Source organism: Nymphaea colorata, chromosome 6 (genome assembly GCF_008831285.2).
Source record: "Nymphaea colorata isolate Beijing-Zhang1983 chromosome 6, ASM883128v2, whole genome shotgun sequence".
NCBI lineage: Eukaryota > Viridiplantae > Streptophyta > Magnoliopsida > Nymphaeales > Nymphaeaceae > Nymphaea > Nymphaea colorata.
In genome coordinates this window covers 20,461,312-20,533,400 of record NC_045143.1, presented here as the reverse complement: position 1 = coordinate 20,533,400, position 72,089 = coordinate 20,461,312, and the positions used below count along the sequence as shown (strand labels likewise).

Genomic DNA, 72,089 nt, shown 5'->3' with positions numbered 1-72,089 from the left:
TGCGGCATGCACATACACAACTGTATTGATATATGCCCCTCAAATTTTTTGCTTGATCACTGGTTTGATCTCTCTCCTTTCGTAATTGACAACCAAAACATCTTGAATAGTTCAATTTTCCCCCCACGCCTATTTTGCATATCACGCTTGTTGTCCACTCACAAGCAAGACTGGCAACATCAACACCTCATGGTTCAGAAAAAGGAATGTTGGTTGTAGGAAATCGACCACCAATGCGAGCGGGGCCAAGTAACGTGCCTCAAAAGTGTTCGGGACATAATGTTCTTCTAAAGTACTTCCCATCAGCAATATTGATATATAAGACCAGCACAAAGCTCATTATTATGACATCAATATCTAGAGTGGGACCATGAAAAATATTCACTTTTCTAGCTTTCCTTACGAAATCTACTTTTCCAAAAACTAATGAATGTGGTCACTGACATAAGAGGATACGGCACCATAGCACTTGTGCGCGTCGGCAACACAGATGCATCTTAGCTACAACACCACTAATTTACAGTGTGTAGGAGACGAGAGATCCCACTAGTTGTTGGGTGGGGACACATGCTCTTTGACCAAGAACATTTCTTAGAAATGGCAATACTTGTTGTATTTCTAGGACCATCCTTCAAAAAAGGTAACAGCCATGGGTCTAGCTTTTTAGAAGTCAAAATTTTTATAGGTGACAATTGGGGCATTATATTACTCGACAAGATGGGGGTAGGAATGTACAAGGAGCGAGTAGAACTCGAGACTGGCCAGCTCGAACTCAGCTCAAGTCATAGACTGCTTGGCTCAAGCTCGAGTCGATCTCGACTTGGTACAACCAGTCTGAGCTCCAGCCTGTGTCACTTGATTCATATAATTTTTTTCTTCAAATAAAAATGAAAAACACAAAAAAATGTATTAAAATTCATCAAAAAATCACCAACATAGCCCTAAAGATTAAGAAAAGAAGAAAACATGAACCAAGTTGAGTTTAAACAAATCGAGCTCATGCAACTCGAACCCAACTCGTTTATAACTCGAGTTTTAATTCAAGCTCGAGCTTACTACAGCGATTTCATGTCGAGTCTAAGTAAGCAGATAAGAGCCTTCAATGGCTGGGTTTCGGCGGTCAACTGAGAACCTATTGAACATGGAACCAACATTAGAAGTTAGCTGGTGGAGGAATTGAAACACATATATCAAATGATATTTCCCAATCTCCGCCTCCAATATCTGTTGTTGTGTAGGCATATATGGTAACCTGCACTCTGCACACATGAGCCTTTCTTTGTTGCATCTAGTGCACTGCCAGTTTGAGTTGCGTGCAAAACTTTGTGCACTCAACAAGTATGCACCAAATGAGAGAGGGGTATTTTTGAAATTTTTATAAAGTAAGGGACATTTTAGATTTCTTTTTTTCACAAGCCCTTTGTTACCCTTTTAAAAAGTTTCTTTTTTATTTTAACAAAGGTATTTTGGTTATTGCACGCCTCTAATATATGCACAATTTTTCATTCACAGCCATGTGTTGGCATATTTGTCAAGAGTAGTGCAGGCTTGGGCCTTACACCAGTTAGCATACCCCATTGTGCCTCTATATATGCACAATTTTTCATGCACAATAGTGTTCACATAACCAGTTTGAGGGTTCTGCAGCCATGTGTTGCACATTTGCGTCGGCTTGGACCTTACACCAATTAACATACACCATCGTTGTCACGGGCTGACAACTTTAGCCCGTGCGGCGCGGCAAGAACCTGATTGCCGCAAGCCTTCAAACCGCTGAACGGGGCACAAAGATAGTTTGAGAAAACAAGTGTATAAAAAATGCTTGTGAATAAAGAAATCTCGCAATGTATTCGCTTGGAAAATTAGTACATCACGAGAAAGATAAGCGAGGAGAATGATCTCGACTTTACTTATATAAGATGGCCGAGGCCGCTTACAGGATTCCCATGCCGACCACCCAAAACAAGAAATCCTAATACTTGACACTTAGACTGGTGGGAGGGTACTCCATTACAAGTAAACATGCAAAAGCAAATGACTCAACATAAGCAAAGGAAGCACAATGCAAAACAAAGCAAAGGACTGTACAGACTCCCAGACACAGGGGAATAGGCTCCCCCTTCAAGTTATGCGCCGTCCTCGACGCCAGCAGTTTCATGATAGGCCTTGACTTCTAACGGGTAGCACTGCTTTATGCGGAATGCATACTCCCAGGTGGGGTTGTGTTCGCCTATCCACTTCACTTGGTACTTCTTCGGCTCCTCCAAATAGTTTGTCTTGTACCGAAGAATCTCTTCCATCTGACGGTCCACCGCTCGCTTGGTCGACGGGGCTCGCTGCAGGATCGGGTCTCGTTCTGGAACGCTTATCTCGGGGTCTTCCTCATCGACATAGAAGGGCTTCAGGTTACAAACATGAAACACTGAATGCACCTTAAAGTCTGGCGGCAAGTCTAGCTTGTAGGCTAGCTTTCCTATTCTCTTCAGCACTGTGAAGGGTTCCTCATACTTGCGGATCAATGACCTGTGTCGACCACGGAAAATGCCCGTGCAATCAGGATAGAGCTTCACGAGGACTTGATCACCCACTTGGAATTCCATTGGCCTTCGATTTCGATCTGCTTGGCGGCCTTGTGTAAGAACGCCTTAGTCATTTCCGTCTGTTCCTGCCAATCGCGAACGAACTGGTAGGCAAAAGTGGGTCTTCCATTTTCTTGGGCTGCAAGGGTATGCGGCATCAATGGCTGTTGTTCAGTGGCTATTTCGAACGGACTATGTCCATAAGACTCGATCTTCTGCAAATTGTAGCAAAATTGAGCTACATCCAACAATTTCACCCAATCCTTTTGATTCGTGCTGACATAAGGTCGAATGTATTGTTCCAACAATCCGTTGATTCGTTCAGTTTGGCCGTCCGTTTGAGGGTGAAAACTTATTGAGAATAATAAATCCGAACTCAACAAACGAAATACTTCGTGCCAAAATTTCCCTGTGAAGCGAGCATCCCGATCACTGACAATGCTTTTCAGCACGCCCCAATGCTTGACTATATGCTTCACGAACAACTTTGCCGTCTTCTCCGCGGGACATTCTTTAGAGGTTGGGATGAATGTGGCATACTTTGAAAATCTATCCACAACCATAAGGATGAAGCTGAAGCCGTCAACTTTGGGCAAGCTGACGATGAAGTCTATGGAGAGGCATTCCCACGGACGTTCTGGAATAGGAAGAGGCTCCAGGAGACCGGCAGGCTTCTGGTTTGTTCCCTTGTCCTGCTGACAGATCAAGCATGTTTTCACATAGGCTTCAACGACGTCGCGCATCTGTGGCCAGTAGTAGCCACGTTCAAGCAGTGCCAGTGTCCGCTCCTGGCCAGGATGGCCAGCCCACAACGAGTCATGACACTCTTTCAGCAACTCCCATTGGAGATTGCCCCATTTAGGCACGAACATTCGTCCGCCCTTTGCCATAAAAAGTCCATCTTGTAGCCAGAATCGTCGCGTCTTTCCCGCCTCCATTGTTTCGACCAAGTGCTTGGCCACTGGGTCCTGCTTCATGCCTTCTCGAATCCGTCCGAGAAGAGCACCATCGAGTTGCGCTTCAGATGATGCTGTCTGGGTTGCTGCCAACTCCGCCTTCCGACTCAGTGCATCGACTGCGACGTTTGTCTTCACTGCCTTGTACTCCAAGGTGAAATCGAATTATGCAAGGAATTCCTGCCATCGAGCCTGTTTCGGGCTCAACTTCTTTTGAGTCTGGAAGTAGCTTGTGGCTACATTATCAGTCTTTACATTATCAGTCTTTACCACAAACTGGGACCCCAATAAGTAATGCCTCCATGTGTGAAGACAATGAATAATGGCTGTCATTTCCCTTTCGTGCACGGAATACCGTCGCTCCGCGTCTTTCAACTTCCGACTCTCATAGGTGACTGGATGACCTTCCTGCATCAAAACTCCGCCAATGGCAAAATCTGATGCATCCATGTGGACTTCAAATTTCATTGTGTGGTCGGGCAACCTGAGCACATGCTCCTGCGTCAAGACTCTCTTCAACTTCTCGAAGGCATCTTCTTCGAGCTCTTCCCAAGCCCAAGTTCGGTTTTTCTTTAGCAAATCAGTGAGATGCGCAGTTATCAAAGAATACCCCTCAATGAATCGTCGATAGTAATTTGTCAAACCAAGAAAATAACGTAGTTCTGGTACATTGGTTGGCGGTTTCCAGTCTTGAATTGCCCTCACCTTTTCTCTGTCCATTCGCAGCTGACCTTTTCCCACAATGTGACTGAGAAAGCTGATTTCTGGTTGGCCGAATAGGCACTTCTCGTGCTTCACATAGAGTTCGTTTCCCTCCAATACCTTGAACACTGTCCGCAAGTGTTCCACATGGTCCCTCATGGAGCTGCTGTACACTACAATGTCATCAAGATAGACTACCACGAACTTATCTAAGTACGGATAGAATATCTTGTTCATTAGAGTTGAAAAAATGGCTGGGGCATTCGTCAACCCGAACGACATTACCAAGAATTCAAAGGCACCGTAGCGAGTGACGCAAGTGGTCTTTGGCTTGTCGCCGTCAACAATCCGAACTTGCCAATATCCTGATCTGAGGTCTAACTTGGAAAACACTTGAGCTTCGCCCAGTTGATCAAACAGATCTGCAATCAAAGGTAAAGGGTACTTGTTCTTCACCGTTACCTTGTTCAACACCCGATAATCCACACATAGCCTTTTAGAGTCGTCATGCTTCGCTTGGAATAACACTGGTGCACCAAAAGGAGCTTTGGAGGGTCTGATTATACCTCCAGCTAGCATCTCGTCCAACTGTCGCCGAAGTTCTCTTAATTCTATAGGGGCCATTCGATATGGTGCCATTGCCGGGGGTTTGACACCAAGAAGGAGTTCGATGGCATGATCCACCTCACGTCGAAGTGGCAGCCGTCTAGGGAGCTCCGCAGGCATTATTCCTGCGAATTCCGCTAAGACAGGCGCAAGCGCCTCTGGAACCAAATCAGGGGAGTCATTAGTCACTTACCTGATTGCCACCAAGTACGTCTCTTCGCCGTGCTTGAGGCATTTCTTCAACTGAAAGGCAGATATCATTGCGGCTTTGCCCTTCTCCTTCTTTATCGATGTTATTATAACCATACAAGGGGACTTCTCGTCCATGATACTGATACTGCGTAGGTGCGATATTGGAACCATTTTCGCTGTACTGAGAAGCTCCATGCCTAAGATCATCCGGAAATCATCCATCGGGACCACCGAGAAGTTGGCCCTTCCTGACCAACTCTCAATCTTCACAACTGCATCACGGGCCACTCCGTGGATGGGTTTGGCCTCTGAGTTCACCGCCTTCATGCGTAACTCTTCCCTCTCAAGGGTTAGGCCTAATCTCCTCTCCTTCTCAACTGAGACAAAGTTATGTGTGGCTCCCGTGTCTACCATAGCGAAGGTAGACCTTCCATTTACCAGGATTTCCAAGTACATGAAGTCGTTAGAAGGTGTCGCTGTCACCTTCACTTTTTCTTCTCTTTTTATGGTGTTCAGAAGTTGAAGTGCACCCATCTTTGGTTCTTCCCCTTCTTCACATTGTACCGCATTAGCAGATTGTTTTGAAGAGCTTGCTTGATTGTCCCTATTTACACCTTTGGACATTGCCTTCCTAAGTGATTACCATCGCAAAACCAACATTTCAACACTCTATTCTGAGAGTTGTCGTTTCTGTGAAAGAAAGTTCTCTTTCGACTTGGCACTGAGTTGATGGTTCATCTTTTCGTTCCCTTCGATCCTCTTTCTTTCCTCCATGGTCAGGCTTCTTCGACGGCTTGAAGGCGTTAGTGTAGCTCTTGCGCTGAGTATCAACTAAACGTTCTGTTACCACATAAGCATCCTCCAAGGTCTCTGGATTACTCCTTTCCACTTCGGATTGTGCCCACGACTGAAGTCCCAAAATAAACCAGTTCAATTTATCTTGTTCTTGCCTACCTGACACATCTAACATCAGCCTTTGATAGGCCCTCACGTAATCTCGCAAGGATCCGGTATGTTTCAGTTCACCAACCATCCGATAGGCATGGCGTGTCGCATTCGGGGGCATGAAGTAAGTTCTTAACTCTCACTGAAAATCATCGAAAGTGTCTATTGTGTATATCCCCTTCTGAATGTCGAGCCTTTTCCTTCTCCACCATGCTACAACATCGCCCTCTAGTAACATAGCCGTAGTCTTGACTTGAAGGTTGTCCCCCATAATGCCTTGCAAGTCTAGGTAATACTCTACTTGGAATAAAAAGTTGTCGATCACTCGACTGTCCCGAGTTCCGTTGTATTTAGTTGGTCTCTGAACGTCGACCCTCGCTGGCCAATCGTCACCTCCACCTACAGAGATCTGTCGCTGTAGTGTGCGGTTCTTTACCTAAAGTTCCTTGACTTCAGCATGTAACGCGGTCACTGTGTCAGTCAGTGCGATTCATGGCCACTAGGTCGGCCACTTGTTCCCGCAGTACCTTCATCTCGTCCTTCATTTCCCCGAAGGACTCAGCTGCATTACCCAACGCTTCTTCATGAGTCGTTACGTCGGTAGCCAACTTGTTCACCATCTCAGTTAGGTCTTCTTGACCCTGGGATGTACCCATCTCGTTAGAATGGGCTACCCTCTTGCCCTTGGCACTTCGCAGATTGTATTGAGTCGCCAGGACTTCTTCCTCTTCGATCAACGATCGTCGGCGTGTAGTTCTACACCGACTATCCAACCGCTTCTCCAGATTGAGCCGAACCTGGGCTCTGATACCAGTTGTCACGGGCTGACAACTTCGGCCTGTGCGGTGCGGTAAGAAGCTGATTGCCGCAAGCCTTCAAACCGCTGAACGGGGCGCAAAGGTAGTTTGAGAAAACAAGTGTATAAAGAATGCTTGTGAATAAAGAAATCTCGCAATGTATTCGCTTGGAAAATTAGTACATCACGAGAAAGATAAGCAAGGAGAATGATCTCGACTTTACTTATATAGGATGGCCGAGGCCGCTTACAGGATTATAATGCCGACCACTCAAAACAAGAAATCCCAATACTTGACACTTAGACCGGTGGGAGGGTACTCCTTTACAAGTAAACATGCATAAGCAAATGACTCAACATAAGCAAAGAACTGTACAGACTCCCAGACACAGGGAAACAATCGTAGTGCATGCATTCATGTACGGCAAAGAGAAATGGAGGCATTTTAGCCAGTTGCAAAATAATAATAATAATAATAATAATAACATGTTGGCGGGGAATCAATATTGTTCACTCCTATAAGGAAGTGTTTTTCATATAACACCCTCTTGTAAAAGGTTTGGTTTCTTATTAAAAGTCAATTGGAAATCTTCAAGCGCTTGTAAGGAGTCCTAATTGTTTATTTTGATTTTTTACCTTTTTAAGACAAGAACCAAGGCAATTAGGAACAGGTTAAGATCTACCAAACTAAGGGCTGGAGAACTGTGTGAGATGGTTTGGTTGTTACAGTCAAAATATAATATACTTTCAAAACCTAGGGTCCCACATGTGTGAATTTGTGTACCTTAACTAGGAGGGTCGATTCTATCACCATAAGGAATTGTGTGAGAGTTTCTCTCTATCGAAAAATGGGTCCCTCACACTCACCCGAATAAATAAACTATGGATAGAGTTGAAACAAAATTACCCCAATATACTGCAATCGAAATGAATTTCTAGCCTAACATAACTATGAAATTAATCATATCAGAGCACTTCATCTTACTTTAATTTTACATGCAAATAAAATCATAACAAAAGTATCCACCTATCTTCAAGACTGCTGCAGAATAATTAGAGAAAGGAAGGATCTAGCCCTGCTGCCCGCCTTTTGATGAGTAGTAGGATTTGGTCGGGAGAACGTCAGAAAGGAGAGAAGAAATAATAAAAAGGAAGAAGTTGACAAGTAACAAAAAAAGATACATTGGGTCATGGCTCACCTTCAAATTTTCAAAAAATAAAAAACTTTACACGTAATTGTTTACAAAACTATTTTAGGCTATGCAAAATTTTTTAAAAATTATATTTTGATTCTTGACTGTCAAAATTTGAAACTATAATCTGGTCCCCTTAGTAAAAAAAAAATTCCTAGCTTTGCCTTTAGAAATGAAGGAGAGTATGGAGGGTACGTATAACAAGGGAAAGACAGAAGTAATGCAGCTCACACAAAAGCGGCTTGAATGCTTAATTACGGTGCCTTAAACATGTTTATATAGAGGTAAATAGATCAGGGAGGTGTCGGGGTTTAGTGATATGCAGGGATGCAGCCAGGATTTTTTTTAGGAGTGGGCCAAACAGTTCAACAAACTTATTCGGGTAGGCCAAACTAAATATGATCTAAAAAACACATTACGCAACAAAAAAAATTTCAATTTTTGTAATGTAATTTTTTTTTTAATTAGTTGAAGTAGGGCCACAGCCTAGGTGCCCCCCCCTCCTTCCTTCCAGGCCTGGTGATATGGATATAGATCTTGGATCTATACCAGACTTTAAATTCACATGACGTACATCAGAAACCTTCCATATGTCTCCATCATTTAATCAGCTTCAATTGTCAGAAATTCAAAATTCGTGACTTCCTAAAGTTAAAAGTAACAAAGAAGAAATGTTAAATCATAAAGAGAAAATGCATGAAGATTCTCATTGATATATAATGCAAGATTCAGAAGGCATGGTAAATACTTCTTCGTACCAGGTTTGTTTGTGTGAAGTCACTGAATAGACCCTAAGGAGATTCAATTTGCAGGTAATGCGGATCAATGGAAATAACGTAGGTAAAAAAGATTGGTATGCCCCTTTAACATAAAGACAAATATATTGGTGGCAGCTGCCCACAGCAGTATGACGGTTCGAGACATGGAGGGCATTTGACAATATGAACATTGTATAAGTATTTTATGATTGAGATAAATTCATAAAATACTGAACGTAATGTTTTATAAATCTATGGCAATCTTTAGAACGAATTTGTACAATGCTAACACAATGTTTCTATTGCCAAATGTCTACTAATTTTTGCATGTGATCTCCAATATTCATTTTCTCCAATATTCATTTTCTTTTTTATAAATAACCAAAATACGCCTCAAACAGTGTGTGAGAGTTGAAACATTCACTACAAAAAGGAGATGGATTTACGGATGCTGGGAAAATCTCACGTCGGGTGAAAGTCGATTTTTATTGACGTTCGGACACAAATATGTCAGTGAATATGAATTTCCATGGATGACCAGAAGTAGACGTGGGTGAAAGGCTGCCTTTACCAGCATGTGGCTACATATGTCATTGACACTATCTTCACTTATGCTGAAAGGAAACGTTGGTAAAACCTTGGGCTATGTTTCACCAACATGTTACGGCCGTCGGTAGTGTCCAGATTTTTTTTTAATGATTTGCGCGTGTGCTTGACCTTAGATAGTGGGACGCTCCCGGGTTTACGCTGACTGATGGATCTGAATGGACGTTGGGGCATCTAACAGTTGGCATCTCCTTATGCATCTTACATGAACGCACCGAACGATCTTTGCGCAACATTTACTCCAGTCACCATTTAAAATATTGCTTGATATTGCCATGTATCCGGAGCATCAACGCTTTGAAAAATATCCGAAAATTAACAAGGATAATGTAGAGTATAATGTATTGCCACTTAGAATATTGCTTGACGTTAATGCCACGAATTTGATTCAAACCAGCCTATTCCTGTCTGCTTTTTAAGCATCAATGATTCAGGAGAAGTAATGAAATCTGACAGAAAGATTAGAAAGCTGTACAATTTGACGAACTAACCCATACATGATTGCCAGTTTGCGGGCTTTGCTCGTTGCTTCGCTTTGGTAGATGCAGAAGCAGAGAAGCAAGTACTAAATGCTAATATGTGAGAAACTAAATTACATGTCGGCAAAGAAATAAAATTTTGCATAAAGAGAGGAACTGTTGGCCGGAAAATTTTTCCAACCATTTCCCAAAACATATCTAACGGAAAAATTTTATAAGGAGAGATAGATACATCAACCACTCCAATATGCCCGGTTACAAACGATAAAGAACTTCATACATTTTTTATAAATGATAATTTTATTTGTCAAATCACATTTTCTGCCGATTTTTTAACATGAAAGTCTTTATTTTTCGTATCCAAATAAGATGATCTTCATTATTTCCCAACTGAATATTAAACAAAGACACGTACCACCTAATATGAATTGAGGGTAGGTAGTTCTTGTGGTCGAGAATTATGCAGAAGGTAAGCGACCTATAAATGTACTCACCGGACTCACATGGTTGTCTGAATCATTATGATGGATGATTGAAAAATATGATGAAAAATTATAACGGATTAAATGACTTTCATGAGTAAGATAGGTGACTTTGGATTATCAGGATTGCCATTCAATTTTCATACAATATATATAATAACAAGAAAGTAAAAAAAAAGAAATATATCTAAAACATGGTCTATTCCGCTTCTTGCGGCTATTATATATATTTAAAGTAAAAGGAAAATTGTAAAAGGAAAATTAAAATTTACATGTAAATTTATAAAAAAAAAAAGTGAAAAAAAGGGGGCCAGGGCCTCCTGCCGGTTCTCTTGGCGCTGCCCGGGGCAGGTATGACCAGTAAATAAAGATTTTTAATAGAGGTTGAAAAAATTTGGAGGGCCAAACAAAATTTTTCAAAGAAACTATAATTGCTAAATTTTGAATGTTTAAAACTTGGAAGGGGACGTAGGGGCCACAGCCCCTGCTGGCCTCTGTGGGCTGATCACGTAAGTGAACTTCATGCATGGTGCGGTGATGATCTTTGCCGCATGCTGCAGATATTCCGGCCGATCCAAGGGATCAACATGGTAGACAGTGACGAGCATCGAAAGGCGCTACTGGATCAGATAATTGTAGGGCTGGAGCTGCTAGAGGAAGCCTTTGAGAAGTGCTGCAAGGGAGGAAAGTTCTTCGGCGGCGAGAGAATTGGGTTTATGGACATAGTGTTGGAGAATGAGAAGTAACTGTTGAAGATGCGAGTCTTCTCCGACGTAGAAGATTCACCAGAGGCTCCAGCATTCTCTTGAAGCAGCAGTAAGTGTCCCCTATGGGAAACGGCAGGGCAAAACTAGAGGGAGAAGAAGAAGAAAGGCACACTTGAATATGTTAGATTTTAGGGGTTTACTTCCAAGGGGCTTCTCACGGATCATAGTTCTGGAGAGCTTGCTATGAATATAAAGTCTCCTTAGGTTTTTCCACCCTAGCTGCGGTTCCTTGAGAGATTTTTTAGGAGATCTTTTTGGAACAGTTTTAAAATAAAATTTAGTAACTGCTTTGCAGTTACTAGATATCCGAATAAGGCTCAATGGCCACTATCCAATATCTCCCACTTGACCATGAGACCGCCAGTTTGCTTCCACTCTATGTGGGCTTTCTTTATTCAATTTGTTACGTGGTTTTTTATAATTGGCTTTTCCAACGTAACCTAAACATTTTTCAAGGTTTACAACGAGGTTTTCCATTCAATGGTTTTTCCTTCGCAACCTTTCAAATATATCTTAGCCCCATATGAGCTACATGTTTTGAAAACAAGTTTTCAGTTATACCTTTGGTTAAGGAATCAACCACCATATCATTGGTAGGCAAATAATCAACCGAGATTTCATTTTTCTCAATCATTTCGTGAACGTAATGGTATTTCACCATTATATGTTTACTCTTCGAGCTAACAACTCCATTTTTCATAAGAGATATCGTTGCCTGATTATCACTGTACAGTTGAACTGATTCATGACCAAGATCTAATTTCAAGTCCTTCAAGAACTGATTTATCCAGACGGCAAAAGTTGTTGCAACATTACATGCTACAAACTCTGCTTCCTGAGTGTGCTGAGCAACACATCTCTGTTTCTTACAAGACCAGACTATCGCCCCACCTCCAAAGAGGAATACATAACCAGAAGTAGACTTACTATCATCTTTGCATCCTACAAAATCCGCATCTAAATAGCCAACTAAGGTCAGCTCATCAGCTTGGTAGGACAATTTCAGTCATTTTGTTCCTTTAATATACCGAAAAATCCTTTTGACTGCTTGCCAATGAGGCCAACCAGGATTACTTTGATAACGACTCACCAAACCGATAGGAAAACTTATGTCAGGTCTGGTACACAACATTAGATACATTAGACTGCCAACCGCTTGTGTATAGGGAACATTTAATTTTTGTTTTCCTTCACTATGACAATCACTCCTGCTTAATCCTTTAGCTATAGGAGTCCCAATTGGTTTGCAGACTAACATACAAAATTTCTTCAAGATATAATCAATATATCATTCTTGGCTTAGATTCAGGATTCTTGAGTTTTGTATCTCGAGTGATTTTTATTCCTAATATCCCAAGTCCTTCATTTCGAAGTTTTTGTTCAGCCAAGTCTTCATTTTGACAATCATGGCGTTAACATTTCCTATTAGTAATATGTCATCAACATATAATGATAGAATACAGAAAAGGCTCCCACTTTTCCAAACATACACACAGTGGTCTAGTTGGTTTGCAATGAACCCAAGTTTTGTAATTGCTTTGTGAAAAGCAAAATACCACTGTCTAGGAGACTGTTTCAGTCTATACAACGATTTATTCAACTTGTATACTTTTTCTTCTTTTTCCTTTATGACATATCCTTGTGGTTGAGTCATATATATAGTTTCTTTCAACTCGCCATTCAGAAAAGCAGTCTTCACATCCATCTGACAAATATCTAAGTCATAGAATGCCACGATAGCCAAAATTATTCTGATTGATGCAAACTTTGCAATTGGCGAATAGGACTCTGAGTAATCAATTTCTTCCTTTTGAGAAAACATTTCGCTACCAGTCTGGCTTTAAATTTTTCGACTGATGCGTCAGCTTTATACTTCTTCCTCAGCATCCATTTACATCCAATGAGTTTTCTGTCACTAGGAAGATCTACTAATTCTCAGACTTTATTATTTTCTATGGATTCAATTTCTTCATCCATAACATTCACCCAATCCGACGATTTATGCGAGCTAATGGCTTCATCATATGTCAGATTGTCGGATATTTCGTCAATATCTGCTAAACAGCATGGCTCCTCTGCCAGACATATATAATAATCATTCAAATATGAATGAGGAGCTCTAGGTCTTTTATGATCTGATAACGTCTAAGATGACAAGGTATTCATATCAGTTGGTTCATTGTCTAACTGATCTTCAGTCGGTTCATTTCCTAACTGTTCCTCAGACGATTTATGCTCAGTTGGTTCATTTCCAAACTAACCTCCAGTCGGTTCATTACCAGACTGTTCCTCTTAGTAAATCAGATAATCCAGTGTATCATTTCGATATTCCACTGGATCAAAATCTTTATTATTGAGTTCTTCTATGAACTCTACATGTCTGCTTTCTATAAGTCTCATAGATGAATGATACAATATGTAGCCCTTGGATCCTTTAGGATATCCAACAAATATATATCTCACTTATCTGTTATCTAGTTTATCCAGTTTTGGATCTAGAATTTTTACGTGTGCTACATATCCCCATTTCCTTAAATTTCTTAGATTTGGTTTTACACCAGTCCATCTTTCATAAGGAGTAGTTGGGACAGCTTTGCATGGCACTCGGTTTATTGTATACATAGCTATGAACACAGCTTTTCCCAAAAAAAATTTTGGTAATTGTTCTCCTGCCAACATAGAACTCACCATGTTCAAGAGGGTTCTATTACACCTCTCAGCCACACCATTTTGTTGTGGTGTCCTAGGCATTGTGTTTTGCCTATTAATTCCAAGGTCTTTGCAGTATTTGAGGAATTCACTAGAAGTGTATTCTCCTCATCGATCAGACCTTACAATTTTGATATTTCTTCCAAGTTGTCTCTCGACTTCAGATTTGTATTCCTTGAATTTCTCAAGTGCTTCCGATTTATGTCTAATTAAGTATGTGTAACCAAATTTTGAGAAGTCGTCAATAAACGTTATGAAGTGTAACTTGCCACTATGAATTTGGATTTTAAAAGGTCCACAGATATCAGTATGAATTATCTCCAATAGTTTAATGGCCCGAATTACTTCAGACGGAAATTGTTTTCTTGTCATTTTTTCGTATACACATGACTTGCATTTCAGAAAATTATTTATATTTATGTCAGATATTAAATCTTGTTGTGCTAGAGTCTGCATCTTTTTTATGCTTATATGGCTTAATCTTTCATGCCATAAGTTTACGTTCACACTCATTGCACAATCAAAATAAGCAGAACTGGAAGCTTCATTCATATCATTCAGTTTGAACATACCATGTTCTTTTACAAATTTTCTACAAAACATGAACCTTTCATGTTTTCCCACTGTTACTTTTCCTGGAATAAAACGTACTTCAAAACCTTTCCCAGTCAGTGCGGGAACAGACACTAGATTCCTCCTCATGGAAGGGGCATACAAAATATCGTTAAGTACAACACTTGTACCCCCAACATTTAGACGATATGCCCCAATTCCCAAGACATCACAATAAGAGTTGTTTCCCATATAGACCTTGTGGGTTCTCGGACTCAGATTTTTCATGTGGATCACTCCTTCTTTTGTCTTTGCAATGTGACGAGTAGCTCCCGAATCAACCCACCATCCAGTTAGATCTCCATCTGCAAACAGACATTCTGACACGACACAGATGACTTCTCTGTCAGAGTCCCTTTGAGGCTTCCTTCTATTGTAGTTGCCCTGACCATTGTTGTCTTTCATATTTGGGAATTTTGTCCTGTATTTCTTTCTTATATGTCCAGGCTTTTTGCATCTGTAGCATTTCACTACAATTCCTTGAGATTTCTTAGTACCTACAAAATTGCCCTTGAACTTGCCATCGTTTCGATTTTTAAATTGTTTTGGTTTTACAGGAACATGACTACCAGTAGGTTTTTCCTGGACTGTCATCAATTCTGCTCTATTTCTCTTGGTCAGATGTTGTTGCTGTAGAGCTAACTGTATAGGAAGTTTTTCTAAAGTAAGATTATCAAATTGGACACTCAAGGTAGTAACTACCACATCCCAAGAAGGAGGTAGGTTGTTCAGGATTGTGCTGATCTGTATATTGCCAGATATGACATTTGCCACCACAGCTAAATCTTTAGTCATTATTAACATGGTCCATTACGTTGTCTGACTCTTTCATCCTATCGAAATTGTATTGTTCTAACAATAACTATACGTGCATCGCAGTCATGGTATTGTATTTGGAAGAAATAGTATCAAACATTTCCTTGGCAGTTGGACAATCCTCAAATACTCTGATTTGTTCATCTTCCATGAAGGCTAACATGATAGTTTTAGCCATCAGATCATTAGTGGTAAAGGACTCATGTGTCCTTTTTTCTTCATCTAAAGGTTTGTTTCTTAAAGTAGGAAAAGGCTGATTGATCACATAAATGAGTCTTTCCAAAGTCAATGCCAACATTATCCTACGCTTCCATGCATGGAAATTTGTCCCATTCAGTTTTTCAGTCTTAGCTAATTCAGATGCTCCCACTCTTGATGTCATTTCTAAATTAATTTTCCATGGCAAGTAAGGAACAATAAAAACAGGAAAAACATATCACAATGAATATCACATCAAGAGATTTCACAATATTCTAAAATAATATTTAAACAAAATGACTCTAAATGAAATTTAGAACATGCACATCTCCTTTCAGAGTTTATTTCAAAACCCTCCTTCTACACCTTTAATAAGCTTGAGGGTGCCTATTCGTAATTTTCCATAAAACACGGTTTTCCACTGAAATTACAAAATAATTCCTCTGGACCCTCTTTCCATAATTTATAATAACTATGAGGGTACCCAAAAGTAATTTCTTATTAAATTCTAGGTTTTCACCGAAATTAACTTTCGTAACCTTCTTTTTGAAAAAGTTTTCAGCAAAAAAGGTGTGGCTTTAATTATCATTAAATATAACAACATTTTTGTAAATTCTACAAAATTGGTGGACTAATTTTGAAATTTCCAAACTTTTGCTATAAATTCATTCTGTAACCGAGTTTTTCAATTTTTTCGCCCTTGTTCTCTCTCCCCACGATAGGTCCTCTCTCCTCTCGCGAAACCCTTTGCTAGGGTTTCGCCTGCCGCACCTCCGCCGCGTCCGGCCGACCGACAGTTTCAGCCACCTCCTCCGGCCGATTTCCACCATTGTCGCGAGGAGATGCTCGTGCCACTTCAGAGAACAACGTTGCTTCTTCCGGCGAGCAGCGAGCAGATGAAACCCCTCTGCTCGTTCTCAGAAAACCCGCACTCTGCTCCCTCTGCTCATCCCTTTCCTCTGCCGGCAGCCATACTCCCGTAAGTGAGAGGGCCACCGCCAGCCATGGTGGTGGCCGTTCCCCATTTTCTTTTCTGTTTTTTTTTTAATTACAAGAAAGGGAACAGGCCGTCGAACAGCTCCTTCTTCTCCGTGATGAAGGAGAGGAAGGGCCGCCGTCAGGCGTTCAGCAGGGAGGGTGTGCAGCCTTCCTTCTCTCTCGGTTTCTCTTATATGAGAAAAACAGAAAAAGAAAAGGACGCCCGCCCTTTCTTGCCAGTGAAGGCGTTCTTCACATGCTCGGTCGTTGAAAAAGAAAGAGATCGACAGAAAAAAAAATCACAAAGTCCTTTGAATTATGCGTTCTCTGTTCAAACCCTCTTTTTTTTTCTGTTTCTGATCCGACATAATATATGCAAACGTCTATCTACTGAAATTCATGTACATAAGTTGTTTCTAACTGAACTGCAGGTAACATGCTACATATCTTCAAATTGATTTTTAATTTAGCATGCTTCAATCGTTTTGCCTTGTGAATAGTAAGCTTTAGCCTAGCACGCTTCATATGCGCCACATAGTTTTAATCTATGGTCTAGCATGCTTGCACACTCACGAAATATGACTCAAGGAACAACATAATGTATGTTTGCGCATTCACAGCATGATACATACTTAGGCATTCACCAAGGGCATCACAGAAGTCTGAACGGACTTATTTGAGATCGATAACCCTTGCTCTGATACCACTGTTGGAGAATGAGAAGTAACTGCTGAAGATGTGAGTCTTCTCCGACGCAGAAGATTCACCAGAGGCTCCAGCGTTCTCTTTAAGCAGCAGTAAGTGTCCCCTGTGGAAAACGACAGAGCAAAACCAAAGGGAGAAGAAGAAGAAAGGCACACTTGAATATGGTAGATTTTAGGGGTTTACTTCCAAGGGGCTTCTCATGGATCATAGTTTTGGAGAGCTTGCTAGGAATATAAAGTCCAGCCCCTTAGGTTTTCCCCAAACCCTAGCTGCGGTTCCTTGGAAAATTTTTTAGGAGATCTTTTAGGAACAGTTTTAAAATAAAATCTAGTAATATCCGGATAGGGCTCAATGGCCACTATCCAACACATAGTGCTGGGGAGCCTTCTGGGTTGGCTCAGGGTGCTGGAGAGGTTGGCCGAAGTGAAGCTGCTGCACCCCAGCAAGACCCCCAAGTTGGTGGCCTGGGCTCAGTCCTTCTGCAAGGATGAAGCGGTCAAGGAAGTCATGCCCGAGACTGACAAGCTGGCTGAGTTTGCAAAGGTCATACACGCTCGGATGAGGGCAGCTTCTGCCGCCTCCCACTAGTGCTTAATTGAGAGGTCACAGAGTCTAGTCCTTTTTCTGATGCCTTTTGGACTCTCATTAACCTTGGATGGATACCGATGCAGAATTAGTTCTTTCATGTGTAAAAGTTTGAAACCTCATTGAAGTCTCAACGTATCTGTTTGTCTTTGAGGATATTAACAGTTTAAATGTTAAGTTTTAAGGCACAACTGCGTGTATATAAATTACAGAGGTATCAATATATAAATAAAACAATTTACAATTGCCCATACCAACCCAAATCTGTCTCCACCACAGCAGATTTTTATCTATCTTCTCTTCAAAGTCGTTGAGAAAAAGAATTATAGGATACAAAAATCAGTACCCAAACGGCTAGTCGGGTTCATATGGGGGATAGTTGGCAGGTCTTCAACGTTTATGGTTCAATTTCTATTACTATTGATACATTATGCTCAAGCCAAAGATGTACATGCACGACTTACAAGTCGTTTGGAAATAAGAACAGTAACACACTATTCTATATATTTGCGCAGACCAAAGATTAGGACAGCAAAAGCCAACGGCTCATGGTGGTCTATGCCAACCACCAGGCCCCTCGGTATTAACCTAGAATGTTTTAACTAGTGTGTTGCAGCCTCCCTTGCCAAACAACCTCTTGAGGAGCATTGGCAACAAGAACACTAACAGTACTTCTTGAGGAGCATTGGCAACAAGAACACTAACAGTACTCCATGAAGCTATCACAGAGATTGAGATAGATGCATAAAATACTAGCATATAATGTTTCATGAATCTGATACAATCTTAGTGACAGACATAAAACATTTGGTTAGTATTTTTTATGCCAAACACCCCCTTAAAGATTTTTAGCTATGGAAACAACTTTTTGTTAGACATAACGAGCAAAATATCTTGGCAGATTAATCCACTTATATTGCCAAAAATTCTCAAGAGAATGAAAGAAATTATCCTCATCACCTTCTTTGATAAAGAAACATTATCGCAGGAATATCTAAATGGATGTATATGTAAACAACATCTCTCAAATGTAGAAATGGTTTCCTTAACTCTTGGGACCCTATTATACATCGAATATATAAGGGAACCTCCATCTCTCGATGAGTTGTCGAAGAGCGATAGGAGAGATCGAAGATGTACGTGCTTTGCACTGAACCTCGTTAATTATGTGTAATTCTTTCCCTTTCTTCTGATTTTCTGTTATGGTATCCGAGTTTCACGACAGAATTCCTAGTGCTATCCTTTTGGCTTTATCATGTCTGCTACATCATCTTCGTCTGATCCAAATGCAGTGTAGGGAAAATCTTCATCGACTTATGGTTTTGGCTTCAGTCAGGGTCCTTCCAATATGCATCATACTATTTCTATGAAGTTAATGTCAGAAAATTACTCTCTTTTGGTTAAGTAGATTAAGCCAATTTTGATTGCTTATGACTTAATGGAATATGTCAATGGAACCAAGAAAGCTCCTCCTAAAACTATTGGCCCATCCAATCTCATGAATTACGAATACATATCTTGGTTAAAGCATGATCAACTTGTTATGAGCTTGATTGTTTCTTCTTTATCTCAACCTATTCTTAGTCAAGTTATTCATTTAGAGGCTTCACATGAAGTTTAGAGTGCTCTAATAAAATCATATGATGCCCACCCCGTTCTCCTGTTATACAACTTTGAGGACAATTGCAAGATCTCAAAAGAGGAAATAAAACTATAGATGAATATTTTCAAGCTTCCAAGACCAGTGGTCATCAACTGGCCATTGCGTCTAAACCAGTTGAAAATGGTGACTTAATCATGCAATTATTGAGAAGACTCCCAAATGAATACAATGCTTTTAGAGTGTCTAGTGAGACACGAGACAACTTTAAAACTCTAGATGAATTACATTTGTTACTTCTCATCCAAGAACACAATATTTTGGAAAAGGCACAAATTGATGTTGATCATATGATGCCTCCATAAATATGTCGAGTAAGACTGTCTACAATTATCAAAACCAAAATTGTGGAGGAGAAAATAATTATCATGGAGGACGAGGGAACCATCGGAATTATAGAGGCCATGGTGGAAGAAATCATGGTGATAGACTATGGATTGTGTACCAGATATGTCAAAAACCTAGTTACTCTGCACGTAGTTGTTATCAATTTATTTCCTTTGCACAGAACAATCCTCCACCATCACCAAAAGGCATATCAAGCTGCTCCACATCAAAAGTTTAGAGATGAAAAAAACTGGTATCCTTATTCAGGTGCAACACATCATATCACAAATGATTTAAATAATCTCTCTCTATTCAGAATGCCAAAGAGAAGGCAATGTGCCAATTGGAGATGGCTTAGGTTTGACTATTAATAACATTGGCTCCTCTGCTTTTGATAATTTTATTATGAATAATATCTTACATGTGCCTCAGATATCCAAGAATCTTATGTATGTGCATAAATTTTCAAAGGATAATTATGATTTCTTTGAATTTCATCCTAATTACTGCTATGTCAAGGATCTTGTCACAAATAAAGTTCTTCTTGAAGAATGAAATAAAGATGGTCTCTATAAGTTGCTGCTGAACAGCAAGAAAAAATCTCACACAACTTTCAAAGATGTCACGGCAAGGGACTCCATGGAAACATGGCACAAGCATTTTGGTCATCCAATTCTTAACACTATTTTGAACATCATAAGTAGATTTGATTTGTCTTTTGAGAATTTTCTTGGGAATAAGGTGTGTGAGGCTTGTCAAATTAGCAAGAGTCATCATCTGTCGTTTGACAAGACCTCAACACCAGTTTGTGATGCTTTAGACATAGTTCATTTATACGTTTGGGGATATTATTGCACCCTTTGTTGATGGATATAGATATTATGCACTCTTTATTGATGCTTTCTCTAAGTATTCTTGGATCTTTCTCCTTAGATAGAAATCAGACTTGTTTCACATGTTCAAAAAGTTTAATTCTCAGGTTGAACTGAGTACAAGTTAACAAGTTAAGTTCTTACACTCTAATTGGTGAGGTGAGTGCTAAGGTCTCTCAAGCTTCCTTGAATTGAATGGCATTGGTCATAGAATTTCTTGTTTGCACACACTTGAGAAAAATGATATTGTAGAAAGGCGTCATTGTCATGTTGTTGAGACTGGACCCAGTATGATGCCTAAGGCACATGTCTCTAAGAAATATTGGTTGTATGTCCCCCATACTGCTCTATCTTGTAAACAGAATTCCCACAAAGATTTTAAAAGACCTAAGTCTCAAACAGGACTATGGCTTTCTGAAGTTAGTTGGATGTAGATGTTTCTCATGTTTGTGAACCTATAGAAAGCAAAAACTTGACTAAAAAACTAAAAATGTGTCTTCTAGCCAAGCATCATGGGTATTTTTTATTAAGTTTGATGACAGAAAGAATCTTTATATCTCAGATATCATATTTGATGAACTTCACTTTCCCTTTAAAGAGAATATAGATAGCAAATTAATTTTGGAAAGCAACTCGATAAAGCAGGAAAGTCAATCTATTGTGAGTCACTACCCATGTATGCAAAATTCTTGTAATAGTGATTGTGTTGATGTCTCTCATGATCAGATTTCATGTAACGTTTTATGTCATGCAGGATAGGCTGGATCTGGTCCAGACCCGAACCCAAGCTCCACGCGCAAAGAGGAGCCCGACGGCCGCTTCTGCCTTCATCCCCTTGTCACTGGTTCATCTTTGTCGCTAGTTCGTGCGTGACGTAGAGAAGCAGAAGGCGGAAGGAGCAGTGGTGACGAAGGTGAAGACGGCGGCGACGGCAGTGCTGTGCAGCGACGTTGAGGTATGCTAACCTGATTTCTCTCTCTTCTTTCTTCTCCTCATCCCTCTCTCGTTGTTTTTTGTCGCCTCTCCCTTTGTCTCGATTCTTCTTTGTTGAATCCCTCTCTTTCTCTGACGCTCCTCACTCGCCCTCTCGTCCACTCGTCTTCAGGCTCCCCTAACCAAACCATCCCTCTCAGCCAAACCTCCTTTCACTTTGCCGAGAGACCCTTCTAACGGTAGACTCCTCTTTGGAACTACCTTTCATTCATTCTCACTCTTTTTGTGGCTGTTGGATTGGAATTGTAGCTTGGGGACGCGTCCTTCCCCTCATACCAGTGAATTGAATGCATTGTTGGTGATGACATTGTATAATTTTAGCCGTTTGGAGATCAATCGAGCATTTGAGGTGGCTGCTGGGAGTACTACAGCAGTTTGGACTCTAAGAGTGGGGTGAGCGAGGCCTAATCGAGCCTCAATTGTCTAATATTTTTTGTTAGGGCGTGTACAATTATTAATTGAGCATGCTAGACTTAAGATTTGATGAATTAGAATGCATATTAGCGACGTTGCTATTTTAGGAAAATTCTAAGACTATTTTGAGAAGGATGAAGATCCATGTGTATAATTATCTTTTAAGCATGACGGTTTGATTTTGAATCAGTTAGAAAGCATGGTAGGGATTTGATGTTGTTGAGAAGGTATAGGACTGTTGTTGCGAACACATGACGCATGCTATTGTTGATGTGCGTATCGCGTCGTTTGTTGGGAAAGAGTGATTGTGTTGGAAAGATGCCTCAACTAAGAAAGCAAATGAGAAACATATTAGTGATTGGTTCAATCAAAAGCTCAGAGCTTAAATTGTTTGGTCATAACCTCAAGGTATTGAGAAGACTATTGGAGGGCTTTGTGGGCTGATACTACATGTCAACACACTCTTGAGGTAATGACCTATGTCTCAGTGATCCCATTTCTTACTTGTATAGATTGTAAAACGAAACGAGTAAAAATCTTATCGCTCGACTTTGTTTGCAGGTATATTGGGCACATTGAGTAGACCTTGAGCAACACGATTCAAAGCTCGAGGCACTTTTGGTAATTTTGGCAACACACGACAGGTATGGCGGCATTCCAGGAAAATTCCCTACATGGGACCAACTTTAGAATGTATGCCCTTTAGGATGATTGGATCTTATAAGTGTGTTGTGATTGAATGAAATGTATGCATGTGATTGGTTTTGTTTTAAAAATTACTACGCAATTGCATGTACATGTTAGCAATGATAACTATTTAGGACAGATGAGGTGGAGTATCGAATCGAGTATCTCCTCGACCCCGTTTGTGCATTAAAAAACATCCTAGAATGATAATTGCATAGGACAGCTATGAGTCAATTCATGGATCGAGACTACTCTCTGTGGTTTGGCTAAGTTTTAAAAGATGTGATTAATGTGTTTGAATAATGTGAATGTTTAATATGTTTCGTATGCATTGTTGTGACCATGATGCAAATGAATAAAATTGAATGGTAATTGTACCTGTTAATGCTATGATGACTAGCTAAGAATGTTAATTATATGTATAGCTTTCGTGTGGAGTCATTTGAAGGTATGAGTGCACTCGTGAAGTGAACCAATCTCATGTGCCTATCATAATGATAAGTAAGAAAGATGAATAGATGTGAGGTCAGTGGGTTATGGCAATGTGTTTGGGAGTTATCTCGCCCTCGCCACAGGTATCGCCTGTTCGGAGTGCAGGCAGTGCAAGGCCCCAGGATATTGTTGTGTGATGTGCTTAGAGCATTGGACTCTTACATTCCCAACCTGGGTGTCTTAGGGAAGGATGAGTAACTCTCCTTAAAATTCACACATTTATGGTCAAGTGCTCTACCGCTGTAGCGTGAATGGATCCGTACCGTTTCAGGCCACCACAGGAGTTGTCTTCCGACTGTAGATCGCATGTGGTGTGCACGTGCCTATGTTTGCATCCACAGGAACTGTCAATTCACTAAGGCTAATGTAAATTAAAAGAATGTAAATGAAGTGCATGTGAATGAAGTGAATATGCAATAAGTGAATGTGATCATTAAATATGTTTAAGTGTAGTCATTGAGTGACCATTACATGTCGTGGTATATGTGAAGGGCTTCCACAACAAGTCATGTGACTGCATACTCATAACATGACATAATAGTGATTTGCTTTCGAAAGTGTTATATCTCATATTTGAGATCTTACCTTAGAGTGTTGGAGATTTATTTGGTGTGTTGTCATACTGCGAAGACTAAGCTTTCTGTTGTTCTATTTTTGAGGTTTTGGAGGAACCGGGGCAGCAGGTTGATCAAATGGCTCAACTCACATCCTACTGAGGAGACTTTGGGTCTATTGTAGTGTCGGCGCGTCATGTTTTAGTCTTATTGATGTCTTGTTTTTGTTAGGCATCAATGTTGTGATTTGGGGCATTTTGTCATATGTGTTATTGAGAAATATAAAGTGAATTTTATATGAACTGAATTTATTATAGCTATGGAAAACCACAATATCTATGTGAGTTAAAGCCTATCTATGAAGTTGTGTTGCCCAGTTGTACGCTACTTGATAGAACTTTTATTGTACTTTTGATTTGACAATGCTATATATGAATAGAATGTGATTGATGTTTTAAGATATTGTGTGCACCTTTGTGATTTGACTCGGAAGAGTTGGCATAAACCTTTCAATGAGAATGAGGATTCATGTTTATACAAATGGAGTACCAACGTAGGGGTAAGAAATGAACTGGGCCACCTACAGAGGCACAGAGAGAGCCAAGTTTGGCCCATTTAGATGCACATACCCCACTTGATGACAATACGTCAGGGCAACCATTCGCCCATACTAGTGTGTGTGCCCAGACCCCACCGATGTAGACCCCACCTGCAGATCAGTAGACTATACTGTTGATGACATTGCAGACACTGACCTCTCTAGTACAATCGATGGTCAGTAATCAGAGAAGTCATGCATCTTCCATAGGAGACACCACTGCACCACCTAAGGAGAAGGCGATTTCGGTGTCACTCAACCAATTTATGTCAATGCAACCGCCTCTTAATAGAGATGGCAGCCCAGACACGACAGAGGAGTAGATTTAAGAGGTTGAACACATCTTTTTATCTTCTCAATATGCCAGAAGGAGACAAAGTTAACTATGGCTCATATTTGTTGAAATGTGATGTCAAACAGTAGTGGCAATCGACTCATGAGATCTGGTTTACAGGCCACAGTCGATCTCTTGGAAGCAGTTCAGAGATTCATTTGCCAATACTTACTTTCCAATTAATGTCAGAAATAAGAAGATGCAAGAATTTATTGAGTTGCAGCAAAACCATATGAGCTTAGAAGAGAATGTTACCAAGTATCGACACTTAGAGGTATATTGCTTGCATCTCTACACTACAGATGAGGCCAGAGCAGACAAGTTTGTTCATGGATTGTGTGATAGGCTGCGAAGCAAGGTGATGACCGGCAGGCCTCACGATTTGGACGAGGCGGTCACTATGGCTAGACACATGGAAGAAAATTGAGTTAGCATGCAAAATGACCATCACAAGAAGACAAGTCAGCACACACATGGTGGGCGAATACAGGCTAAGCACCACAACTTTGCAGGCAAATGGGAGACGTGATGACCGAGCATTAAGGCGGAACAACCAAACCGCAGTGACACCACATAGGGAGCAGTGACTACTCCGACTCTACTGAGGTGCCCTACTTACTCACGTGTGCACCCCGAGAAGGCGTGCTATCGGGAGACTAGAGCGTGTTTACATTGTGGAAGAGTGGGACACTTCATCAAAGATTGTCCCATGATGCGAGGAAAAGAGTTGAAGAAGCCCGAGGCCAGTGCTTCTAGTGCTCAAAAGACGACTGAATGTGTCTATGTAACTACCGTGGAGGAGCTTTAGGAACACGATCTTATTGAATGTACATTACTTGTTGGTTCTCACATTGCTAATGTGTTGTTTGATACAGGGATGACTTATTCTTTCATATCTAGTTGATTATCATTTCACTAGAAGTGTCGACTAAGATGATACTCTGCATGTCCTAAAAGTGGTCAGCCCTATGCATGCTTGAGATTCGTGTAGCCAGTATCTACCTGATGTGGAGATAGAGATCCATCAACACCACTTACCAGCACAGTTGGTGATCATAAGTCTTAGTGAGTTCGATGTTATTTTGGGCATAGATTCTATATACGCATTATGCCAACATAGATTGTAGAAAGAAGCAGATAAAATTGTTGAATAATGAAATTTGACTAGAGGACTACCAAACATGAAAAGCCAGTCGAATTAATAAGATAATGATGTCTGCACTGAAGGCTAAACGATTGTTAAAAAGGGCGAGTGTTGCTTCTTAGTCAACGTGTTGACTAGTGAGTCCGAGCCAAAGTTAGAGGATGTTGGCATTGTGAGTGAGTACCTCGATATGTTTCCTAAAGAGCTATCAAGTTTGTCTTCAACACAGGAAGTTGAATTTACGATAGAGTTGTCACCAAGGACAACTCCTATTTCTAAGGCACCATACCGTATGGCACCGACAAAGTTAGAAGAATTGAAGAATCAATTATATGGGCTCTTAGATAAGGGCTTCATTTGACCCAGCGTGTCACCTTGGGGAGCACCCATATTGTTTGTTAAGAAGAAGGATGGAATTATGCGCTTGTGCATAGATTTCCGTATGTTGAATCAAGTTACCATCAAGAATAAGTATCCTCTTCCTAGAATCGAAGACTTGTTTGATCAACTCAAGAATGCAAAGGTATTCTCTAAGGTTGATATGAGGACAGGTTATCATCAACTCTTGACTCGAGAGGAAGATGTCGCTAAGATTATCTTTCAAACTAGATATGGGCACTATGAATTCATGGTCATGCCTTTTGGACTGACCAATGCTCCCGCAGCATTTATAGACCTCATGAATCAGGTTTTCTAAGACTACTTGGATCGATTTATTATTGTATTTGTGGATGATATATTGATGTACTCAGATAGTGAGGCAGAACACATAAATCACTTAAGGAGTGTGTTGTGTATCTTACGCAAGTATAAGTTATATGTCAAGTACTCAAAATGTGAATTTTGGTTAGAAAAAATAAACTTCGTTGGTCATGTGATCTTAAAAGATGGAGTCTCTGTCGATCCGGCTAAAGTGTCGGCAGTATAGGACTGGAGGACACCACATAGCGTAACTGAAGTTAGAACCTTTTTGGGATTGGCAGGATATTATCACAAGTTTATACAAGACTTTTCGAAAATAGCTACATCATGACTAAGCTATTGAGAAAATGAGTAAAGTTTGTTTAGAATGAAGAGTGTAAACATAGTTTCCAAACTTTGAATGACAAGCTTACCACTGCCCTTATTTTGACGCTTTCATCGGATCATTTTGGATTTGTGGTGTACACTGATGCATCAAGAATCAGTTATGGTTGTGTATTGATGCAACATGGTCATGTAGTGGCTTATGCATCAAGACAGTTGAAGGCACATGAGAAACACTATCTCATTCATGATTTGAAATTGAGAGAGGTAATGTTTGCATTGAAGATATGGAGACACTATCTCTATGAGGTAATATTTGATGTGTTTATAGACCACAAATCATTGAAGTACATATTTTCCTAAAAGCATTTCAATCTGAGGCAAAGAAGATGAATTGAATACTTAAAAGGATTATGATTTCAAAATATCATATCATCTAGGAAAGCGAATGTGGTGGTTGATGCTTTGAGCAGACATACTAAGGCAATAATATGCAGTATGATAAATCACTCTTGGACGTTGTTGCAAGATGTGATAGCATGGCAGCCTCACCTATGTGACGGGAACAAAGCAACAATGACCACCTTGATATGACATCCTTTGTTGGAGGAGCTTATATTGAAGCAAAAGGAGGATCCTGATTTTGCTAAAAATATGAAAGAAAGTAAGAAGGCATATTCTCTTTGGTGTATCAAGATGAAGTGGTTTCGGCAAAGATTGTGAGTCCCTAGAGATGAAGGAGTGAAGCGTCAGTTGCTTGATGAAGATCATAAATCCAAATTTTCCACACTCTGGCAATATAAGGATGTTTCGGGATATGAAACAAAATTTCTGGTGGCTGGAATGAAGCACAAAATTACAGAATATGTGGCAAAATGCTTAGTTTGTCAATGGGTCAAAGCAAAACATCAACAGCCAAGAGGCTTGTTCCAAAGAATAGATATTTCATTGTGGAAATGGGAGAACATTACGATGGATTTTGTGGTTGGTTGGCCATACACTAGGAGACAACACGATACCATATGGTTGATTGTTGATCGACTTATGAAGTCCACTCATTTTCTACCAATCAGACTTAGTCAGTCATTAGAAAGTCTTGCAGAATTATATATTGGAGAGATAGTGAAATTGCATGGAGTGCCAATGTCTATCATTGTAGATCAAGATCCACATTTTACCTCTAGGTTTTGGGGGCAATTGCAAAAGACATTGGGTACCAAGCTTAAGATGAGTACAGTGTTTCACCCTGATGGGCAATCTGAGATGACCATTCAGACATTAGAGAACATGTTGCACGTATGTATCTTAGATTGAAAATTAGAATGAGATAAACATGTGAAATTGGCAGAGTGCGCATATAGTAACAGTTACCACTCGAGTATCGTGATGCCTTTTGAGGTCTTGTATGGGAGGCCATGCAGATCGCTAACTTGTTGGATCGAATTGGATGATGGCAAGATCGAAAATCCTTTGGTATTGCAGCAACAATTAATAAGGAAAAGGTTGTTGAGAAGATGTAGGACCATTGTTGCGAACACGTGACGCATGTTATTGTTGATGTGCATATCATGTCGTTTGTTGGGAAAGAGTAAGTGTGTTGGGAAAACTTCTCAACTAAGAAAGCAAATGAGAAACATATCAGTGATTGGTTCAATTGAAAGCTCAGAGCTTAAACCGTTCGGTCACAACCTCAAAGTGTTAGGAAGAAACCTATTGGAGGGCTTTGTGGCCGATACTACATGTCAGCACACTCTTGAGGCGATGATATATGCCTCAATGATCCAATTTCTTACTTGTATAGATTGTAAAACGAAACGAGTAGAAATCTTATTGCTTGACTTTGTTTGCAAGTACACTAGGCACGTCAAGTAGACCTTGAGCGACACGATTTGAAGCTCGAGACATTTTGGGTAATTTTGGCGATGCACGACATGTATGGTGGCGTTCCAGACAAATCCCTACCTGGGGCCAACTTTAGAATGTGTGCACTTCAGGATCATTGGATCTTATGCTTGTGTTGTGATTAAATGAATGTATGCATGTGATTGAATGGTGATGTGATTGGTTTTGTTTTTAAAACTACTACGCAATTGCATGTGCATTTAGCAATGATAACTGTTTAGGACAGATGAGGTAGGGTATCGAGTCGAGTATCTCATCGACCCCGATTGTGCATTAGAAAACATCCTAGAAAGATAATTGCATAGGACAGCTACGAGCCAATCATGGATCGAGACTACTCTTTGTGGTTTGGCTAAGTTTTGAAAGATGTGTTTGATTCATGTGAATGTTGTAATACGTATCGTATGCATTATCGTGGACATGATGCAAATGAATGAAATTGAAGGATAGTTATACATGTAATGCTATGATGGCTAGCTAAGAATGTTAACTTTATGTTTAGCCCTTGTTTGGAGGCATGTGTGCACTCGTTAATGTGCTATCGTAATGATAAGTAAGAAATATTAATAGATGTGAGACCAGTGGGTTATGACAATGTGTTTGGGAGTTGTCCCGCCCTCGCCACTGGTCTCGCCTGTTCGAAGCACAGGCGGTGCAAGGCCCCAGGATATCATTGTATGATGTACTATTCTGCCTTCCCAACCTAGATGTTCTATGGAAGGCTGAATAACTCTCCTTGGAATTCACACATCCATGGACGAGTGTTCTACCTCTGTAGTGTGAATGGATCCATATCATTTTGGGCCACCACGGGGGTTGTCTCCCAACTGTAAGTCGTCTGTGGTGTGCACATACCTGGGTTTGCACTCACAGAAACTATCAATTCACTAAAACTAATGTAAATTAAAAGAATGTGAATGAAGTGAATATGCATGAAGTGAATGTGATCATTAAATATGTTAAGTGTGGTCATTGAGTAGCCTTTACACATCATGGTATATGTGAGGGGCTTCACGACAAGTCATGTGGCTACATACTCCTAACATGATATGATAGTGATTTGCTTTTGAAATTGTTGTATCTCATATTTGAGCCCTTACCTTAGAGGGTTGGGCTTTTATCTAGTATGTTGTCATACTACGAAGGCTAAGTCTTCTGTTGTTTTATTTTTCATGTGATGATGGACCTGGGGAAACAGGTTGATCAGATGACTCAACTCACATCTTACTGAGGAGATTTTGGGTCTATTATGGTGTCAGCTTGTCATGTTTTGGTATTATTAATGTCTTGTTTTTGTTAGACATCAAAGTTGTGATTTGGGGCATCTTATCATATGTGTTATTGAGAAATATAAAGTGAACTTTGTATAAACTGAATTTATTATATAAAGGAAAGTTTGCCTCATTGTCTTTGACTTGCATAACTCATTTCCTTTTGAATCGTTGTGTCCTCGCACCTCAATGTTTTATGTTGTAAAAAAAAAAAACTATTTAAGGGTCAAAGGGTTGGGGTGTCACATTTGAGCTGTCTTGACAAACATGAAAAATCATAAAGATCATATACTGCACATCCAAAACGATCCACCAAGAGACCAACATCGAACCACACAAATGCATCACATGGTGACAAGATTTTAAGATAGGACATTGAAGCCCATGGTTTAAATGATTAAGCATACTCTACCACAATATTTCTTAACTTCCCTTGCCAAAGTTAAGGAAAATGTAACCTTCTCTGAGGCCATGAAAGACTCAAACGTAACAATACTTGGATCATTGTCCCACGGTCAAAGGAGCAAAATATTGTAGGATCGATGCATGTGGGTCTTCAAAATCAAAAGAAAAGCTGATGGAAGTCTAGAATGATATAAAGCTAGACTTATAGCTAAAAGCTACAACTAGCAAGAAAGAGGAGATTATTTCGAGACCTTTAGTCATGAGGCAAAACCTACTACCATAAGGTTGGTTATTTCCATTGCTCTTACTCAAAACTAGTATGTCATATAATTAGATGTTCAGAATTCTTTCCTTCATGGATATATTAATGAAGTTGTGTTTATGGATCAACCACCACCAAGATTTGAAAACCCTAGATATCCAAATCATGTGTCTGAACTTCAAAGGGCTCTTTATGGGTTAAAGAAAGCTCAACGAGCCTGGTTCTCCAAGCTCCGCTTCTTTCTTCAGTGAATGGACTTCAAAGGTGCACAAACTAACAATTTCATATTTATTCTTAAACATTGTGATTTTACTATTTATATCTTGATCTATGTTGATAATATAATAATAATTGGGAGTTCAAAAATTGCAGTTCAAAGTCCTATTCGTAGACTCATTGAGAAGTTTGCTCTAAAAGATTTTGGAGGACCATTTTGGAGAAACTTGCCAAACAAGAAATAGCAATCAAATATATATATATATATATATATATATATATATATATATATATATATATATATATATATATATATATATATATATATATATATTCATGATCAGCTGGTTGATATCTTTACCAAGGCCATAGCAAAGGACCATCACAATTTTCTGAAGAACAAGCTCAAAATCATCAAACATATGTTGAGCTCGAAGGGGGCCGTTAGACATAATGAGCAAAATATCCTGGTAGATCAGCCCACTGGTATTGCCAAAAATGCTGAAAATAGGAGTAGGAAAGAAGTTACTCTTATCATCTTATTTGATAAGGAAAACATTATCGCAAGAATGTCCAAATGGATGTATATGTAAACAAGATCCCTCGAATTTGGAAACCATTCCCTTAAATCTTAGGAACCCTATTGTACATCAAATATATAAGGGAACCTCCATGTCTTAATGAATAGTTGAAGAGAGATAGGAGAGATTGAGGATGTAGGTGCTCTACATTGAACCTCTTTGAAATTATGTGTAATTATTTCTCTTTCTTCTTATTTCATGTTGATTTCTTTTATTCCCTAAATCTGCCTCAAAGACTAATGTAAGTTCATAGAACGTTGTGTTACAATACTCCATAAATCAGCCTCATTTTTTTTTTGTAATTCATGAAATAGTAACAAACTATTACTTTTGCCAAACAACCTCTGGTCAAGCAGACATTATAAGGAGTTCTACGATATCAAACTGATTGAAGACTAATCAGGTTTCTTTTGAAGTTTGTTCGACAAAAAGGTTTATATTAATGAATAGTCTAATTTTTAACTATAACTTTTGTGCCAAGAAACAATACCGATAGATATTTTAGTCAATAAAATCTAGTTGTAACTCAAAGGATTGATGTCGACTGACTTGCCATTAACCACTCTAACTAATGACCAAACAAATATTACATGTCTGGCACATGCTTAAAATTAATTTTAAGAGTGAGAATCATCCAATATAAATTAGTTTGAAGTTTAGAGACAATAGAGAAAGGCAATTTTAACGTGATGTCTACGAGTTCTCATTCTTTTACGAATGGTTCATTATGAGACCTAGTGAGAGTTAAATAAAGTTACATGGTTGTTCCCTTGAATAATGGGATTTGATCTATTATGAGACTGTTTTTCCAATTTGGCAGAATCCATGTCGTTTTTTCAATTTTGATAGAATCTACTGCAACAATTTTGGTTACTTTAATTTCTTCAGTTGTGACAATATCTTTCTAAAGTAAATACATAGTTTCAAGCTCCCGCAACATCAACTCCCTATGCTGCAAAAATGTTGAAACATAGCTAAAACAGCCACCTTAGGGGACGGAGAAGATTTGAGGCTTCAGCTGTAGCAAACAACTCTAACTGACTTAGTGCACTACAAGAAAGATCGCATTCAGTGATGAACGTGAACCTTGCACTATTGAAGAAAGGGTGGTCTCTAGCCCAAGGGCCAGAATGCCAGTGGATACACCATTTCTACCATTAGGGCAATAGATATCACTTTTTACTCAAGAAATTGGTGCCCAAAGAACACCATTGAAGGAAACTCCCATTTCCACCAACCGAGAGGGAGAAAATTTGAGCTTGTGTTTTTCTTCTCTCAAAAGACCTTTGCCGGACACTCAATCAATACACGCAAGAATGCATGCCTCAGCAAGGGTGAGGAGGGAGGTTGACACAACAATGGTTCTATAACGTTTTAGCATGCAAAAAGCGCCAAAAATATACAGCTCTTGTACCAATATTGTGCCACTAGTGGTGTCAGTGCTCGAACTTCTGCTGCTCTCTTGACTGGCAATATAGCTTAGAGCTAGAGACAAGTCCACTATGGTGATATTGTTGCACCAGAGACAAAATGTTAACTAGCGTAATTCAATTACCACAACCAGTCTAACCCGGTACTTTGTTTAGGGCTAGAAAAGAATGTATACTTTGTGTAACAGATTCACAAGTGAGCAGAAAAAATTAAGAAAGCCACCATCCTTACCCAAAACAGGATCTAATCCCAAACCAGATGCCCTAATGCCAAATCGAATGAGAAAAACCCCAATCTAATCCAAGCTAATCGAAAATGTTAAAACAAAAACAAAAACATCAGCAAGAACAAGAAGTAGATAGAGACAGATAAAGAGAAAAAACCTTCGGCATGGTCAATGGCCAATCAATAGCGATGGTGGATTTTTCCAGCCATCCCTCATTTCTTTCTTTCTCCCAATCTTGGACCATTGTACTTTTCCCTAAAATTTCTTATTCTAAAATTCATGACACTATTGAGGGTGTCAGCCAAGTGTTTCTCTTTTTTGAAACCTTCAGTAGTAATCAATTTTTTTTTAAAATTAGGTAAGGGATTAGAGCCTCATCTCCATTCATCTGAGCTTGGACAAATCTCTCTCTCTCTCTCTCTCTCTCTCTCTCTCTCTCTCTCAATGTATGCTTTATGAAACCCTCACAACGCCGATGCTTTCAATCTTTCGTTCAAATTTGATGGATCATTTTTTATCAACAGTTCATTGGTGGAGAAAGATGTTTGCTAAAGGAATGACCTGCCTGCACGTCCTCTTCTTGTGCTTCTGTGAATGATACAAAATACAACACAAAAATAACACCACACACTAATCCAGCACTTGTTTCTACAAGTGCTCACAAGGCATGACACAAGATAGCAGCATGACACAAGATAGCAGCAGAAATCTAATTACACACGACACTAAAATTTTGAGCACACTTGAAAGTCTTTATCACATACATTTAGCCAACCCAAAGGGCCATATATATACATGTAAAAAAAATTGAAAAATAAATGACATGATTCTTGGCTTGGCGATTCCACTATGGCCACAATTGACATATGCATTAAAAACAAAAACTGAAAATTAAAGTAGGCAAGCTGAAGAGGCACTTGTCATGCGCATTATTGAGGAACCCAAAAGTTGGATGTTTCACCTTCTTCATAAAGACATCTACACGTTTTTAATTTTGCATTAACTTTCATCACTCCCTCTTAATGCAAAGTTTGAGACACCAAGGTGAGTTCACAAATTTTGGGTATGAAAGTGCTTTGGTAAACTCATCCGCAACTTGCTCATTGGTTGAACAATACTTCAACACGATTTGACCTTTACCAACAATCTCACGAATGAAATGATGATGAAGTTCAATATGTTTTGTCCGTCCATGGTAAATCGGATTTCTTGTCATTGATATAGTTGTCTTGTTGTCCCAATGGATTGGTGTTCCTTGAGTTTGACTTTGACCAAGATCTTCCAAAACTCGACGCATCTAAATTACCTGACAAGTAGCTGCAGATGCAGCAATATACTCCACTTTTGAAGATGATAATGTCGTCGCAATTTGCTTCTTTGAACACCATGATATAGCACCTGATCCAAGTGTAAAAACATAGGCGCTTGTACTCCTTTGATCATCTACAGCTCATGCCCAGTCATTATCAGTGTAACTAAGTAAATTAAAACAAACATCTTATTTATACCAAATTCCATATTCAGTAGCTTCATGGATGTAACGCAAAACACGTTTTGTTGCCCCCAGATAGTGTAATGATGGATTGTGCATGAACTTGGATACCAAGCTGACAACAAATAAAATATCTGGTCGTGTATGAGTCAAATATAACAAGCCGCCAACTAGACCTCTAAACAATGTTTCATTGGCTTTAGCAGTCTCATCAGACAAAGTCAATTTTTCACTTGCGTTCATTGGAGTAGAACACGACTTGAAATCAACATTTTATACCTCTTAAGTAGGTTTAATGTATATTTTTCTTGAGAGATAAAAATATCATTATTTGTTTGGACAACTTGAAGACCGAGGAAGAAATGCAATAAACCCAAATCTGACATTTCGAACTCACTTATCATACTATCTTTGAATTTTTGAATGAGCACATCACTTGATCCCATGTAGATAATGTCGTCTACATAAACACATACCACAAGCATGTCAATACCTTCATTTTTCAAGTATAATGTGGGTTCACTCTCACAACGTCGAAACCCATTTCTGTGAATATATGTGTCAAGCCTCACATTCCATGCTCTTGGTGCTTGCTTGAGGCCATAAAGGGTCTTCTTCAACTTATACACTTTTTTATCCTATCCACTTATGACAAAGCCATGTGTTTGATGCATGTATGCATCTTCTTTTAAAACACCATTCAAAAAAACGGTCTTGACATCAAATTGAAATACTTTCCATTTTAAGTGAGTTGTTAGTGCCAATACTAGTCTAATAGTCTCAAAACGAGCAACAAGAGAAAAAGTTTCAAAATAATTAATGTCATATTTTTGTACATACCCTCTGACGATTAGTCTGGCCTTGTATTTTTGCACACTTCCGTCGACATTATACTTCAATTTGTAAACACATTTCATACTTACAGGCTCCTTTCCTTGTGGCAAGTATGTAAGCTGTCATGTATCATTTTTCTTAATTGTAGTGATCTCTTCTTGCACTGCTTTTTCTCATTCTTCTTTACCACATGCTTCTGCATAATATGATGGTTCAGTTATCATAAAAGCAAATGAACAAGAAGCATACACATCATATAGAGATCGTACTTTTCTTGGTGGAGAAGATCCATCTGTAATTATTTTGACATCTTCTTCATCATCTGAATTGGTCTCTTTTGAATGAGTAGCACTTGACGATGATGCATGTGAGTGAGAAGTTGATTCAACAAATGGAATATGTTGATATTCTATTGTTGTCCACTCTCATGATCAATTCTCATAAAAAATGACATCACACCGAAAGATTAAAGACTTTGTTACCAAATTGTATAGTCTATAACCTTTTGACTTATTACTATAACTCACAAAAGTACATTTCTCACTCTTTGTATCCATTTTATCTCGACTACTAGAATCAAGCAAAGAGTAAGCAAGACATCCAAAAAGTTTTAAATTACTTACATCAAGTTTTTTCTCCCAAAATGCTTTATATGGAGTCATATTGCAAACTGTTTTAGTTGGTGATATGTTGAGAAGATACATAGTTGTAGCCACTCTTCAGCCCAAAACTCATTGGAAATGTGCTTCTTATTCAACATGCTATGAGTCATCTTTACCACTGTGCGGTTCTTTCTTTCAGCAACATCATTTTGCTAGGGAGTTTTTCTTACTGTTAACTGTTTATGTATACCATGTAATTTGTAGAAATTGTCAAAATCATTTGACAGAAATTCTCCTCCCCTATCAGTACGAAATATTTTTATAGGACGCCCACATTCTTTTTCTGCAAATACTTTAAATTCCTTGAATTTTTCAAAGGCTTCTGATTTTTCAACAAGAAAGAACACCCAACTCATGAGAGAAAAATCATCATTGAATAGTAAAAAATATCTACTATTATTCAGAGATGGAGTTCTTGTTGGTCCACAAATGTCAGCATGTACTAATTCTAAAGGAGTTTTCGCTCTCCATGCTTTCCCAACTGGAAATGGAAGATGATGTTGTTTTTCATACACACATGCATCACAAATATCTTCATTAATGGAAGACGATGTAAACCAGCAACAAATTTTTTCTGCCCCAATAACTTCAGTTCATTGTCACACAAGTGTCAATATCTTAAGTGTCATAACTTAGACACTTTATTCATGTCTGAAACTAAGGCATATGCATCAAAATGTGTAAGCTCGATTGGAAACATTTTATTCTTTGTCATGTGCACTACTATAGGTGGCATGTTAGAACATTTCTTTTTTATTTTACATGCATCATCATGAAATGAAATCAAATATCCTTTTTGTGCCAACTGTCCTACACTTAGCAAGTTATATGTTAATCCAGGTATATAGTAAACATCATGTATCAACCTTTTCGTACCATGTTTAATTGGTATCTCAATTTTACCATCAATTTGTACCTTTTTGCTATTTCCAATCAAACTTATTGTTTTACCGATTCATCAATATGACGAAACAAGTCTTTCTTTCCTATCATATGACTACTGCATCTACTATCTAAAAACCATACATGATCAATATTTTCTTTTGACTCTGTATGAGTAAAAAAACAAGTTATCATCTTCTACTTTCTTTTCCACTACATTAGTTTGTTGTTTTGCTTTATCCCAATAATACACTTCAATATGACCATTTCTTTTGAAAAAAACACAGTACCTGTTTTTGTGGCCATGTTTTTTATTGTTTGGGCCACCTACTTCTGACTTGTTTCTATCTGCCTCAAGTCTTCCTCCTCCACGTCCACGATAGCTACCTCTACCTCACCCGCGACTTGCATTCTTTCGTACATGTGTTTTCTTTCTCTCTTTGCTAAAGTCATCCAACTTGACTTGGGCTTGGAATGCTTGTTCTACACTTTTCTCAGTTGACCTGTTCATTCTTTGTTCATGGGCTAAAAGAGAACCCAATAATTCATTAGCAGAGTATGCAGTTAAATCCTTGGACTTTCTATAGTTGTATCCACATGATCAAATTTAGGTGGTAAACTCCTCAATATTTTTTCTACAATTTTCTGGTTACTAATAACCTCTCCAAAGGTTTTCATCTCATTTATAATTATGAAAGCTCTTCAAAAAAAATTCTTGGACCGATTCATTGTTTTTCATAAACAATGTCTCAAACTCTTTACGAAGTTTTTGGAGTTTCACTGTTGTTACCTTCTTATCACCATGATATTCTTGTTTGAGAATAGTCTAAGCTTCATTTGAACTAGTAGCACCAGCAATTCGAGGAAAGATAGTCTCACTTACAGCTTGTTGAAAAACAAGTAAGGGTTTTGAATCCTTCTTCCATTGCTCTCTTGATTCAACTGTCTTTCTCCTTATCTGGAGTTTTTTGCATTTTCTATGTAGTCATTCTCAACTAGATCCCAAAGATCTTGTGATAGAAAGAAAGACTTCATTTTTTTGCTCCAAAATCCATAATTATCTCCAGTAAATACAGGTATGAGCGATTGAAAAATATTCGAAGTGGTCATGCCATTAGCCATGATGAACCAAAATTTTTCATAGAAATTTTGTCGAACAAGTTATGTGCAGATTTTACTTTGTAGGCTTCTCTTTTGCACTTTTACCAGCAAACGTGACAACATAATGATGCTTAAAAATAGATCAACCTCAAGCTCTGATACCACTATTTGCTAAAGGAATGACATGCGTGCACGTCCTCTGCTTGTGCTCCTATGAATGACAAAAAATACAGCACAAGAACAATACAACACACTAATCCAGCACTTGTTTCTACAAGTGATCACAAGACATAACACAAGGTAACAGCAGAAATCTAAACACACATGACACTAAAATTTTGAGCACTTTCTATGTAGCCATTCTCAACTAGATCCCAAAGATCTTGTGACAGAAAGAAAGACTTCATTTTTATGCTCCAAAATCCATAATTATCTCCATTAAATACATGTATGAGCAATTGAAAAATATTCGAAGTGGTCATGCCATTAGCCATGATGAACAAAAATTTTCCATAGAAATTTTGTCGAACAAGTTATGTGCAGACTTTACCTTGCAGGCTTCTCTTTTGCACTTTTACCAGCAATCGTGACAACACAATGATGCTTAGAATAGATCAACCTCAAGTTATGATACTACTATTTGCTAAAGGAATGACATGCGTGCACGTCCTCTGCTTGTGCTCCCGTGAATGACACAAAATATACAACACTTGTTTCTACAAGTGATCACAAAGCATGACATAAGGTAAAAGTAGAAATCTAAACACACACGACACTAAAATTTTGAGCACACTTGAAAGTCTTTCTCACACACATTTAGCCAACCCAAAGGGCTATACATATACATGTCAAAAAAAACTGAAAAATAAATAACATGACTCTTGGTGATTCTACTATGTCCATAATTGACATGACTCTTGGTAATTCCACTGTGGCCATAATTGACATATGCATTAAAAATAAAGACTAAAAATTAAAGTAGGCAAGCCGAAGAGGCACTTGTCATGCGCATGATGGAGTTATTGAGGAACCCAAAAGTTGGATGCTTCACCTTCTTCATAAAGACAGCTACGCGATTTTAACTTTGCATTAACTTTCATCAAGAGAGCCATCGCGGCAGCTTGGTTTTGTTCAAAATCTAATTAATCATTTTTTTACCACTAGTTCATTGGTGGGGAGGGAGCTATCACCGAAGCTCAGCCCAACAAGCATGGCCAGAGACTTCCCATTGTAGCGTCTCACATGGATGTGAGATTCACAATAGAGATCCGATGGTTGGGGTGGTCTAATCTCTAATCCACACATTTTAGAGGGTTTCGCAGATTTGAAATCTGAATAAGATCTCTAGTTTGTTTTACATCGGATTTCCCCATGAGATCTGACATTAGAATTGAGATTTGAGGTAAACAAACATGGCCCAAGGGACATGATATGGAGATCCTGTCTTCGGTTTTTTAACCTCAATTGAAGTAAAAAATAAAAGAAAGTTCTGCAAGTCTAGAAAAAGCATGGACCTTACTTGCATATATAATTTCATCTTAGAAGATGAGGGCAAACATATTTAAATTGTGAAGACCCATAGGAACAATATCATAGTTTGGGGAGACAAGATGGACAACAGATTAAGTTCACACTAGTACGGCAGAAGCAAAGCAAGAGGAAGATGAAGTAGACATGAAATTGATAGTGAAGCGGTTGTCCTTTCATCCAACACATTGTAAAATAATCTCAACTAACAAGGGTTGCAAAAGAAGAATGAGTGGTAAGATGGAGGGGCATTGGCATGTCCTTGGGCTATCATTGAGTTCTTTAGAATAGGATCTTCATGCTTGATTGCTTGCCATTAGTAGAATATTCAACTATTCATGCTAATATGGTAGACTTGACAACACTTTGTCTTAGTTTAGGTGGTCTTTATTTTGGCTGCTCTATTAGGGTGCATTTGAATTGTACAGACATTACTGTAGTGGGAGGATGTACATCTGCCCCATACAGTTTTTGTCTGCACTTCATCAAACACATAAGATATGTCCACACTCTCAAGAACAAAAGTGTGGATCATTGTCTGCAATTCTTTTGTCGGACCTATTGAGGTCTGACAGAGAGCCGGGGACAAAAGGCATGCAAAAGCCTTCTTGTAGCAGCTCACCATCTTCATGTCGCTCCTCTTCTGCATCTCTATCGAGGTAAAGGTGCACTCTGCCTCTCCCTCTCTTCCTCTCGCCCGCAATCACGTTTCATGTCTGCTTTTCCCCCATACGCAGCCCTACTCCTTTTTTCAATCTTTTAACAAAGGGAAGGACATTTTGTTTAATCTACAGCCAAGCAGTAGCTCTCCTTCAAGCTTTTGCAGCAGCAAGACTCCACCTGCCCCTCGAGGTAAGGGTGAACTCTACCGCTCTCTCTCTCACTTCTCCGTCTAGGGCTTCCAAGTGACAAGAACCTCACTTTATCTGGATGTAAGGCCTCAGAGCTAAACCGAAGGTATGAAAATTCCTAAGACCACCCTCATTTGGTTTTAAAGTTCAGATTTTCTTTTTCTCCATTGGGTTCAAAGATAGTATGTTGATTGATGCATTAATTTTAGAAACCCAAGTTGAATTCCCCGTATTTGGGGGAGAAAGGCTAGTGCTTAATTTTTTATGAAATTTTGAAGTTTGGAGAAATGACGATTCACACTTACTTTGTGATCATGTTTGGGATTTAGTTAGTCCTTGCTTAAGATGGATTGGCCTCATATATGAATGTTGAAACTCATCTCTTACTTTTCAGTGAGATATGGGCCTCCACATCCTTTGGGCTACAGTTTGATGAACAACCCAATGCTACATGATGATAGTCATATGCAGAAGCTGCTACACCTACACCTCAACACGCTTCTGGGCCAGTAACCAGAAACACAAGTAAGAGTAAAAGTGGGAGATCAAACCTTGACACTAAGTATTATTAGTTGTTAAGTGACATTTGCCACCAATGTGCAAACAATGAGACACAGTCTTAGAGCTGGTCATGTTATTACATGTGCACAAATATTGTGTGACATGCAATGCATGGGAAATTGATGAGGATTTGTACAATAAAGCTACCAACATATTTGAGGATGATAACAAGCCCATTGCAATCTTGAACATTGAACCCAAGAGGTGTGTGTGTTGGTTGATCCATAAATGCACAAAGAACTTGGTGAGGTTTGAATTGTTCATCGTTTTCACATCTTTCACACAATTGATATGTTACTCGCTACTTATTTGATCACATGTGTGTGTGTGTTTATTTTTTAAAGATTTTTAATGCTACTTGTGCGGTCAAATGTGTGTCTGTTGTTTTTGATGCATTAAATTGTACGATTTGAGCTGATGTGGTTCAGATTAGGCATGTCGTATGACCATAAGGAAGAGATAATTGTGGTGTTGTTGGCAAAACTTACCATTGTGTCTCTTTTCTTTTGGTATAGACAACTACAAAGACATAGGCTCCTAGTTCACCCGTATATAGATGTTGCATCTCTCTATGTACAAAACATTATTTTTAGGCATCTAAGAAATTGCTAAGACTTGTTGTGCATGGATAAGATCACATATATAAGGTTATGTGATACTTTGAAAAGTAGAAATTTATTAGCAGATGCTCATGATATTAATGTAAAAGAACAAGTATCAATGCTTTTGCTAATTATTGGACATAATGAACACAATAGTGCAGTTCAAAATATATTTTGACATTCTAGACAAACAATCAACAAGTACATAAACCTAGTGTTGTGTGGGATTTGTCGATTGGGGCATGATTACATTCAATGGCCAAATAATGACATTCCAACTATAATACAACATCATCATAAGTTTTTTCCATACTTCGAGGTAAGCTCTTGACTTTCATAAGTATTTTATCACAATGACATTTCATGAGTATCTAACATATGGTGAAACACATAGGATTGTTTAGGAGCTATTGATGGCACTCATATACCAGCTTGGGTGCTTACCGAAACAAGTAAGATTTTGCAATAGAAAAAGTGTTGTTTCCCAAAATATGATGGCTATAGTTGGATTTGATATGATATTCCAGTGCATACTCACAGGTTGGGAAGGGAGTTTCACAAATTCTAGAGTGTTATAGTGTGCACTTGATCATCCAAAATATTCTTGTGTCATATCGAAAGGGGAAATAAGAAAACCAATAACTTCCTTGGCTGCATGTAACCTGTTATCGGCCTTGAAACTGCATGTTCATTATTGTGCTAATCTTTTATAAGAAAATCCTATCGGAATCATGGTGGTTATCTAAATATTGTGCGATTGTCAACACCATATTGAGGACACATATATCATATGTCTGAATTTAACACACTTGGCATAAGAGCACTTCAAACTACTGAGGAATTATTTAATCGTAGGCATTACCACTCCAAACTACGGTCGAGAGGACTTTTGGGTTGTTAAAAGGGTGGCTTCTCATGCTGAAAGTACAAATTGAGTATTCCTTTAAAAAAACAAGTACAATTTGTAATAGTAGCTTGTAACATAACTTCATTATCAATCATAATCCCAATGTTGAGCAATTTGATGAAGATGATCCACAATCTAGTGACAATGTTTTTACCATCATAAATGAATCTGAGGTTGTGACACAGGCAACTCAAAGTAGAATGAATAAGTTTTTGTGCACTGCTATAACAACCCAAACATTTACGATTATCAATGCAGTACCTCTCGTGTATCGATATAGGGGTGCATGTTATAGGTCCTTTGATACTTGCGAGGCAGCATGCTACCATTTTAATGGGTATTTGAATATGAAGGAATCTGTACGTAAAACCTCAATATTTGGTATGAGGACTATACTTCATGTTTTGGTTTGTGACATTTCTAAACGGCTTTTTGATTGTTATGGATAAGTGTACTAACCTGCCTCCCAATCTGGTCAACGGATTAGTAATTACGGATACTTATAATCTCTATCTTTTCATTGCAATGTTTGATTATGCTAAGGCTATCAATTATCTCTTGTTTTACACTTCATTCACTACAAAGTTATAATATGCTAAGGCTAATGGTTGATTTTTTTGTTCAAGCACTTTCCTTGTTAGACATTCTCAATTTGTGAAAGGTAACAGTCTTTTTTTGTCCATGCTGCATTCAAATGGAGATGGGCATTACCATAGACAAATATCTATGCAATTTACACGGCTAAAAAAATCTTATCCATGGATAAACGTCCGTAGACAGACATCCATAAGTAAAAATCTATGGATGTTAATCTATGGATCTTCGTCTTCTCAATTCAAACGCCTTCTTATTGTTGACGGCCTCCTTTTTTTTTTTTGGCTGATGCTATGAATCTTGTACATAGTGCTTCTTTGTAGACATTTTTTTTTTAAAATAAAGGTTGAAAGCTTATCTCCCATTAGACTTTTATTAGAAGTTTTCCAAAGCTGAAAAAAAAAAGAGAAAAACTTTACATGTGATAATGATTACATGCTTCACAATCAGTTTACATAGTTTTTATATTTAATTTATTTATATACTTTATAAGTTATATTAATTAATAGAAGCCCAATATTATGAATGAATCTACTTTCTAATTCCTAGTTAGTCCGCCAAACGAAACTAGATTCTTCGTTCATAATTTATTGGAGCAGCTACATGTTCGAGCCCATGGGCGGATGTGGTCGGTTCGTGAGGATCTCATTACGGGCAGCGTGGCGTGAACGCAGGTTGGCGGGAAAAAGGAAGCGCCCTTTCCATCGAAAAGAAGACGAATTCGATCGGACGGTTGACTTCAGATCTGCTCTTCCTCTCATCTCCAACTCTCGTTTGCTTATTGCCTTTCCTTTTTCAAACAAAGGGCAAGAACTCGACCTCCTACCCTGCACGCCATCGTCAATTGTTTCTGAAGAATTTCGGCGGTTTCTATCTAATTCATCTGCCTTTTCCGGCGATCTCGCGTGCGTTCTCCTCGTTTTCCGCTTTTCCTTTATCGAGATCTTTCTTGCAGTATGCAAGCAACCGGAGCGAATGATGGAACTTTCCATCGGACTCTCTTCGCCTGTCTGGGTGGTCGTCTTGGATCGTCGAGGTTGTCGACTAAGGTCTTCTCACTTTGCGGGGAGAGACGGATTTGTAGTGTTGTCTCATAAAGAATGGTTCTGATTTCACTTTAGAAATGGGAAGGAAGGGGTTCTGGTGTTCTTGGAAGATGGACATGATCGTCTTTCTTCTTCTGGTTCTGATGATTTTCGGCCTTCCATTTTCTTTTTTCTTGTCCGTTGGAGCGTCGGGATTGTTCTTCTCGCATTCACGCTCCGCTCGAGAAGAATTGCATTTTGCTTTTCTCATCGTTTCGTTATTTGTGATGAATGCTACTGGCATCTGTCCTTGACGTGTGTTCTTCTTGTGAGTTGGATTTAGTCTGCCCTATGACAGTGTCTGTTTTCTTTCTCTTCTGGTTTTTGTTCACCCCATCTTTGTTGGGGATTGCGTATGTGAAGCGTCAATGCGATTGCTGCGTCGTTCTATCTATTGCTGCTTCTATTGTGTTCCGGAGGATTTCTGAGAAGATTTTTAACGCATTTAGCGGGATATAAAACACGCTTTATGCATTTGATAATGTCCGTAAGACTGATGTCAATGGAGATGAATATGCCTTCTAAATAGGAATCTCCTAGTTCCCCACTAAGGTCTTAGCCGTCTTAAAGAATAGCTATATATCGTTCTCCCTAATGTTTTTCCCTCTTTTTCATTTTATGCGCTCTTTTGTATGTTCCTCTGATTCTTTCGTGTTAGTATTGTAGTTTCGTCTCATATTTCGACATGGCCAAAAAGAAGAGGTCGAAGGCTCGTGAGGAGGAGATGGAGGATGAGGTCGAGCAGGAACCAAGCGCCAGTCCTGCCCCTGATAAGGCTGGAACTGCAAAAAGCTTATATGATGTAAGTATTCAAATGTTTACAACTAGGAAAAGTTTGTTTTGATATTTGACATGCTCCATCGGATGCTCAATACTGTAGAAACTCCTTTCCTGGTCCTTGGCCTTCAGCATATTATCGGTTGCGCTATTGCTTGTTACCCAATTGTAGTTCGTCCAGGTTGCTTATATGCGGTACCTTTACTTAATGTTCCTCCATTTGGCTCGAGGCATCTATTGCTTGAACATGATCTTGTCAATCTGATGCAATTTTTTCTGCTTTTCTCTTCACTTATGTTTTTCTTTTCTCCATCTTAAGAACTGGAAATTTCCTTTGAGAACTTTCGTTAAGAATATCTTAATTACATTTTACTCATCTTAGCATCCAATATTACACATGGTACTGACTGCAGCTATTAGACAGAAACCTAGTCATACGGGATTCTGGATAAAATGCCTGAGATTATGCTGATAACTGCATGTTGTACCTTTAAGCATACTAAGGACAATGTTAATCTTACCGTGGCAATGAAGATGAGAAAAAAAAAGTCAGGTAGTTTGATCTACACCAGGAAGCATGTAGCGTTTGTATTCTGAGGGTGTTGTGATTTCAACTGGACCCTTGTTTTGCTATTAACAACACAAGTTTTGAAACAAAGCACTTGTTTTGAGAATATCACAATGTTAACCATGAATCGGGATTATGTTAAAGGTGTCTGCTGGTTTATGCTGATTCTATGCTCAGATCAAATTTCCAGGGAAAACTATTGAAGATATAATAAAGGGGTATAAACTATAAAGACCAAACATCATGACTATATATTTCTGAACTTATTGTTCTTCTAAAGAGGAAACACGAACTTGTCTTTGACATTGGTTTAAGCTTTTTCTTGTAAGTTTTGTTTGCTAAGGGTTTGTAGGAAAACATTGTTAAAAATTTAAATATTAAAGAGGAGCCTCCATTTTACTGTCAGGAAAAAGCCATGTACTGATAGATTTTCCTTCCTAAAGTCACTTGACTTATAGTGTCCACACATGCTCTTATTCAGTAGTAAGCGTGCCATTCTGTGGTGTAAAAAATTCTGGATGACCTAAAGATCATTCTTGCAAGACCAATATTAGTTTATTTACAACATTCTGTTGATTTTGCTTTGGTGCAACAGCAATTTTACCTTGATTGTAGAAATTTACAAGGATTTCCAATTCAGAGAGTTTGGATATGTAGAATTAAAATATGGAATTTTGTAGCCTTGACTATTTTCATTGGATTGATTATATGACGGTTTTTTCTTGGTGTATCTCTAATAGACTGGTATGAAAGTTCACACCCTTTATGGTGATATTATTTTTCTCTTCTAAAAGTGAAATTGCTGACTTTGGATCCAATGTGATGGCAGGAGTGTGATGGTTCCCTCTTTGAATCATGTTAATTCTTTTGTGGCTAACTTTAGTTTTCTCAACTTTCAATTTTATAATCTCAATAAAAAATTCCATAAGCATGTTTGAAGTTGCATTTAGGTTAAGAATGTCTGGTCTACTTTAGTTTTGAACGTGGTATTCTTCCTTTTTCTCTTTTAAATATAGTGACAATGTGATATTGATTGTCTTTTGTATATTAGATTCTAGGTGTTGAAAAAACTGCATCACAGCAAGAGATTAAGAAGGCATATTATAAGTTGGCATTGCGTCTTCATCCTGACAAAAATCCTGGAGATGAGGTAAGCATGATATTCTCTAGCGAACCATTTTGTTTCTAAATCCTGTTTCTCATTTTTTTCTGTATGCATGCGTTTCTGTGCAGGATGCCAAAGAAAAATTTCAGCTCTTACAGAAGGTAATATCTATTCTTGGTGATACTGAAAAAAGAGCAGTCTATGATCAGACTGGTTGCACCGATGATGATGTGAGTAGCATCTTTTGATCTTTCTTTCTCATATATCCAATAATCTTTGAGTATATGGATTTTATATTTGTCTTGGATGTCAGGCTTTTACTGGGGATGTGGCGGAAAGCTTGCATGAGTATTTCAGGTCAATGTACAAAAAGGTATGTTTAAATGCTAAAGGAATCGACTTCTTTGTTGTACTCTACACCTGCTGCCAAAATGTCTGTCTTCGTGTTTTAGGTTACAGAAGATGATATTATTGAGTTTGAAGCTGCCTACAGAGGATCAGATTCAGAGAAAAAAGATCTGAAAGGTTTATACCAGAAATTCAAGGGCAACATGCAAAAGTAAATATATGTTTCAATGGTTGTTATAGAATAATTTCAGATTTTGGAAGTTGAGCGTCTCCTGAAGTAAATATGGTTTTGGTTGTTTCTCCTAGGGTTTTCTACTACATGATATGTTCAGATGAAAAGCTGGATTCACACCGTTTCATGGACATAATTGATGAAGCTGTAGCTGCAGGTTTGGTATTTGCTATTCTACTATTGCTTTATATTGATTTTGTTCTCTGCTTTTCTGCATTTTACAGAACAAGTGTCTGAGTGATCTCCACTTTTTATATCTAGTGCACAGGGACTATTGTTTTCTGAGTTTTCTTCTTTTTTTTGTAAAACAAACTTTGGTTTTATTTGGTTACTCTTGGTTTTTTTAGAAAATCGTTCCATAGTTCTTGGGGCTCGATTACCTGCAATTTTGTTTATTAATAATCCTCTTGGTTTGACAGGAGAACTGAAGGATTCAAAGAAATACAAGCAATGGGCTGCAGAAGTCTCACAAAGAAAGCCCCCAACAGATCCACTGAAAAAGCGTGGGACGTGAGTTTTCATTGCTGAACAATCCTCTGAACAGACTCAAATCAGGGGAAGCCTTGGGAAATATGAGTTCTTTTGTCTTTACTGAAATTCACACTTTTTTGTTGACAGATCAAAGAAAGATGCAGATGATCTGTTTGCCATCATATCTCGACGCCGGGAAGGCAGGAAAGAGCGTTTTGACTCCATGTGTTCATCCTTTATAGCAAAATACTCTAATGGAAAGGCTGACCTTGACCCTGAACCAACTGAAGAAGAATTTGAAGCTGCTAGAAGAAAGGTGGAGATGGGTAAACAGCAGGGAAAGCGAAAGAGAAAGTGAAATTGCTCGGTGTGCTTGTGATAATTGAAGCCAACTCAGGAAGAGGAAATTTCTTGGAGGAACTGTGTGTTTTAAAACGTTTACGTTCTTTTTATGGGTAGAAGATTGACCTGCCCGCAAGGAACCATTTTTTTGCCCATCTGTTTGACATGGTCTCCTTTGGAAGTGTTTTGTCCTAATTTTGGGGAAAGGTGATTCAATTAGGTTTCCTTCAATTTTGTTTATTAACAACTTGCATTGCTGAAACCAGGCCTTTGGTCGTGTAAAGCTGGTCTTGATAAGGCAAATTATGGGCTAATTTGCCCCCCTATAACTGGACCCTACAGCATCTTCAGGAATCAAACGGTAGGCTAATTTTAAACTCAATCGTCTGAAGTGCGCTTGTCTCTTTCAGAGTTCATGTTTTGGATTATTCTTCTCCATAGCATAATCAATTTTAGTTTGTTAACAAAGGGAGTTGGTCCAAGTTTATGATGAAAGAATCATTAGAACTTGTTTCCACCATTTTTCTCATCCCGTTCTACTTCGTAAATCATGGAAAAATAATGAACTTGATGTAATCCCAAGCATGTGGTTACTTTCCTTCCCACATTCTTGGTTGGGTCGCAAATGTTTAATTGATTTTCACGTTAATTTCTACTTACAGGTTCCAACATCAAAAAGTAAATCAGGTTGCAGCAGAAAGAAACTAACGACTCGGCCAACAGTTACATGACCTAAGCGCCAAATACAAAAATATAACTCAAGCATGCAAGGATCTTATCAGATTTTTTAATTACAGATAAATTTGTGTTTCGCTGAGGAAAATGAAGCCCAGCGTAGAATTCTTCACGCTATCCAAATATAAAGCAATTTAATGCTTTCGCACGAGTCCTTTTTTCGGCCCTTGAATTGCTTATGACATCCACTTTTTTCGCTGAGAAAGCAAGTATTTCACCATATATTTTTGAGAGGCTGTTTATATATAAATGGGCAAAAGTTTGGGGCCAACCCACATATAAATAAAGAAATTTTATTAGACTGTGTGAGCAATTACTCATACATGTCCACATGTATCTGCGAATGACATATGATGTGGCTTATAAATATAACTTTCTCAACTAACATTTTGAATAAAGTCGAGTGAAAACTATTCACTAAATAGTAAAATTTGTAGAACAGCTTCTATTTAGAATGCGATATTTAAGACAGAAATTTGAAAAATAGTGCTTTATTATTTAATAAAAATGAATATGTTCTATTATTTGCTCGAGGAAAACAAAAATATAAGCCATAGAGCAATAAATTAAGCTCCACGAAAGCCTTGAATTCAACTTCTTCGGACGCCTCCCTGTTGTTCTCGCCAAACCTGAAGAAATAAATAGAGACATGTAGACAACGTCTCTCTATTATCACTTTCTTTGCCATTTTTTTTTCTTAACCCACTTTTCTAAACATATAACTATCAATCCCTGATAAACTGGGTTTAATGAGAATCATCTAAACCGTCGATTCTTAGCAAATCTGAAAGTAGATATTAAATTTAAAATAGAAATCAAATTGTTGTTTTCAAGGGACCAAAATACTCGTCTTCCTCCCTTCTTTTGAGGGGTATTTCAATCTCATGAAAAAATAGTTTAGCTTTTACATTTTTTATTTAATCTCTAGTATCTGATCTATTTATAATCAGGATTGACGGTCTATATAATTTCAATTACGTCTGGCATATAAGAGTTTTCTTATATATATATATATATATATATATATATATATATAGGGAGAGAGAGTGAGTGAGTGATTGGTAGAAACACGACACTTCAATTTTGATTTTTAAAATGCTTTTTTTTTTTTTTTGCAATCTAACCTCATTGATATGATCTTAAGAATGGGTTGATGCAAAACATATACTAAGTTGATCATTTGTTAGACTTTAATGGTGTTTTTATAATAAGAAAAAATGAACAGCCCCAATGACATGATAATAAAAAAATCAACATTTTTCATTAAAACAACTTGAATCAAAGCATGCTTTATATCAAATAGTCTTTATAAACGTATTAAGATGTCCATATTTTATTTAAAATAGTTTTTTCACAAAAAATCAATGGGTCTGCATTTTATCTCTCACCTAAGTCTCTGGTTTTATCAATCTCTCTCTCTCTCTCTCTCTCTCTCTCTCTATATATATATATATATATATATATATATATATATATATATATATATCCATTAAGTTACAAAAGGAGGCCTTTGGACAGCTGATGTTTGACATGTCATCAACCACTAGATATACGGGGAAGATTTTATATGGCACATTTTCTAAATTGAATCTACTTGCCTTCCTACAGGACTACCAACTCGAGCGGGCCAGATGATGCAAAGCCTACATAAATGGGTGTTGATCGGTACCTTGTAATCTTGAAGTATCTTTTCTCGCTTTATTTGTTTTCCGAAAACCATCCAATAGACAAGTACTATGCACATGAGTTGATATCTCATATCTTAAGGGGCCATGAGACAAGCAGCCCATGTGATCTCACTAGATACTTAGAACTACTTTGGAAGTCAGCAACCCTAGATTTCTTCTCTTCCTAGTCAACTGTCACCACAATCTCTCTCTCTCTCTCTCTCTCTCTCTCATGATCATCCTTCTTTTTTTTCTTGGGTATTTCTTAGCATATTTCATAACTTCTAACGATTTGCAAAGCAGTCCTTACATCTCAACCCCTCACACAAGGCTATTTTAATCATTTTTTGGAAAAAAAAAAAGAAAAAGAGGTATTTCAGTTAGGGATGTACAACGAGCTTGGTCAGTTTGAACTCGACTCAAGCCACATATAGCTTGGCTCAAGTTTGACTCAAGATTTATGATGTGAGTTTGAACTCAACTCATTTAACCAAGGCTGAACTCGAGCTCAAATTGTTTAAGATAATGTCCTTACCTTTTAGCATTGAGAAAATGTTGGATTTAAGATTGGAAGGGGAAGGTCTCATCATCGGTCCATAGTGTAAAATGTTCGGGATTTTAGACCAAGTCTAATCAAACGCACCTTAAAAGTTGAATATTAGCATATGAAGGTAGAATCATGGATATGAACGGGGAGCGTGCGACACTAATGCATTAGCAAAGGGATTTGAGGGCATTTTAGCCATTTCCAAAAAAAGAAATGGGCATTTTGAAATTTCAATTTTTTTTTATAAGGTGTTTTCCTTTGATAGGCCAGAGACCGCATCCACGTTAGCTTTGACATAGTGTGGCTGTGAAATTACCGAAATACCCTTGACCTTGAGAAAATAGATTCTTAAGAAGGCAAAAATGGGAGAAAAAAAATGCTTTTCATGTAAAATGACTAAAATAACATGAATACTCTTCTTCCCAAACAACACAACATTGAGGTCGTTTGGTTCACAGCAGATTTGTGATCTTAACTTGAATTTAAAATCCATGATAAACTGAGAATTTCTCAAACACATCTTTCTATGCAACTTTGGGCGAACAAACACAACCTTAAATGTAAGCAGACCTCAAATTCGAGACTGCATTTAAAAAGTATATATTGTAAGATCTTCCGTTTAAATAAATTGAAGATCTTAGTGGCATGAATTTTGGATCTTACATGTAAAAAAAAAAAAAAAAACATTATATTTGAAGTCGGATAAGAAGTGTTCAATTTAAATAGGCGATCATGAAACAAAAAGAAAAACAACACAAAAATTGTCAAAACAGTTTCATTGACTTTGAATTTAAGTAAAGAGTCTTTCCAAACCAGCAACAACGACACAAATCGAACATCGGAAGGCGTGCCGTTCATGCACCAAATACCACCCAACGTTCATGTCCCGTCCTCTTTATTTTTAGGCCGAAAGATGAAGCCCGCTGACTTCAGCTCTAAGTCTTTCAAGGCGGTCCACTTTTTGACTAAAAACAAGAACCAACTTCAAAGGCAGCCGCCGCACTTAATTGGTGGAAGAGTAACCGACGACGAACACCGGCCGCGGCGCCGGTGGGATTTCCACTTCTTCTTATCCTTATCTTTGTATTTCATGGTAGTTTCTCAAACCCATCGACAGGATTCAAAGTTTGATTACATTTCAACAACAAATATGAATCATTGTTTTAGTAAAACTACAAATATTTAAGTTCTTATATCAAGATATCTAAACATAAATCTCGAGTAAATACATCATAAACAATTTAATCTAATTTAGTTGAAGCAAGACGATCCATATGTTGTTGAGAAGTGATGCATGCTCTTGTGCATGTTGCCCAACTTTAGATATGAAAAGATATGCAGATCATAACAAATGAAAGTCAACAAGAAGTTAGGCACTCTTACGAAAACAAAAGTACATTATTTTTCTTTTAATTGAAGACACATCGGCAACACATTCCTTGCATATTGTAACAGTGTTAGGCTAGTTGACTCGGTTTAATTAACGATATTAAATAATTGACGCAATCTTGAACCTTATATATGCAATGTTTCTAAATTATATTTCCGGACAAATGATAAGGTTTGAAAAACTTTTATATGTGAGAGACGTGAGATCCAAATGCCAACAATTCAAATTTATATTATATAACAAATACGAACAACTAAGGTTTTTATATTCATTAAAAAAATACCAAAATTTTCAAAATTTTTAGGCAAATAAATTAATTATATTTGCTATAAATGGACGCCACCACCACCATAGTCCCCATCTCTCTCTCTCTCTCTCTCTCTCTCTCTCTCTGTGTGAATTTCCAGACGATCTACAAGACCCAGCAGTACGCAGAATCTGCAAATCTGCAACATGGAAGGAGGTGATGATATCAGTACAAGAGACCCATATAAGGGGCATGGCACCTTGGCTCTGGAACTCGGAGATTGCGGTGGCGGCTCCTCCTCCTCTTCCTCGTCCTCCTTCTCCTCCACAGGTAGCAGCCATGAACAAGCCGACTCGTCACCGGAAATTTCCCTTCTGGACGAGGAGCACTTCTTCAGAAGGCTGCTAACAAGAGAGGACGCTTCTTCCAGGCCGGGCCTCTCCTCCCGCATCTACTACAGAGCTGCCGGAAAGGTCCCCTTCGACTGGGAGGTCGCGCCGGGCAAGCCCAAGAACCCCTCGCAAGCCAGCAAGCTTCCGCCGCTGAGTCCCCCTCCGTCGGTTCACCACCGCGACTTCGTGTTCCCCCGTGGTCGCGAGCCGGAGAAGTCGAGGTTCTGGTTCCTCAACGCGTCTTCGAAAAGGAGTAACGGGTTACGTCGCGGAACTACCGCCGCTCCTGGCGGTAATAAAGGGCTTCCGTCGAGCACCGGTGGCCGCGACGAAGATTTTCCGGCGACGCAGAAGGAGTTCGTGTGGCCGGTATCCGGCGGGAACAGTTGCCTCCCTTTTCATTTCTCAAGCGTCCGTGGGAGACGTAGTGTGATAAATTAATTTAGAAGAAGGCTTTACCTTTCATATATTAAGAATTGCTGCTTGTTATATCAACAAGAGAAAAGAAAATTGCCATCCAAGTTCTAGTGAGAAATTGAAACTTCTCATTTTTCTTATATCTGGAACTTCTTATTTTTCTTATGTTTGTTGGACAAGAACAAGTTAAATGTTGAAGTTTCCTATAATGAAGGATTATTTGTGATCCCTTTTTAGAAACCATAATAGGGTGCGTTTGAGACCTGGTGGATATGCACCAGAAAAACTGGATATGCGTATGGATATCAATGAATCATATTTGAATCAAATGAACCTTTTACTGTATTCGATGTATCGAATGGAATGCAAATAAAAATAAAAGTTTATATCATATCCAAGTCCATTTTTTAAAATCCAAAACCTGGATCCAATTTGAATCCAGGGTGCATATATATATATATATATACTGCCTTTCTTTTTTATATCTGGGGGGCATCAAGTCTGTTTCTAAATGGAACATTTCAGGTCTCCTCCGTCCCTCTCTTCATGTGAACTCCTGTCTCCCTCTCCTCTCTCCTCCCTCCCTTTCTTCCAAAGATCCAATGTATAGAGGAGACCTAGCCTTTTTGTGCTTAATCAAGTTTTGGCACTAACTTCAACTCCTTTTCCTTTTTTTTGTTTAATTTGTTTTCAATTCATCTTTCCATGAGAGCAAGGGAGAGGATTGTGTGATATTGGCATCACAGTCTGGGTCCTTCTTTGGTCTTCATTGTAGCTAAAGATATCACGGGAAGAACAAAAATTCTGAATAGAAACTTGAAGATCGTGTGTTCCACTTGATCGAATCAATGAACAAGATGTCGTTGACTGATTGGTCCGGATTAGATCCGCTTACATTCCAATATCTTGCAGATCAGGATCCAAGTGTTTACTGATTGGTTTTTTTGGTTTGTGGCACAGTAGCCAGGATCTGACTTGGATTTGCTCCCAAATCAAATACAATGTTCTGTTCAAATTGTGATCCTTAAACTACCCAGACTCAAATCAGATCCAAATGATACCCTTTGCTGGATTTTGGTCTAGATCTGAACCTGACACTGCCATGTATATATTGTGTGTTAATCTCTATCCTTGGCTGTCTCCAAAACTCGATTCAGGGTCCTACTTGTCTCTATCTGAATCCATGGTCCAGTTTAGGAAACAGCTTGATCCAAATCCAGTCGGATCCAAGCCAAAATATTATATAATCCATAAACTCATAACTCAACCAAACCTTTAGTTTACCCTAAACTAAGATTTAATTTCAGAATTTCTATATTCAAAATTCACTAATTACCAGAACCATTATGCACAATCTAAAACCCATATTCAGACCCGCCAACCATTATGCATTCTTACACTTGATTTTCTCTTGTTGCCAACTCAAAAATGCAACCCACTATGGTTGATTGTTAGAATCCAAAATATCCTTAAATTAATCAGGAATATAAGATTTGTTATTATTATTATTATTATTTAAAAATACAGTTTCCTACTGTTACTTTAGGGTTCGGCAATGCTAAAATTAAAAAGTACATTATCAGTCTGCAACTCTTGAACTAAGCATTTATAACAATTAACAACTAGTTTTCATCTAAAAACCGATTCAAACAAAAAATAATTATTATTCGTCTCACCAAACTAAAACAGACATTTACAGGAAAATTTCAGTAGAAACCAATATAGAATACCTATGCACTACACTTAAACCTGAAAAACAGCAATGAACAGCTTACAGATTTAAATTAAGTATAGCTAACAACTAGCAACTACAATTCATATAAAAACCAGTTACAATGGAAGGTAACTATTAGTTACAAGTAGAAAAGCAAGAATTCGTAGTAAAATATTACAAACTACTGAAATTTACGGCAGTCTAGTAAAACTGTCAAGCGGATGTTTCTCTATACTGCTCTACTAATAGTATACCAATAGTTGCAATCATAAACTTAAATCAACAAAACTCTTGACATAAACCCCAAAGCTATATTTCTATTACAAAAAACATGTAAAAACAAGATGCAATTTGAGTAAAAGCAAAGAAAAACCTAAACTTATGCCTGTAACTAACTAAAATGCAGTCCAAATGTGAAACTTGACCATAAAACATGATTACCCACTAAATCTAAGCTATTCAATAACAAGATAATTATAAAATCTACTTAAGGGCAGCAGGCAGCGACCTCAATTGACATATGCAAACCAAGTGAGTCTTAGTTAGATCTTGCCAACAACAAAAAAAAGGCCTTAAACTTTTGCAACATACTCACCGAGTAATTAACAAAATATGAGACAACCTATGTAATTTATACAAATGCACACTCAAACCCACTAAATTAGCAATGCTGCCTCACATTCTTTGTGTAACTTGAGTCGAGTTCGAGCTGGCCGAGCTCGGCTCGTTCTTTGTGCATCCCTAATTGCAACAAGAAGTATGTCAGCTATTGAGGAAGGGTTTCATTTACGAGAGTGTCAGCCCTTGTATGTAACGATTAAATACGATATAAATGCCAACAATGTTTTAAAACAATTATCTGCTAATATTTCGTTATTTTTTCGATAAGAATGGGGAACTTCGAGAGAATTGTTCAACACTCGATCCAGCTGGGCGTTTCACACACAATTTCGTGTGATGATTAATGGCCGGACTTTTTTGTATCGGACTTTGAACTGGGAGCTGAGGCTTTCCACACCAGAAGGATCAGAGTGCAGAGTGATAGTGAGCCCAAAGCGATAGAATGGCTTCTTCATCGCTGTTCACACTCTCTCCGTCTTTCCTCACCACCAGTCATCACCACCACGCCGCTGTTGTGGCTCCTCCCCTCTTTTCCCTCAATTTCAGGACCAAGTTCTCCCCCTCCACCCTCTCACCAGCTTTCTCTAGTACATCTCTCTCTCTCTCTCTCTCTCTCTCTCTCTCTCTCTCTCTCTCTCTCTATCTCTCTCTCTGTTTCTCTCTCTCTCTCTGTCTCTGTCTCTGTCTCTGATGGTGTTTGGTTTCATAATGTTGGTAGGACGCGGGAATGATATGGACGAGCAGAAGCATTGGATATTGGAAAAGTACGGGCTCGACCCTTCTGACTTCGTCGATGAGTCCTACTCAGAGGGGACCCAAAAGGTATGTTTCCCAACATCCATTTTCCTCTTACCTTTTTTTTTTAGACCGAGTGGTTTCGACTCGGATCCTCTGAAAAATGGCTGAAAGCAAATTCAAAGGGCATATGTGGTTGCTTGGTCTTGGCAGAAGTCTAAGGGAAGGAGGAAAGGAAGGAGAAGTGAAGAGGACAAGGAGGATGGGAAAGGGAGAAGATTGGCACAAGCGTTGGAGGAGCCTAAACCTCCCAGGACGACCCATAAACTGCTTCAAGTATTTTTTTTCTTTCTTTCTCTCTTTCTGCTGGCTGAACTGACGCGTTATTAATACTGATAACCATGACCAATTTGCCGTTAATTTCAGTGGTTTTGAGTATCCATTGGATAGAATTGTCTTAATGGCTGCTGTTGGTTCTTACTTTAATGTCGCAACATGTTTGCTATTCTTGAATGGTATATAAAAAATGGGAATGAAATATTTAGGTCACTCTTTTGGAACTTCTACTGTTATAATGGATATTGGGGCTTCTGTGATATTTGTATTGAGAGCGTCTCACTTCGTGTACCTAATTTTCTTGTTCCAGGTTCTTGGTGGAAAGGCTCGTAGAAGAAAGCTGCTCTCACCAAAAGGCATGGATGTACGTCCAATGATGGAAGTTGTGCGAGGTGCAGCTTTCGACATGTTGCAGGTATACTCTCTATGCTATCACCATGTTTTGTTCATAGAATTTGCATGTTGGTATCATCGGCTGACATATTTGTATCGAAGTTGGGAACCTTGATGATCAAGCATATGCATGTCGTTTGTGTCCTTTGGCTTTAATTTTGTGTAGGTAGCTGGCGGTTGTCCTGCTGCTTTACGACCTGGGCGCTGGCTTGATCTTTATAGTGGCACTGGCTCCGTTGGAATTGAAGCCATCAGCCGTGGATGTTCTGAGGTATCTGATGAACATGCGTACATTAGCTTCAGTTTCCTTGGATGCAATAGATGGAAGTTGCGAGGCTGAAAAAAGCTGTGGAGAATAGTTTCCCGTCACACAAACTCAGTTAAGGGCTTAATTTAAAAATTGCTTGATGAATACAAGTACTTTTGAAAAGGATGTGCTTTACATGCAAATGGATTGAAAATCTTCGAGATAGAAATATGAAACATATTACATAATAAAGAACTCCACATTTTCAGTTCAAGCGCTTTCTCTACTCCAAAGTTGAATATACAATTTCTTATTGTCATATCATTGCGGTGGTCATCCTGCTGTATCACTTATTTGTGGGTGTGGTGCATTTCTCTATGTATATATATGTATGCAGATGGGAAATTTTTAATATAAAGAAAATGGGCACTATACACAGTAAAAAAATAAAATATAAGTTATTTATGAGAATAAACTAATGAACAAAGTAGTTATTGGGTTTTCATCAGTGAGGGTTTTCTTGGTTATTAATGGGAATGCAGAAAATTCGGGATTCAGAAAGTTAAACAATATGAAAGTTATAAAATGATGATACTATGTGCTTTCTTTGAAATTTCTTACAAATATATTAATCAAATTTCAGAGTAAACGTGAAAACAACAAAAGAAAAAAAAAAGGTTTAAAATATACCCCTTGAAAATATCCTTATATTCTCAAATGAAATTGAAGTTAGAGGTATTTTCAGAACACTGTAATAAATCCCCTTTTTTTGGCCTGTTATTTTTGCAGATATCTTGAAATTTAAAAATATTACCAAAACGTGTGAATGTGAATGAGTCTGCTAGTTTATAACTCATTTCATAATGCCAACTTGAGTAAAAAATTGAGTTTATGTGAATACGTCCAGTTAAGTGCACTTGACCTAGCTTGTGAATTTGGTCAGCTGCATGTTCCCTTCCAGCTGCTTGATGTGTGACACTAGTCAGTGTCATTGCTTAAGCAGTCCTGAACATATCCTATATTCTACAAGGTAGCAAATAAACATATTTTAAAAGGTATTTAAGATGTTGACATGAAAATATCGGACCCTAAAGTGATGATGAATGTTCATATGCATCAACAAGCAATGCGACTGGTTTGACAAAAAAAAGCAGCATGGTGAAATGCATATCTATTCTAGAATTTCCCTGCAGTTTTATGTGAAATGGCAGATTATGTTGTACGGTTCACTCCTTTGATTAGATTTTAAGGTTGTTCTTGAGAAATCCAACTAAATGAGTCTGATGTTAGTCATCCAATACCTACCTATCAGCTTGTGTACACCAATTATCATAGGTTTCGAACTATGAAGATCATACAGATGAATTTTGCTAAGTTTAAAAACTAATTTCAGAATAACTGCCCAAGTTTTGCATAGTGACTACCACCCTAATCCAGGCTATTTACTGTTGCATCTCAATGTTCACATAGTGATTTGTAATTTTGTATAGCAGAAAATTGCACCTTTTCCTCCTTGCCTGTTTATTCTGTTGCCTCCTTGTTATCTTAATTTTCTCCTAACATAAGATTTTCTTGAATGGCATGCACATTGCAGTTTGGTCTTTTTAGCATCTGAAGTTAACTATGTGTTACTTGTTATCAGGCGCACTTCATTGAAATGGATCCCTGGGTTGTATCTGAAGTGCTGAGGCCAAATTTAGAATGTACTGGTTTTTTAGACATGTCTGTGATCCACACAGTCCAGGTTGAGAAATTCCTAGAGCAGGCAGCAAAATTTCCAGGTATGCACTTTCACAGAAAAATACTGCAAATGTCTGGTCGTATTTGGTTATTAGTCTTCTGATGAATTTAGTTCAGTTCCCTCTCCCATGCCATTTTGGTGGTCTGGTATCTTACAGACTAATTTTAGTCGGTTTGGTGGGGAATGTGGCTAATTCTTGGATTTTAATGGCTTATCCTTTTTTTTTTCTTTTTTTGGACTTGTATGAGCTAGTGCTAAACAAAATCCAATGCTGTTATAGGTGTAACGACTCAACTGATCTGGAGATCATGCCTAAACTAGTTTCTTATGTCTTAAAATATCACGGTTACTTGAGGAAAAAACCAAAGCAAGTTTTACATCTTGTCCTGGTGCAAAGCAGACATAATTACCATGTCCAAGTTGAATGTTGATACGTCCAGAGATGTAATCATGTCCTAAACTTTTAACATCCTATTTGTCAAAACGGAAAAGTTTAGTTTGGTTCTATTTTAAATGCCATAAGTGCTTGTCAGTACTTTATATGATTCTGAGTTTGCATAAAAGACTGCACTCATTGAGTTTGTGACAATCTTCATTTATCTAGCCCCCTTGGTTTGACCTCATTAACAAGCGTGTTGCCCTTTCCTGTCCATACAAACGTTATTACTAGTTTGAAGTAAAAGACAGTACCGGAATTTAAGATGCAAAACATGTTTATGCTTGTTCCAGAAGTGAAGGTAACCAGATGCCTTAAGAAACGGCTAACATACAGCATATGCATTTATGACATAGAAGAGAATCATGGCAAGTCCAAGGAACAGAAAACATGTACAAAAATACTCTCCTCGTACTCGCGGTGAGATCTGTGAATGTCTTTGGAAGAGATACTGAAAGCCATTGGTCTAAACTCTAAAGTATGTGCCAAGTGAATCATAGAAAATGAATTTGGCAAGGTATTGATCCTTCAGTAGTTTTGAGTGACAAGGTAAAGTATTTGACCCTTTATGCTTTGTGATTTTACTATCTCTAGCTGACTAAAAATGCTGATTGACTAACTGACTCAAGCTCTTGGAGTCAGAAATGATAAACAAGCAACTGTATCTGCATCGACAATCAATATAATCATTACAAGTGTGAAATTCTGAAATAAGTTAAGAGGGTTCACAAGGACCTGTCTTGACTGGCATACAGACATGTAGAAAAAATTATTGTATGTACTTAGGAGGAGTCTTCCTTGTACTAAATTGGTGAAACTCATGAAGCTGTTAGCGTTTCGATGTAGTATATTATGTATTTATGTTGTTCCACTTCTGAGTTACATAAATATGTTGTTGCCTTCTATCATATGGAGGTGCATTTGAATTCAGCATTATCATGGATTTCTTATGCCCAGAGAAAGATGGATGCTTTGATTACATTAGTGTCACGCCACCTTATACGGCTGTGTCATACGACATATTGATGAGTCAGCTGTCTGTTTCACCCTTAGTTGGGAAAGACACATTTGTTGTAAGTCCTGTATTCTTTCCTTCAGAAATTCATATGTGAATAGGCTATCTGCAAATGAACTCACTAGTTCATTTATTATGTCCTTGGCATAAAGCTTGTGGAGTATCCATTAAGGACAGAAATGCAGGATTCTTGTGGTCCTCTTGTAAAGGTAATATCACGTCTCTGTAACTTGTTTGTCTAGAATTCTATGTTCAGCTTTTGTGTTCTCAAGATGGCAAATTAGTCAGTGGTTGGTTTGTAACTTTGTTATGCACTGGGAAATCAACTTGGCCTTATTGTTGTTGGGGGAGAGTGCCAGTGGATTAAGGTATTAGCTTGTAAAAACAATGGAAAGTAATGTCACTTTATTATGTAAATAGACTTGCTTTAGCCTTTAGAGAAGCATGCTTTAACCGATCTCTTGAAAAACTGAAAGAGTTGTTTCCTTCTTCTGGAGACACTAATTTATGGAGGTTGGGAGGTCTAGTTTCTTGCTTATTATTGTCCATGTTATTGTTTAGATGATAAAAAATTTGGAACATTCTCTGTCATACTGTAGGCCTGTAGGGTCATGGTAATTTAGTGTTTTACTTGAAAATCCTTGTGGAGAAGATATGCACTAGTTGGCGCTAGCCTTCACTTGGAGTAGCAAACAATTAAAAGCGTATCTCTTTCTGCTGAGGTTTGGAGAAAATCAAATTAATATGGAAATTTTGAACAGTTAAAAGTCGAAAGGACACCAAAGTGTATGGTTCCCTTCTAGTTGTTGGATCAATTCTAACAGTTAAACAAATATTAATTCCGTAGAGATTGATTTCATAACATGCACGAATCTGTTAGTCTCAAGTCTAGTAGTTAGTGTAGATGAACTGGAACCAAAGTGACTTTACGTTTGTATGTGAATTTAAAAATGAAATGTAATTAAATTTGGGAATATTTAATCAGTGGATATGTAATTTTATTCTCTTTCCAACTGAAGTATTGTCTTGCCTTAATTTTTAGGTTGCTGACAGAAGATTTGGTCGGACACATTTGGCAATTTATGGACCTACATGGTCACAAAAGAAACGCGCATCCAAAGTGTTGCCAATATCCCAGCTGTCAAACGCACTGACTTGATGGAGCAAGTCTGTTATGGTCTTTGTAAACACCAAATGGCCTGCTATTAGGGTGTTTGTCTCCAGTTGTAAATTGGTTTTGGCTGTTGTCTACAAGCAGTCCCCTTTCTCAGGGAAAGCTGATCCACTTTTTCTAGATCAGCTCACTGCAGCAGCTGCCATTTTGCGAAGTATGTGAACCTCATTTTCTACCTATCATTTGATCTTATTCAATCATGTACCTGGAGAGTTCTTTTCATATATATGCTGAGTTGCTAAGGAATTGCTGGTCTTCAAGTTCGTTTTTCTTTAAGTTGGTCTACTAAGCTACATGTGTATTGTTTGCTTCCTTGAATTGCAGAGATGACGGCTCTTATCAAAAGATTCTTGCTAGGAGAAAATTGTTCCATTTTTCCACCCATCACATCTTGGCAGAGCTTTGTTTCTTAACTTGAATTTGCAGGTAAACGGTACACCTCGGCTTGCAGGTCTTGGTAAACAGAATAGATTTCTTATTCTGTAGTCAGTCAGTTTTATGTCGTTGAAAGAGTGTCAACCAACTGAACCAGATTTGGCACGTCTTTTTAGATTAGCTCAATTGTCAACCGGTATGATACTTAGAAGTGTTGCTGCACATAGAAGAGATCGATTACTGATTAAGGGATAGATGGTGCTCATTTGTGTGAGTCACTACTGTTTCCTGGTTGTGATAAACGCTGGTTAATAGTTGTCATTTTGCTCTTCGCCTGTTGTACGGCTCCTCTATGTGCATTATGAAAGCAATTACTTTTATATGTGTTTTCTGCATTAACCTTGTTGTATACGTATCCCTGTCAGTCATGTATATACACAATTCAGATGCTTTTGGTTGTCGTTCCCCTTACCGGATGGGTGGCTTCTTCTCACTTTTTGATGGCTTTTTCCTTATGCCTCCGTTGCTGTCCTTGATCTTTTCATGATCATTGGAGTCCGAAGAATCGTCTTCTGTTGTCGGATGTTTTCGCTTTGAGATTTTTCTTTGGTTGTCCACCTTTTAGAGCTTTGGTGGTTTTGGTCTGTGTATTCCTGCTATGGGGCCGAAGTGCAAGCTGAATGCAACAATCCGTTGGAAGGAATTAGGAGAATCACTTCTTGTCATCTTGTAGGTTTTCCCACATGATCAGATGCCAAAATGGATCTATGGAGTTCTTTGCGAGGGAGTTGATGCGTCCATCAAACACAACTTAAAGTTGAAGAGGGTGGCAGAAAATTCTCTTCCACCCTGTTCCAAGAAGTTTTTCCAAGGTAAAAGGTCCGTGGATCTTTTTTTTTTTCCCCTAGGAGCGTCGACCTTAAAGTTATCTCGTGCTAAATCTGAGGGACTCTTCAATGGTCTACCAGTTAACAAGTCCTAACTAGATAATCTCAACTTAGATTTTTCTGAGCTTCTGGTTCTTTCATCCAGTTGTGTCACTATTGTGTTTCATGTCGATGGATATGCATTGCGTTGACCTATCGCGGAGCCAAATCCTCTCATGTAAGAGCAGATATTCAGATCTAAGATATGGCGTGATCAAATGCCTCCGAAAGTTCAAACCTATAACGAAGTTGTCCCATCTTAAAATTGGCGTACTTTTATTTACTGACTCAATCTGACACAGGCAAACGAGGATTAAAATCTTACTTGGTTTGATCTGTCCTTAATGTGAGTGATATGCAGGCTTTTGGAGATCCAATCTGGTAAAGATAGAAACAAGAATGAGTTGCGTGATGAAGATGGCAGGAGATCAACCAAAAGATTTTGGAAACTGTTGACAGGAATGCCTGTAAATCAAAATCAAATTGTAACAAAAACTATCAAGAAGGTTCAACCTCCCAAATGTAGTGTCCTCCTATGTTACATAATAAAATTCATCGCCGAAACAGACAGGAGGTTCATCCAGCACCATGATGATGATGGAACCACATAAATCCCTCTTATGTTTGATGATCCTTCGCTTTTTCATCTTTAACAAAAGGGAGAGTTTTGTGTGGGCACCTGCAAATTAACCATTTCAATTCTACCAATTCCTTTCGTACCTCAATTAAAATGTATTTTCCTGTGCCAAACACAACGATAAGAAACACATTAAGCACTTGAAGAACAGTATTTATTAATTTTTTTTTTTTCTTGTGCTTACTTCTGAGTTCTGGGGCTCCGAAGGAAAGGGAGCACAAAACAAGCAAGTGGGGAAACACTGTGGCCATTCAAATTATAGTACCAGTTTGGCTGAAGTGTTATGTAAGTTGACAAAAAATTATAGATAAAAGCGAACAGAAAACGAGTTGGGACAAACTTCGGCTAGGGTGGAACCTTATGTAGCCACAGTGATTAATAGTTGATATGACGTAGTTCCATGAATAGAAGAGGCAATAGGCCAACACTCTGGAGTGGGTTTGATTGTCTCAAGTTATGACGGTGATATGAGATTTTCTTGACGGGAATGAGCATAGGCTGCATAGCTGAGTGTTTTCGATTTAATTTCGGGAAGGGGGACTGGCTTCGTGATATTTTTAGGATTTCAGGTCCAACATTGCATATCATGTATGTTTTGAAAACACATGAATGTAATGTTAAATTTGCATGGAATCAGCCTCCCTTACACATACATGGTATGAGTCCATCAAATTCGTGGTTATTTTTTTTATAGAATTATAGATTTAAAACCGTTCTCTCTTCGATCTCAAAGCCAATCTCAAATCTGAGATTAAAAAAAGGATGAAATTAAGACCTAAAAAAATCACCAGTCCACGATCGGCAAGTGTCTCGTACATCCATTATTTTATTTTTTTTTCAAAATTTTAATCATATATCTTAAACTATATCTGGAAAAGGAAAAAATAAAAAATAAAAACGTGTGTCGGCTCTATAAAATATCGATCAACTGAGAAATTATAAATAATTGTCTAATTTCATAAATAATTGACAAACGCATGTTGTGTTAATAATAAAATATTAACGAATATCATTTATCCTTAATAAAAGTACTTAAACAAAAAAAGTTTCTTACAGTTCACATTTTTGCTAGCTAATCCAGAGTGGTTATTCCAAACGTTTAATCTATTTTTGAAAAATGAAAAAAAAGTTTTTAGAGGCGTTTATACGACACTCTAAAATTGAAGGCAACAGAAGTCGGTTTTGAGAGTCATTAATCTGAGTTTGAGGAAAACCTAGTTTTGACAAGTTGAAAAGTCTCAGGCGGTCAAGAATAATGTGTACCCAAACACTAAAAAATGATTGTCATTCAAGCGGCCCTTAAGCTTATCAATGAAACCTTTTATTTAAGCCTGACTGGGGCCTGGCCTAGCCGGTCATTTCAACTCAACTCGATAATTCGAAAAGAAAGGATACTGAGGGGAGTTCCAGTGGTGGTGGCTTTCAGTTTGATGTATTGAGATAAAGTTTTATTTTTATTGACGGTCAGGAAATCCATGTACCTGCGGAAATATTTTTTAAATTTAAAAAAAAAAATTCAACGAAAATATTTCTCAAATTTTAAAAAAAATTTCAGCAGCGTAACAAACGCGAAAATATTTTCTTTCGAAAACATATTTCCACTCGGGTGCAAATATATTTCTGGAGTTTTTTTTTTTTTTTTTTTTTTTTGACCGTTTGACAGCCCTTTTCGTCCTCACGCCACTCGCCTCTCTCAGCACGCAGCCTTCTTCCTGCTGCCGCGAACCTTCCCCACTCGAAGGATTCCCTCGTGAAGCTTCTTAATAAGGTGAGGGTTTCGACATTCTTACTGGACTCTCCCTCGGTCGTTATTCTGCATTACCATCTATCTCCATGCTTGTCTTTGCTGGGACGGAAATTCTTCTTTCTAATCCGCCGTTTTCATTTTCGAAGCACGAATGATTGATTCTCTATGTTTGCTTCATCTTTTGGTGCTTGTAATGGCGTCCTCGATAAATTCCTTTTGTTCTTTTCACATTCCCTCGTAATGCTCCTTTTTATCCAGAGCCCTTTCAGAACGTTCTGCTGATATTATGGTATTCTCTTTTTTACATGGAAGAAAAGGATGCTTTCGTTATTTGTGGGTAAAACAACAAAATCATGTATAAGGAACGAATTTAAACTTTTTTTTCTTGGCTGTTTCAATAACCCCAAGTGGCAAAGACAACTAAAACTGAACCATCAAGTTTTGCTGTCTCCCATCGGACTTTTCAGATCCTCAACCGAACGTTCTTTCCCCCGCCCCCCCCCCTTTTTTTTTTTAAGTTTAGCTTAACAGAGCATCTCTCGTTTCTTTGAATCTGATGTCTGAGACCTCTGGGAGACTTTTTATGGAAACTGACTTGTGTTTTGTTTGTGATGGATGATAAAGTAGGCCGCGTTTTCTTGCTTGTAACCATTATATTGTTGGATTCTATTTCTTTTCTATTGATTTAATCGTCTGCCTTCTTGTTTCTTTCTGTTTCTTGTAGGTGTGAAGCATATTTTTGATTTATCATAGCCCAATTTATTGAAGGCTTCTCTTGTTAAATTACATGCGTTAAGATAATTGTCGGAATTAGGTTTACAATTAAGTTTCTCATCCTGAACGGTTTTTTTTTGGTAAACTAGCTGCTGATGTAGTGCTTCATCTGATGTTTATTTTCTTTCTTTTCCTTATTTTTTTTCCTCCTCTTTGCATGAGCTTCTGCTTCCAGCTTGTCGATGTCCATCTGATTTCAATGTTTTTTGTATATGGCGTAGTTTGTTTCCTAGATGCAAAAGTATATAGCATATTGAAGTATTAGAATTTGTAGGCACAGTGGAAAGAAATAATAAAGTGAAAATGATCTTTAGAAACATTTAATTTTACTTTAGCTGTATCAAGATGTCATACAAAGAAATTAAAAGAGAAAATAATATAGCTAAACCTTGTGCTACCCATGAAGGTAAAACATAGTTTGAGATGTGATCCACATTAAATGATGTGCAGATCCATGAAAAATGGCCGTCAAAATTCAGTACCACTGATAAAACTCAGTACCACTTGCACTGAGTTGAAGCCCAAAATGGCCGTCAAAATTCTCTTCTTCTTGAAAGTCCCAACATCTGCATTAAGCATGTTTTTTTCCCCTGGGGTAAGTGCCAGAGCATGTTTTCACCATTTACTTTTGGACTATCTTCTGTTTACCAACTAATTCAAAACCCCCGCTCGTGAATCTGACCTACCATGGTTGTCACTTGATTGGTAGTTAGAAACTTGAAAATTTTGCCAAACGTTGATGCGGCAATGGGGTAATGATTTTGTCATATTATGCTCTTTTTTTGTTCTATTTTGGGGTTTGCAATTACTTGTTATGCTTTCTTTTGTATTGTAGTAGCTATGGAAGGAACAAGCAACTCAAGAAATGATAGTCTCATATGGACTGATACTCAACTAGAATATCTCATAAATCTTCTAGTTCAGCAATCACGACTACCTGGCATGAAGTCAGGCGGCAATCTAAAGCCAAAAGCTTATAAAGCAATTGAACAGAAGATGATAGAAAAGTTTGGGCCAGGTTTCACAATAGAAAAAATAAAAAACAAGTTGAAGATTACAAAAGCAGATTATATTATATGCAAGCAAATTTTGGCAACAAGTGGGTTTGGTTGGGACCCAACAAACAAGTGCGTAGATGTTGACAATGAAGTTTGGGCCGTCTACATTCAGGTAAGCCGTGAACATTGTGTATGAAATTAATCATCATGTCAATTACTATATACAACATATGTGACTAAAATTCAAACTGCAGAAATTCCCTGAGAGGCGGAAATTCAAAGGAGGGCAAAAATGGAAACACTATGAAGAGTTACATGAAGTGTACGGGTCAGTCAACTGCCACGGGTCGTGATGGTAATAATTATACTTCGTACATGGTGACTGAAGATTGTGAGTCTAATCATGCACCAGAGACCTCTATAACCCATACGCCTGATTTCGGGATAAATATTGATGAAAATGTATCTTTCACACAAATGTTGAACAGTGATTCTCTTATACCATCACCGACACATGTTCAACAAGATTCACAACCTGCTGCATCTGAAAGTAGGACCACGAACTCATCAAACAAAAGAGCAAGATTAAGTACGAATAACGAGGACTATCAAACGATATTACATGACATAGCTGATAGTTTTCGAACAATCATAAACACATCTACAACACAAACATTGGACAAATGTTTGGATATATTGCATGAAATGCTCGACTCGGGAGAGATTGATAATGACATGCACTTAAGAGCCTTGATGCTAATGGAGCAGGGAAATAAGCCAGTCATCTTCCTCAAACTTCGGTCGACCAAACGTGTGCCTTGGTTGCTGCTTAATCTCAATCATCAATAGTAAGTAGTACGTGTTCTCCTACATCTTTATAATTCATTGTTGTGTTCGTTCTAATTTCTATGCAATTGAAAAGATGCTATTGAAATTGCTACTTATATGTTTGTTTTATGGTTGTTATTTTTTAGATTCCTACATCGGCGTAGGCAAATTGTTCACCCTTAAGGGGAATAGACACCCGCGGAGGCTTCATAAGCCATCTCTATAAGGAGCTGAACCGGCTCGGCGTATCTACCTTCATCGACAATGAAAATTTAAGGAAAGGTGAAAGTATCAAGCAACTCTTTACATACATGGAAGCATGCCAGATTTTTGTGCCCATCCTATCGAAGAATTACGCAGAGTCGAAATGGTGCCTCTTGGAAGCAGCCAGGATGGTCCAGATTCGTGAGTCTAATGTGGAAAATAGGAGGATTATTCCTGTGTTCTATGATGTCTACCCTTCTGGCGTCAAAGACGATGATGGGATATTCCAAGCTTCGATTACGGCGAACCAAAATGATTGGAAATTAGGGAAGAAGAAGGTGGAGGAATGTAGAGGCGCCTTGAGATCAATAGCGGGAATTTTTGGGTACTCTCTCGTCGCTGATACAAATGGGTAAGTAGCAAAGTCCTCCACATTTCCCCTAAGTTCACACATAACAATTCCCCGACCAATACTTTGTGGCCTTAAAACTTGAGTTGCCCTGTTATATAGATAACAAATGCAAGTTTATTTTAAACTAGTGGTGCTGTCTTTGTTGCGATGTCATGCTCCTCGTTACTTGACACTGCAGGAATGAGGCAGAACGAATTACCCTCATATGCAAACGGGTTGAAGAGTTACTTGGCAGGGTTCCTTTTGGTGTACAGCCTATTGGCATCGATCTTTTGGGATGTTGGACAGAGAAAAGAATGGTGTCTGCGTGATGGGAATCTGCGGATTGGGTGGAATAGGCAAACCAATAACTGCTAAAGCTGTTTATGACAAGATATCCACTAAATTTGAAGGTGGCAGTTTCATATCAGATGTCAAGGAAACAACGAAGAAGAAGGGGCTGCCCTCACTACAAGCCAAGCTCATTTGTGATGTTTTAAAAAAGCAAAGCTTATCCATCGACACAGTTGAGGAAGGAAGGAATTTGATGAAGCAAAGGCTTGGGCATAAGAGAGTCCTTATCGTATTGGATGACATTGACCACCACAATCAATTGGATGCACTGATAGGCAATCACATACATCAAAAGCCAGAAGATTTATTTGGGGCAGGAAGCATGATCATTGTAAGTACAAGAGATAAGCCGATACCCGATAGGCATGGGCTGAGAGAACACGAAATTTGATTCCCTCAAGAACTAAAACAACCATGGTCGCTGAAATTATTTCGCCTCCATGCATTTAAACATGAACTGCCAAGTTTGGAGCTTCTCGAGCTGGCAAAGGAAGTTCTAAAAGTTGCAGGAGGCCTACCATTAGTTCTGGTAGTATTTGGGTCGCACTTTGCTGCTTTAAGAGGCAAAAGAGAATGGGAAGTTGAGATAAGAAAACTGAGAAGGGATCAACACAATGATATTCATGAGAGACTGAAACTAAGCTATGATGGAGTAGATTTTGCGCAAAGGTGTGTATTTCTGGACATAGCATGCTTTTTCGCTGGCATTGATAGTCCATATATGCAACTTATGTGTGGGAGGATTGTGGCTACATTCTAGAGAGTTCTCCAGGAAAGATCACTTATTAGCATTGGCAACCAAGATGAGTTCATAATGCATGACCAAATTCGAGATATGGGAAGATGGATAGTTCAAGAAGAAGGAAAGCATGCCTCGAACGTACAACAGACTTTGGGATAGGAAAGACATATTGGAGGTGTTGAAAGATGTAAAGATAAAACATTAATCGAATTTACATTCAATCATTCTATTTATGCATCGCTAATAGCATGAGCACCATCAGATTCTAGCAAAATTCAAAAGCCAATCATTACTGTGGCAATGAAAGAGAGAAACATATTTGACTTGGAAATGTATTTTCCTTTTATGCTGGCTTACATTCTCTATGTTTTATAATAGGGTAGTGGAAAGGACAAGATCCAAGCCATGGTCCTTCGTCCTTCTATCCACGGAGAGGAAGAAAGGTGCATAATCAGACATGACGCTTTTGCAACAATGAGTGATTTAAAGGTGCTTCACGCTTCTAGATGCCACTTTGGAGGTGGTCACCTGCAACTTCCCAAGAATGTGAGATAGTTGCAATTGAAACACACTAATGTGGAGTGTTGGTACATGGATACTACTAAAACAACAATACAGGATACATACTCTCTGCATAATTTTCCACTATAGCATCCTCATGATAAACAAAGGTGTTAGACTATAAATCCTTCACCAGCACGTTGAAAGAGGAGTCTCTTAGGATTCTACATCCTTGTAAAATGTGTTAAGATATTTAATGTCCTTGTAACATGTGAAGAGTCTCTTAGGATTTTATGTTGTAGTTAATATCCTTGTAATATGTGAAGTCTCCTAGGATTCTATGTTGTAGTTAATATCCTTGTAATATGTGAAGTCTCTTAGGATTCTATGATGTAATTAATGTCCTAGGATTCTACGATTGGAGACTCTTAGAATTCTGGAAATGGGATTATAAATAGAGGTCGTGCAAACCATTTTGGCTACGGCTTCTTCTCCTCAGCTTCTTCTTGTTTGCATTATCTCTCTCTCTCTCTCTCTCTCTCTCTCTTTCTCTCTCTATCTTTCTGCGTGAGTGCTATTTTCTGGTTACAGATATTGGTGCTAGATTTCTATTATGGTATCAGAGTCAGGTTACGTTATCTCCACCTAACTAAATGGCCAAACAGGTCTGATCTGGTTAGAACTCTTTTCTCATTTTATCTCCATCCTGAATTTACTTTTCTCTTGCGTAATTCTTGTTCTTTTTTTCTTCTTGCTTACCTAAGGATACATCTTGTTATATTGTGTCTTCTTTCCCTCTCATCTTCTACTTGTATACCCTTCCTTTCTGCTGTCATGGAAAAGCTTTCGCATTCTGGCATGTCCTCAAGTTTTCTTCCTCACCTTATTACCGAAAAACTCAACCATGAGAATTATCTGATCTGGAAAAGGCAAATCATGCATTTCATAAGAAGTCAAGGCCTCTTTGGACATCTCGATGGTTCAACAATGGCTCCATCAATATCCGTTTTGCAGGAAATAAAAAATGAGGTTGGAGAAGTTATTGTTGTTCATGAAGACAGCAACCCTGAACATGTTGTGTGGATGAGACGTGACCAAAGTCTAGTTGCGTATATTTTGTCTACTCTATCTCAACAAGTGTTACTTTCAGTTTCTGATGACTGTACTGCAGAAGAATTATGGAAAACCCTTGCTGATACCTTTTCTCATATATCAGAAGCTCGAATTATGTACTTAAAAAAAGAATTTTAGAATTTGAGCAAAGGTTCAACATCTATCATGGATTATTTAGGGCGTATTAAAGCTGTTGCAGACCAACTTGTTGCCTCAGGGAATAACATTTCTGATAAGGAAAAGGTGCAGCAAACCTTGAATGAACTTGGGCATGATTATCATGCTTTTATTACAGCTCTTGAGGTCCTTCCTGTTCTGCCTTCCTTCAACGAACTACAAGGTAAACTTCTCCAACATGAAATGAATATGAAAAGAGTCATTGAAATGACTGATCAAGGGAACTCCCAAAATGTGTTGGCTATGAATGTAAAGTTTGGTAAGAGCCATGGGAACTCCAATCATGGTGGTCGTGGCATTCTACCAACACCACATAACCAAGGTATGTCTCCTTTGGATACTTCAAGAAAAATACCAATTTATTTTCAGTGCAACAAGAAAGGGCACATGAAGGCACAATGCTGGTTTAATCCTCAAAATAAAAACAAATGGGTAAAACATGATTATAAACAAGGAGGATAAAGTTCTAAATCCACCGCCGAAGATATGCAGCAGCTATTGATGACCGCATTCTC

General features: G+C 38.4%; 2 protein-coding genes and 1 long non-coding RNA gene across 8 annotated transcripts; all 3 read left to right on the top strand.

The window, feature by feature from the left end:
* The first annotated feature begins 43,696 nt into the window (after positions 1-43,696).
* Positions 43,697-48,391, top strand: LOC116256206 (chaperone protein dnaJ 6-like). Of its 4 annotated transcripts, none has more exons than XM_031632493.2 (9): positions 43,697-43,804; positions 44,824-44,959; positions 46,554-46,652; positions 46,736-46,837; positions 46,921-46,980; positions 47,060-47,166; positions 47,262-47,344; positions 47,607-47,697; positions 47,806-48,391. In XM_031632493.2, exons 2-9 carry the CDS (start codon positions 44,843-44,845, stop codon positions 48,014-48,016), a joined length of 870 nt encoding a protein of 289 aa, XP_031488353.1. In that variant the 5' UTR covers positions 43,697-43,804; positions 44,824-44,842; the 3' UTR covers positions 48,017-48,391. The 4 variants fall into 4 exon arrangements, with proteins under 4 accessions (XP_031488353.1, XP_031488350.1, XP_031488352.1 ...); XM_031632490.2 differs by lacking the exon at positions 43,697-43,804 and adding an exon at positions 43,811-43,977; XM_031632492.2 differs by lacking the exon at positions 43,697-43,804 and adding an exon at positions 43,811-43,977 and having other exon boundaries at positions 44,816-44,959.
* A 7,630-nt stretch (positions 48,392-56,021) lies between these two features.
* On the top strand, positions 56,022-62,564 carry LOC116256528 (uncharacterized). 3 transcript variants are annotated; one of them, XM_031632915.2, is made up of 10 exons: positions 56,022-56,317; positions 56,449-56,552; positions 56,679-56,801; positions 57,112-57,216; positions 57,361-57,465; positions 59,084-59,222; positions 60,534-60,691; positions 60,786-60,842; positions 61,676-61,961; positions 62,132-62,564. In XM_031632915.2, the coding sequence occupies exons 1-9, from the start codon at positions 56,173-56,175 to the stop codon at positions 61,790-61,792; spliced, it is 1,053 nt and encodes a 350-aa protein (XP_031488775.1). In that variant the 5' UTR covers positions 56,022-56,172; the 3' UTR covers positions 61,793-61,961; positions 62,132-62,564. The 3 variants fall into 3 exon arrangements, with proteins under 3 accessions (XP_031488775.1, XP_031488776.1, XP_031488778.1); XM_031632918.2 differs by having other exon boundaries at positions 56,024-56,317; positions 60,576-60,691; XM_031632916.2 differs by lacking the exon at positions 62,132-62,564 and having other exon boundaries at positions 61,676-62,065.
* A 2,960-nt stretch (positions 62,565-65,524) lies between these two features.
* On the top strand, positions 65,525-70,114 carry LOC116256509 (uncharacterized). Its single transcript, XR_004173142.2, has 4 exons — positions 65,525-67,436; positions 67,519-68,112; positions 68,239-68,708; positions 68,887-70,114. It is a non-coding gene; the product is annotated as an uncharacterized LOC116256509 (long non-coding RNA).
* Positions 70,115-72,089: the final 1,975 nt, after the last annotated feature.

Bases quoted from the DNA above. Each gene is read 5' to 3' on its own strand.
- LOC116256528 (XM_031632915.2), top strand. From the start codon at position 56,173: ATGGCTTCTTCATCGCTGTTCACACTCTCTCCGTCTTTCCTCACCACC. The intron at 57,217-57,360 runs GTATACTCTCTA...AATTTTGTGTAG, and splicing joins CAGCTTTCGACATGTTGCAG to GTAGCTGGCGGTTGTCCTGC. The intron at 57,466-59,083 runs GTATCTGATGAA...ACTTGTTATCAG, and splicing joins TCAGCCGTGGATGTTCTGAG to GCGCACTTCATTGAAATGGA.
- LOC116256206 (XM_031632493.2), top strand. From the start codon at position 44,843: ATGGCCAAAAAGAAGAGGTCGAAGGCTCGTGAGGAGGAGATGGAGGAT. The intron at 44,960-46,553 runs GTAAGTATTCAA...TTTGTATATTAG, and splicing joins CTGCAAAAAGCTTATATGAT to ATTCTAGGTGTTGAAAAAAC. The intron at 46,981-47,059 runs GTATGTTTAAAT...TTCGTGTTTTAG, and splicing joins TCAGGTCAATGTACAAAAAG to GTTACAGAAGATGATATTAT.